The sequence below is a fragment of the Glycine soja genome, chromosome 13 (assembly GCF_004193775.1).
Source record: "Glycine soja cultivar W05 chromosome 13, ASM419377v2, whole genome shotgun sequence".
Lineage (NCBI taxonomy): Eukaryota > Viridiplantae > Streptophyta > Magnoliopsida > Fabales > Fabaceae > Glycine > Glycine soja.
In genome coordinates, this window is record NC_041014.1 from 14344678 (window position 1) to 14416766 (window position 72089).

General features: G+C 33.7%; 4 protein-coding genes, 1 long non-coding RNA gene and 1 pseudogene across 8 annotated transcripts in view; 5 read left to right on the forward strand and 1 right to left on the reverse strand.

The window, feature by feature from the left end:
- Window positions 1–6725: 6725 nt before the first annotated feature.
- Window positions 6726–9674, reverse strand: LOC114381608. The gene is made up of 3 exons (XM_028340869.1): window positions 8766–9674; window positions 7559–8630; window positions 6726–7315 (listed from the first exon to the last, which is right to left on the reverse strand). The coding sequence occupies exons 1-3, from the start codon at window positions 9672–9674 to the stop codon at window positions 6726–6728; spliced, it is 2571 nt and encodes an 856-aa protein (XP_028196670.1).
- A 937-nt stretch (window positions 9675–10611) lies between these two features.
- Window positions 10612–11256, forward strand: LOC114381609. Its single transcript, XM_028340870.1, has one exon. It carries the CDS (start codon window positions 10612–10614, stop codon window positions 11254–11256), a length of 645 nt encoding a protein of 214 aa, XP_028196671.1.
- Window positions 11257–16618: 5362 nt separating this feature from the next.
- Window positions 16619–20738, forward strand: LOC114381610 (annotated as a pseudogene).
- An 18024-nt stretch (window positions 20739–38762) lies between these two features.
- On the forward strand, window positions 38763–42830 carry LOC114382828 (2-oxoglutarate-dependent dioxygenase DAO-like). The gene is made up of 3 exons (XM_028342469.1): window positions 38763–39178; window positions 42063–42378; window positions 42489–42830. The coding sequence occupies exons 1-3, from the start codon at window positions 38841–38843 to the stop codon at window positions 42732–42734; spliced, it is 900 nt and encodes a 299-aa protein (XP_028198270.1). The 5' UTR covers window positions 38763–38840; the 3' UTR covers window positions 42735–42830.
- Window positions 42831–53217: 10387 nt separating this feature from the next.
- LOC114382067 lies at window positions 53218–55661 on the forward strand. 4 transcript variants are annotated; one of them, XR_003660167.1, is made up of 5 exons: window positions 53241–53551; window positions 54149–54198; window positions 54290–54465; window positions 55088–55135; window positions 55254–55659. It is a non-coding gene; the product is annotated as an uncharacterized LOC114382067 (long non-coding RNA). The 4 variants fall into 4 exon arrangements; XR_003660166.1 differs by having other exon boundaries at window positions 53218–53551; window positions 55088–55659; XR_003660165.1 differs by having other exon boundaries at window positions 54290–55135; window positions 55254–55661.
- An 11023-nt stretch (window positions 55662–66684) lies between these two features.
- LOC114382401 (2-oxoglutarate-dependent dioxygenase DAO-like) overlaps window positions 66685–72089 on the forward strand; it is a 6425-nt gene continuing 1020 nt past the window's right edge. Inside the window, exons 1-2 of the mRNA XM_028341789.1 lie at window positions 66685–66821; window positions 68909–69348. Coding sequence (XP_028197590.1) covers window positions 69011–69348 — 338 coding nt within the window. The 5' untranslated portion in view covers window positions 66685–66821; window positions 68909–69010. The remainder of the gene's footprint in view (window positions 66822–68908; window positions 69349–72089) is intronic.

A 72089-nucleotide genomic window follows, 5' to 3' on the forward strand; every position in this document is an offset into this window, starting at 1 on the left:
ATTGGTAAAAAAATATTCATTTGAAGTTACGATAAACAGATTCAACTAACCTCCTAGTTAGGTGTCAGGCGGGTTTCTTCAAATTGTTTCCACGCTTCAGGATCTAGTCCATATTTTGTCACAACATCCTGTGTTTGTTGACCTTCATTCTTAGCAAACACAAATTTGCTAGTCAATGTGGACTTAAATTGCCGCCGTCTCGTCGCTACTGTTGACATAACCTTCGTCTTCACCTTCGTAGCTTCTGCGATATCAAACTTTGCCTACATAAATACATTAGTCAAAATAAAGGGTTAAAGGCAGCCAAATGTATATCATTATACAATACTAGCAATCAATAATTTAATGACAATGTTCTGCCACAATACCCCCAGTAAAGCAAAAGCATCCAATCAGCATATAATGTAAGTTTACCATGCAATCACAGCCATCAAATTTAACATCCAAATTGAAGAAATAATAAATGAAAAAAAAAATTGTGACACTCACTGATTACAGTTATTGCCTTAATGTATGAATTCCTAGAAAAACTTGTTTTCATGGTTTGTTAAGAACATGCTTCAGCCTTCGCGCAAATTGAGTTTTTATCAATGATGTTATTGATAATCCATGTACATTGATAATTCTTAAGTAATTTGAAATCATTACTAAAAGATTGATTTCTCATGTTTTCTGCAAAGTACTAAAAACAACAGAGTAAAAATCAAAACTTATGGCATACGCAGATTATTCACTAGTAAAAGAAAAGAAAAGTCGGTGCAGGTGATTAGTGAATTCATCTTCCAACTATGCAGATACTATTTGCTGTTTTCCAAAATTTGGGTGCTAGAATTTCATGGTTCAATCACAAATTACCTTTATGCTGATGTTGTTATCAGAAATTACCAACTATGCATTATAATTAATTTGTGGACATCATACCACCTATTTAACACCTAACATCTAATTAAATATTGAGATACATGGTTAAAAAATATAAATATAATAAATTATATGATGTGATAGAAGAAGAAACAAAATATAGTCAACGTGTTTAAAATAGAAGAATACCTACCTTTTATTACTAATTTAAAAAAAAAATCAAAAGGTATTTATCTCTCACAAGGCGACAAAAAAGGTCTGAATCTATGCTATAAGAGGTATTTACGTTTGATGCCTAATTATCTCCGAAGAAACATGTCTTAAATTAATTCAAAATCTTACGTAAAATAAGCCAAGAAATTGATAGATCAAAAAACCAAAAGCTGGTAAGAGAATTGCAAAAAAAAGGACCAGCAGTGCTAGTATTGAAAATTTTATTTGAGCTATGTACAAACAGGTTATTCAACCAAGAAGCAATGTGCCCTTCAATCCAAAAACTTACTAAAAATGAATCTGAAATCCACAAATAATGCACTAACAACAAATCTACACATTTTGCAAGCAACGAAAGTTCACAAGTCTAGGCATCATCACTCCAATCAAATGTCTCAGCAATTAACTTCAAACTAGATAAGCTCAGCAGCAACAGAATTCAAATTCTTCGAATTCGAAGCAGAAACCCCATCCTGTTTCGAAGTAGTCTCACTCTGACCTAAAATCTGGAATATCTTCCACTCCCAAACCTGCTAGAGCTACCAGATACTTGTTCAACTGAATTAGAACTATGTTCCGTCCCATCAGCATCTCTAAGAAATTCAGGCTCCTCATTGGTAACCATGAAGTCCATCAAGTTGCGGATGAACCCCAAATCATAATACACCCTCAAGGCATCCTAGATATGAAAATAGATACTACTAGAGATAGCATTGGCAGAACATAAAAAAAACTGATATATTGAATAATATCACAATAAAGCACCCATATATATGTTCATATCCTCTACTGTCAAATCAGACAAAGAACTCATATGACTGTGTCTCATTCCTTATGCAGTAGCCATAAAGCCAAATGAAAACAAGCTAAGACTAAGGCCTAATGATTTCAAAAAATAATACATTAAAGTACATGCTTCTTTTACTTATTTTGACAGTCTCATGCTATCATATATAAACATATTATTTTGACAGTCTCATGCTTCCTTCATTTTTTATTTGCCATTCAGCTACAAGTGTTTTATTTTTGTATCCTTATACAAATTAAAGGAATTGTAATTAAAAATGTATGTGCCTGGTAAAATAATTGCTGCAATGGCATGTTGAAGAGTTAAACAGTATCAGAGGCAAAGAAGTTAACATAGACAATCAAAGGCTTGAGAAGGGAGAATATAGTGAAGTCAAAGGAATCACTGCAGCCCAGGTCTAATTCTTAATTATGCCAGGGAGATTATAGTGAAGTCAAAGGAATCACTACAACACATGTTAAAAAATTGTCTTATTATAAATTTATTAATATTTATAAAATTAAGTTAAAATTTAAAATGATAGGTATCATAATTTGTGATTAGCAAGTACTTTATATTATCAGTAGATCACGTTTAAATTCATATTTATATTAAAAAAATGACCTAAGTAGATTAACAAAATTAGATATTGAAGTAAAATTGTAATTAAAAAAATACCACAAAATTTAAAAGTTACATTTTAAATTACTTGTTTAGCTGTTATTCCTTATGGTTCGAGTAATAATAACGATAACAATTCAGCCAGAATTGTTTCAGATTAATTTTCTTTTTTGCAGAAAACAAATAGGGGAACGAGCAACAATTTGAAGGTTGTACATTCAGGAACTAAAGAATTCAAAATAGCTAGTAATAAGAGGGATTTGTTTTTGGGATTTTCTGAGCACCAATAGCGGGTACGCAAGAAGCTTGCACTTGATGAGGGAAGCATATTTGCAGCTAATGAACAACTTTCTTAACTATTTGCCGCTCAGATTTGACTGTTTCTTTTGGTAATATGTAAATATAAATAGTATAAGGCTATGGCTTATGGACATGGTCTTTTTGACCCCTAACAATCTTAGAAGTCAATATAGACCATGTTTTTACGCCATAGCTTATACTATTGTGATGTACATATTAACAAAAAGAACCAGGAATGTCTGAAGGACAAGTAGTTAAGAAAGTTGTTCATTATCTACAAACATCCTTCCCTCCTCAAGTGCAAGCTTCTTGCGTAGCCGCTATTGGTGCTCAGAAAATCCCAAAAACAAATCCCTCTTATTACTAGCTATTTTGAATTCTTTAGTTCATGAATGTACAACTTTCAAATTGTTGCTCGTTCCCCTTTTTGTTTTATGCAAAAAATCAAATCAATATCAAACAAAACATGCATACAATTGTCATCGTTATTGCTACTTGAACCATAAGGAATAACATCTAAAGAAGTACTTTAAAACGTTTATTTATTTTTTTTGGTATTTTTCGAATTGCAATTTTACTTCAATATCTAATTTTTTAATGTACTTTGGTGGAGGATGTTGACGAAGAGAAGGAGAAGGAAGAAAAAAATTTAAAGAAGATTAAGGAAGTGTCACATTTTTTTTTTTTGCTCAGCTAGGTAGTGTCACATGAATGCTCGTTGGTGAACAAGCATAAGGCCATTTGGATGACAGAGCCTGAGGAGATCACAAAGGAGGAGTATTATGCTTTCTACAAGAGTCTCACCAATGACTGCAAGAGCATTTGCCTGTGAAGCACTTCTCAGGTGAGGGAAACTTGGACTTTAAGCCTATCCTCTTTGTTCCTAAGAGGGCACCTTTTGACAAGTTGACACAAGGAAGAAGCCTAACAATATTAAGCTTGGTGTGATTTAAACAAGGAAATAACTTAAGACTTGCAATTGTAACTTACCTCTTCATCTCTTTTATGTTAAAGTTGTTGACAATGTGCATGGCACAATAAACAAGGAAATAACTTCTGCTTGCTCGTACAAAGATGCTGCTTCCAAGGATTATGCAGACGAATTTGTGATGTCCCCAGCAAAAACTGCTAGACACGAGATTTTAGCATGCTAAAAATTGTCCTACCCCACCCCAGCAACTGCAAGATTTAAGTACTATTGGAACAGTAAATCCAGGGCTGAAAACTGTAAATAAGACTGATAAACTTGTGCACCTTATGAAGATAACTGTGGAATATATCTCTCCTACTAGTGTGGAAAAGGGAAAACAGTTTGCACTGTGTAAAGTAATATTATGTATAACCAATTATGGCTATCATGTTTTAAGCATACAAAGCCTCTTGCTCACTATCTCATTGATAAAACTTGTTGGTTAAGACTTAAGAGTTTAGTTCTAGTGAAGGAGCACGTTGTAGTAATCAATAATGTTCCCCACCCGTCTCTTCTATTATTCTTATTCGAAAAGTGCTACTTGAATCATCACTGTTAAAAAATTTAGAGGTAGATGGATTTAGGCCTTTGCATCTGGTCAGCAGCAGCTTTGGGTTAGAGTCCTAAATTGTAAATATGGGAATTGGTCAGAATTCCAGCTTCATTCTAACAAGAGGGGTAATTCCCATTGGTGGAGGGATATTAGAAAGATTTACCATCAGTCGGATCCTAATATTTTCAATCAGCATATGACTTGGAAGGTTGGGAGTGGGGAAAGAATCAAATTTTGGACAGATAGGTGGCTAGGGGCAGATTACACTCTTGAGCAGAAGTATAATCAACTTTTTTAGATTAGTAGACAGCAAAGCTCCTTCATCTCAAGCATGGGTAAAGACTGTAGGGTGTGGTTAGTTGAACCCCATGGTCATTACACTACTAAATCAGCTTACAATTTCTGCACTATTCCTAGTACAGCAAACTGATATGGGAACATATATAAGAAAATCTGGAAGTTGAAAATTTCCCCTCGGGCATCAATTTTCTGTTGGAGACTCCTTAAAAATAGACTCCTTAAAAATAGACTCCCCACCAAAGACAATCTCCTAAGAAGAAACATTAATATCCAGGACCAAAACTGCCCTTTGTGTGGAAATGCACAAGAGGATGTGGGTCACCTATTCTTCAACTGTAATTTGACAAAAGGTTTATGGTGGGAATCCTAGAGATGGATCCGGGTAGTAGGTCCCCTTCCAAGTCACCCAAAGTGCCACTTTACTCAATTTTGTGAAGGCTTTGGGGATCCTGTAAATCAGGACATAAGGGGTGGATGGTGGATCGCCTTGACTAGTTCTATTTGGCACCATAGGAACAATCTGATTTTCCAAGGAAGTCCTTTCGATCCCTATAAAGTCATGGATCATGCTATATATCTAGTTTGGTCCTGGTTCAAGGCTAAAGACAAAGATTTTAATACTAGCTTCATATAATGATAAGGATGATAATAAATATTGATACAAAAATGCATAATAATAAATTATTTAATAACTCATTTTCAGTACCTTCATATATGATAAGGATGAATACTAGAGTAATTTTCTTTGCACAACTTCAGGTTTTGTTCTCAGATGTGCTTAACGTTATTAACCTTAATTTGGACTTTCTTTTGAAAACATATTAAAAATATTATTATTTAAAGCGTGTTTTAAAACATTTGATTTTATTGTAAATTTTTCAAACACAAAATAGTTTGTTAATATAAAAACATTATACTTACACAAGATTAAGTATTAACTGTGTGATAATCTCTTTTTCTGGTACCACTGGTACTGGTTCTCTTATTAATAATATATATATTTTCAGCCTTCCAAAAAAAAAACTGTGTGATAAAAATGCTATTAAGTATTAACTGAGTTTGTATAGTTCTAAGTCTCTGTAAAAAACAAAAAAGAAAAGAAGTCCCTATTAATGATAATATTTGGAGGGCCACTGGATTATGTGGATTGGAAAGCAATGCTTTATTTGGCGGTGCAAGTGGGTAGGCAGCTATTTTCATAGCTTTAGGAAATTTGGGATGTTTACAGTGATACAAATCAATTTATTCCATAAAAAAAATAGTATAACATAAAAATCAAACTTATGGTTACATTAGCATAAAAAATAATATGCATTACGCTATTAAGTTTTTAAGGATAAAAATACTACCCCTGCTCCCTAACACAAAACCCATGCCAATTTTCATTTGTTTAAGTTATCAATTTAAATTTGTGAAGTTATTATACACATGATTTGTTCTGGTCTCTAACTTTGATATGCCAATATTTGTTCTCAACCTCATCTAACTAACTAATATTGATGTTTAAAATAAAAACTGCCCTTGTGCCGTTCTTTACAAATATAGGAGTCTAGGATAGTGATTAACTATTCAAATAAAGGACAAGTCATTTAAAATAAAGGGCATCAAACACATGTAGAGATTATAAAGGACAACTATTTGTTATAGTCAATTATGTTTTTAACAGAAAAATTGATTCTTAATTCAAATATTCTAATTGGTATGAAGGACTTACTAGAATGTCATTCCACACAATCTCCTTTAGCGTTTCAGGTACGTCTTTCCAATTATTGTGGATAATGGGAACCTTTTCTCGCGCCACTACGCCTAGGTAGCTGTGGAACTTTTCACGCATCGGTCCGGATGCTCTCCCGGTAGCGGGATCCACATAAACTGCCGGTCTGGGCTGATCCACGGTTCTTAATGTCAATGTTCTCAACCGTGTCGTTGTTCTACTCCTCTTGGAAGTCGCCTCTGATTGACCATCGGACTGCGGAGGAGACGTCGGATCTGTGGCCATGATCCTGTAAATAAAATACACAATTAATATTAACGATTACATTTAGACATTAACAAAAGCAAAGGCGTAATACTAACATAATCATTATATTTACACATTAAACAAAGCATTACTTTCGCACTCAGCCTGTAGGGATGTTTTCCCATAGACCTTCATCATGATCTACACGATTTGCATGTCCATCATCCACTTCATCAGCTTCATTCATTGAAGGCAATTGTTTTGAAAAACCAGACATTTGACCAATGTCAAGGGTTGACTCATCATTATGGTAATTCATTCCACTTGGTCTTCCTTGCATAGCCACACACAAACTTGAATTACATGGATCTTGTACATAGAAAACTTGTCTGGCTTGTGCTGCCATAATGAAAGGTTCCTCCATATATGCCACCTTACTAAGGTCTACCAAAGTAAATCCCAATGGATCTTGAAACACACCCGTTGTCCCGTTCACCCACTGACACTTAAAAACAGGCACTCTAAATGATGTATAATCAACCTCCCAAATTTCTTGAATGACACCAAAGTAAGACATGGATGCTCGAATGGGGTTGTTATCCGATGTACTGGAAAAGTGCTCCGAATCAGCATCAACACAGACCCCACTGTTTTGTACCGAACTTTTATCATCTTGGGACTTTGTGTAGAATGAATAATTGTTAATGTCATACCCCTTCCATGTAGGGACATTCAGATTTGGGCCAATGGCTAACAATGTCAGTCGTCTGGAAACACTTTTATCAGCAAGTATTGTTTGTCTAAACTAATTTATGAAAGTTTTGTTGTGCTCTTGCAATACCCTCATCATGTTCATTTTGGGGTGACTATCTCTAACATGTTTTTTGTGAGCCTCTATGTACGGAAACACCTCTGTTGTGTTGTTTAATATATACAAATGTGCTTGTAACATGTCATGTCTAGTCATTGTCACAACATTGTATCCACGAGTACCCTTGCCGGCTATTGGCTGGTCATGCCGGGATGCAGGAACACCGACAGGTTTCAATGAGTCAATGTACTGTGAGGCAAACTCAATGCATTCTTCAGCAACATATCTTTCCACTATTGAGGCCTCTGGTCGATGTCGATTCTTCGTATAACCCTTTAAGACCTTCATGTACCGCTCAACTGGATACATCCATCTAAAATACGTAGGACCACAACACCTTATTTCCCTTACCAGATGAACAACTAAGTGTACCATAATGTCAAAAAATGAAGGAGGGAAAAACATCTCCATTTGACAAAGGACATCGACAACCTCATCTTCCAAAGCATCCAACTGTTTAGGGTCAATGACCTTGGCACATATAGCATTAAAAATGAAACACAAGCGACTGATTGCAACACGGACCTTCTCAGGCAATGTTCCGCGGATTGCAACAGGCAAAAGTTGTTGCATTAACACATGACAATCATGCGATTTCAAGCCAACCAACTTAAGCTCATTCACAGACACAAGACTCTTGATGTTTGAAGAGTAGCCTTGTGGGACTTTGATATTACGCAAGCATTCACAAAAACTTCTCTTTTCAGTTGTTGACATTGTGTAACAGGCTGGGGGCAGATATGTCCTGGTACCTTTTGAGATAGGATGCAACACCTGACGTATACCCATGTCAACCAAGTCTTGACGACACTTGAAATCATCCTTTGTCTTGCCTTTAATGTTTAGGAGGGTCCCAATTAAAGAATCACAAACATTTTTCTCGACATGCATGACGTCTATACAATGCCTAACATGATGATCGGGCCAGTACGGAAGATCAAAGAAAATAGACTTCTTTTTCCACATGTTTGAAGTGGATGATGGTTTTTTTTGGGACTTGCCGAACATATTTACGACATCCTTGACCCGCTGATATACTTCATCGCCAGTTAATGGATTTGGCGCGGTTTCATGTTCTTGACTTCCATCGAATGCCTTCTTCAATCGTCGATACGGATGATACTGTTTGAGAAATCTTCGATGCCTAGTATACACAGTCTTCTTTCCATGTTTAAGTTGGCGGAAACTTGTATTCTGCTCACATATAGGACATGCGTGATGTCCTTTGACACTATATCAACTTAAATTTCCGTAGTCTGGAAAGTCATTGATGGTACAAAAACCCATTGCACGCAACTTGAAAGCATGCTGCAAATTTGCGTCCCATACATCAACCCCTTCATCCCAAAATTTCCGCAAATCGTCAATTAACGGTCTTAGATATACGTCAATATCATTACCTGGTTGTCTTGGACCAGCTATCATCATACTCAGCATAACATACTTTCGCTTCATGCACAACCACAGAGGGAGATTATAAATGAACAGCAAAACGGGCCACGAGCTATGGTTAGTAGTTAAGGTTCCAAATGGGTTCATTCCGTCCGTTGCAAGACCAAGCCTTAAATTTCTAGGCTCGGCCCCAAATTCAGGATACAGACGATCAATTGCCTTCCATTGCGGGCTATCTGCAGGATGTCGCATCAATCCATCTGATTTTCTGGTATTTGCATGCCATATAAGGTTTTTTGCATCTTCCCCATTAGCAAACAACCGCTTAAACCTTGGTATTATTGGGAGATACCAACACACCTTTGCTGGACGGCGGTCGGCGTCTGAGACTAGTATAGTAGAATCTCCGTTGGTCAGTCTGTACCTTGAAACCTCGCACACAGGGCAGTAATCTAGTTCAGCAAATTCATCTCTATACAAAATGCAGTCATTACAACATGCATGAATTTTTTCGTACTGCATCCCAACTGGACATAAAATCTTCTTTGCTTGGTAGTGATTCTTTGGCAAGACGTTATCAGCAGGAAGCATGTTTTTCAACAACATCAGCAACTCACTAAAACTCTTGTCACTCCACCCAAATCGAGCCTTCAAGTTAACCAGAGCTAACACAGCTGACAATTTTGTGAAAGATATGCAGCCGGAATACAAAGGCATTTTTGAATCAACTTCTATGTTGTCATACAACGCTGCATGTGCCTTTTCAAACCCCTCTTGCCCAAGATCGCGAATCATTTCTTCTATAGGATTTTCGCTGTCTGTAGTAACATCGTCAGGCTGTGACATGTCAGCTGTATCGAGGGATTCCCCATGTCATATCCACTTTGTGTAGCTACGAATTATTCCCTCACAAATAAGATGAGTTCTTATGTCATCAATTGTTTGGCGCCTCCCATTTCCACACTTCACACATGGACAAAAAAATTTTCCCCACATAGGTTGCGCTTTACTTTGAGCAAACTGCAAAAACTCTTCAACACCATTCTCGTACTCTTCAGTTATACGTGATGCGTTCATCCAACTTCGATCCATGTTACACCTTCTATGTCAAACGTTAGTGGCATAGGGGTTACTTGACATGCATCACAAGCATAGAGCACCAATTGCAGTAGAAAACACACCAGAACTGCACCTTTTGTACAAAACACTGCAGTGGAAAACACATTAGCAATTGCAGTTAGTTGGACCAGCAATGCTAACAAGTAAAATGGTGCATAGCTGTTTCAAGGGATTTGGCATTTTTCAGTTTGTTGGCCTCTATTACCAATGCTTATAAGAAAAAATCAAGAAAAACTGCACAAACGACAACATCGAAATTTAATGACGAAAGTGGTGTAATTGAAATTCAACATCATTTTTGAAACATTTATAAAATCAAATCAGCTGAATTTGGGAAAAATAATCTATGTCAAAGTAGCTGATTTCTGGTGGTAGAAGAAATTTCACTTCCCAATGGTGGCAGGATTTAAAGAGTATCTTTCAGCAGCAACACAATAACTGCTTTAATGATAATTTAAAGTGGAGGGTGGGTACGGGGTCCAATATTAGTTTCTGGAACGATTTATGGCTGGAGGACAACTGTAATCTCCAAGGAAAGTATCCCCAATTATATGTAATAAGTAAACAACAGAATTCTCTAATTAATTCTATGGGAGAATTTGTGGAGGGCAGATGGGAATGGAAGTTATCTTGGAGAAGGGACTTTTTTGACTATGAAATACAAATGGCAGCTGACTTTCTAGAGGAGATTGATTCTGCTCACATACACCAATCCAGCAGGGATATTCTGTGGTGGAAGCCAGATCCTAATGGTTTATTTTCAACAAGATCTGCTTACAAGGTGCTACAGGGGGCTCATCATAGTGTTAGTCAAGACAATGTTCTAAACACCATGTGGAAACTGAAAATTCCTCCAAAAGTGAGTGCTTTTTCGTGGAGACTCCTCAAGAATAGACTCCCTTCTAGGGACAATCTCAGAAAGAGACAGGTCACAATGCCTTCTTATAGCTGCCCTCTTTGTCATCATGAAGAAGAATCGATTAATCATCTTATTTTCAACTGTACAATGACAAGGAGACTTTGGTGGGAGCCTTTGAGATGGGTTAATAGAGTGGGTCCTTTTTCCACAGACCCAAAGAACCACTTTTTGCAATTCACTCAATGGAACAACAAAGCTAGTATAAACAACAGATGGAAATTTCTGTGGTTAGCTCTATCCTTCTCCATCTGGCATCATAGAAATGCCATGATTTTCAAGAACCAGCCGTTTGATCCTGAAAAGGTTATGGATGATACCTTGTTCCACACTTGGTCTTGGTTAAAATGTGCAGAGAAGGACTACACCAGGGACTACACCATCCATATGTAGCAGTTGCATGTGGAGGTCAAGACCAGGTTGTCTCATGAACGAGAACTCCATTAGCCATCTTCCAGCGGTCAATGACATGGTCTGCATGCAAGGGGACTAGAGAAATTTGAACAGCTTGCAATACATATTCTGGGGGTGGTCGGGTAAGGACATAAAAAGGCGGAGATGAAGAGATTTATTGTAGAATATTTCAGTACACCTAGTACTGAATTTTATACATAATATATTTGATTTTTGCCGTGCAAAAAAAACAACAAAGGAAGGGTAAATGCTGAGACCTCTTCCAAGAGGTGCAGCATACATGTACTTAAGTTATGGGGTGTAGCTGGTCCACAATACCATCCTCTAATTTCATCTTTTCAACCACAATTGGGGTTAATTTATAGTTGTTCCTATAGTACCTATGGTACTCTCGTAATTGTACGATATTGGCACAAAAAGACATAATAAACATCATACTAGACAGCTCAAAAGAACAATTACACGGCATGAATATGAAGGCATTAAACGAATACATGTTTTCAGGCATCATACATGTTTGTGATTTGTGGAATTTCAAAAACATATTTTAAACTATTACTAGAAACAATAAACACACCTGCAAATAATGAAAGGAGTTCTTTGGTGATTCTTTGGTGCCTGATTCAGCCTGAAAAATAATAACACTTTGGTCAATCAACCGCTTCTATGACAAACATTTGTGTAATATGTAGAAAATAATTTGTGGCAATCAACTTGATATGATACATAATTAAATTGCAAGGCATTTACTAAAGAAAGCAGTGAAGACAGAGTTCCAACAGTAATATATAAAGCTGAAATCATGGAAGAAGGTCTTCACTACATCATATTCTTTCTAGCTATACAAAGCTGAAATCATCATTGCAAGACAAGAATATATAATTAAGAAATGGCTCCAAAAAAAAATGAGTGTAAATTTTGAAATGGAAATGTTCCAATATGATCTGATTTGTATTGTAGAAATTATTGTCCTAGCATTTGGATGGAATCTCTATGCCCTTGCCCTGTTTCATTTGACATGTACTTAGATTTTGCTTTCTTTTATTGAATCTGATATCACAACATCATATCTTGGCATCTACAAATTACAGCTAGCATTTGGATGATGCTCTGCTTTTACTTTGGTCATGGCTCAAGTCCAACGAGAAAGATTTTACAGTTCACTTTAATCAATGGTCTTCCAATCTAACACTAGGTTTCTGTACTTAGCTTGGGAGTGTGAGGGCTGGACTTTTGTAGCATGGGTTAGGTAGCAGGGTGCTATGGTGCTGGCTTTGTTCCTACTAATAATCATAGGAACCAGCTGGCCCCTAAAATTTGTAACTTCAGTACCACTGGTACTCATTATTAATATATCATATCTATGTTTGCTGAGAAAAAAAATTTTAAAAGAAACTATTTGTGTAACTTTTTAAATTTTTTAGCATATAATGTAATATAAATTACTTAATTTATATCTATAAATTTCATAATAGTGGTTATTCCACTATCTACTATCCTACTATACCAGTTTTGGGGTCAAATGCTCTGCATCTGTATTCAGGAATTGATAATGATGCATACAACTCTCATTGACCATATTAGCCCAGAAAGGGAGCTTGGACTAGCCTAGCCTGAGTCTAAAGGGTGAAGGTTCCATGTGATGGGGTTAAACTGGTGGTATATTGATGGAAAATTTAATGGGAGCTTAAATTGTGACCAGTCCTGATATCAATTGGTGGGAGGTATTGGTTTGATTGACTTAGGGATATTGTTGAAAATCAACCTATTGTTCATATGGAATTAGAGGTCAATTTGCTTTGTTAATAGGGCATAAACATTTATCAGGCTGGAGGGGTAGAGAAGTGAATGTGCAACGGGATGGGTTGAGGTTGAGTATATCTTGGATTCTATATCCAGATGATGCAAAGCCCCAAGCTGTTCACTCAATAGAGGCAATGGAGCCTGATAGGGGGGCACATCAGGTTTGACTGAGTTATATCCGAGTGCCATGGTACACAGTCCTTGAAGCTCTGAACTCAGATGAAGCTTCATAAGGGGCCACATCATGCTTAGTCAAGACATATCTGGACGGTACACTAATCAAATGGTTTTTTTTCCCTAAAATACCAGAGAATGGAGTTCTTGCTCATAGTAATGCCACCAAAAATAAGAATCCAAGGAATGTAATTAGAAACCTTGAAACAAACACCCCCTTAGATCTTGGGAAAAAACTATAACAAATGAATGAAATTAGAAACCAAGGAATGTCTATTTTTCCTTGATTACTAATATCAGCCTCTAGAGATTATAAAATTTGATTGCATCATACAAAGAAGGATTGGTGTAACAGAAAAGTGCAAGAAGGAAAGCTTTCCGAACCAAATTCTCATACAAAGATGTGAGAAAATGGGCTTCAAAGTAGAGTCTATGGCTATAAATTCCTCAGCAGATGACTATTGTGGTTCATGCTGTTGTGGTTGCAGAACAGGAGATAAGAAGGGAACTGACTCCACTTGGTTGGTTGATTCTATAGGCAATGGTGCAGTGATCCTCACTGGATGTAAAGCTGAGAGATTCATACTTGAAAATGTAAAGAATGGAATGAAGAAAAAGAAGTGCTTAGGAGTGATTGCTGCAGCAAGTTGGAGGACTAAGGTAACAAAGAAACTCCAAATTCAATACAAGGTAACCATCTCAGCATGTGGCTTTCTCAAGACTCGTCCTCTAATGATTTCTAGTGGACTAGTATGCTACGAAGACATAATTTGCACCAAGAAAATAATTAACTAGAAACTAAAAGTTTGCAGTGCAAACCTCCTATCATTTATGCTAAAACACACTGCATTATCCCATCTTCGCCATGAGTCCATGACAACTAAGAATATAGTGAGATTTCAACTCATGTAAGCAGACAAGAAGAGACCATAGTAACTGTTTACATTATTTCCTGTTTATATAAATTTGTCGTTAAATATTTAAAGAAAAGGAAAATACTAAACTAGAGGTATTCCGAATTGTGTTAAATAATTGAAGAGAGAAATTTATCACTCATAATAACTCTAATAGAATCGAGAGAAAGAAAGAAAAAAAAAAGATAAATAAGAAGGTAGAATGAATATAATTTTTCTAATAACTTAAGATCAACTTATAACTTTTGGAAAAGTTCAATAACAGAATTATAAAAGTTAAATACACAAATTGATTTTAACTTATGTGAGAAATTCAATTTATTTTACAATCTTATTCTCTGCTCCTAGGAGCACTTATGAAATGTTTATACAATTATAGTGATACGGGGGTATGGCGATTGGATACAGAGGGTTATTGAGAAAATAATGATGTAACCATGCATGGAAGAGATTGCTGTCTGCTATCTTGAATTCATACTCCAAGTTGTTTCAATATGCCTTTTGCAGCATTGATAATTTGTTGAAACAGGCTGCTCAACTTGGACATATAGGAAGAAGAGGAGGAGGAGGAGGATATATCCTAAGAGATATGTATCATCAGTTGAATAAACTTGGAATCTTTATCATCCATGTTTATTTTCCACTATAAACCAATCACCAGGGCATGATCAATTGTTCTTTCTTTACAACTAGTAGTGCTCTATTTTCTTCGTGAGGTCCCTTCTTCACAAGTTGAAGGATATATACCCTTCATCTTATTATAGATGTTACGCCCGTATTGCTACTCCAAACAAGTTTCAATTAAGTCTTTGCATAGTCACAAAGTATTTAGAATTGGAGGAATATTATTGATCGAGAAAGACAAGCCATAAAGTGAAAAACTCTAAAGAAAAATTCCATACTGACCCATTAACTCTCTGATGCTGTGTTTGACATATATAACGTTAACGTTAGCACCAAGCTGGATTTAATTTGATATGATTTAACTTCACATTATATATTATGCAAATATCATTTTTTATGTTTGGAACTTCACTAAGTCAGCTAGTGTACGTAAATAAGTATATATCCTATTATAAAAATGACTTCATATAAAGTGAGAGTCATATATAGTGTCTTCGACTCTTGGAGCGAAAAGGAAAATACAACTAAGTGTATGAAAATAAGTATATATACCTGTCGTAAAACCTTATGTTTATATTTACAGGATTAAGAACTAAGATAATGGATAAGATTTTATACCAATGAGCTTGGGTTAGTAAGAATATACTATTCAAAAACTTAGGCCGTGTTTGCCACATCTTTCCAGTCACTTCTAATTTTTTTTACTAACTTAGTTAAAAATTATTTTTAGTAATATTTGGCAAAAACAAGTTTGTTTAATAGTTATGTAACATTTTTCAAAACAGTATTTTTTAAAAATGCTACTTTTTAATTAGCTATTATTTTTTGTTAAAAAAATTGTCCTTAAAATATTTATAAGATTCTCTTTCACTTCTTTTTATGTAACACTGGATTTTATAGGTTACATTTTATTATATTTTTTGTTCTCTTCTTTCACTCATAATAAGTCAACAGGAGGGTTTTATTATTTTTTCTATTTTACATAAGATGCTACCCTTTTATTATATAAGATGTTGATAATGATAGATAATAATATTATTTTATTTTCTATTATTATTTGAATATTTTTATATTACAGTATTTATTTTAATTATTCTATTATTTATAATATTTATTTTAATTATTCTATTATTTATAATATTTATTTTATTATTCAGCCATTAAACTTCAACATATTTATAGATTGTTTATTTTAACCATTCCTCTATTTCTATTATTTTGAACATTATACTTCAAGATAACTTAACATTATACCATTATATATACCATTAAATTTGATTACAAATACTTTAAAATGTATTATTTGAAATTAAAATGAAAAAAAAATAACATAATTGATCTACAAACAAAAAATTACAAGAATTTGAAAACTAAAATTATAAACACCCAAAATATACTTTAATCAATAAAATAAAAATACTATATACGCATTTTTTTCACTCATTTTATATTTATTAATTACTTTAACAAATAATTTTATTAAATAATTATAATTTAATAAGTTAACTTCACAATTTTTAACTATATTAGCCACCAACTTTCAGATGTCAATTATTTTTAAGTATATTAGGTGAACTATTGAAGAAGAAGGCAGAGGAAGGAGTGGCTGTGAGGGTTCTGTTTTGGGATGATGAAACATCTTTACCCTTTGTTATGAACAAAGGTGACTTGAACAACCAAGATGAGGAAGCTTTTGCTTATTTCAACCACACATAAGTAATATGCAGAAAGTGTCCCAGGTCACACCATATGTTCCCCACACTCTTTGCTCACCATCAGAAGACTATAATAGTGGACACCAAAGCACCCAAATCTGTCAGTGACAAATAACTTATGAGCTTTCTGAGTCCCTAAAGCAGGACCTTGCTAGAGTAGAAGCTGAAAAGGAAGCTACCCTTGTTCAATATAACCAGTGCTTAGAGACAATATCTAAACTGGAGGAGAGAATAAAAGAAGCTGAGGATAATGCAATAAGGATTCAGGAGCATGCTGATATAGCAGAAAAAGAAATGAAGGCTTTGAAATTACAAGTCACTAAACTTAATGAAGAAAAGGAAGATGCCACTCTCCGTTATCAGCAATGCTTGGAGATAATTTCCAGTTTGGAGTATAAGCTCTCTTGTGCTGAAGAGGAGGTGCGTAGTCTTAATTCCAAGATAGTTGATGGGGTTGAAAAGTTACAGAGTAATGAGCAGCAGTGTCTTCTCTTGGAGACATCAAATCACACGCTGCAGTCTGAATTACAATCTTTGGCACAAAAAATGGGGTCTCAAAGTGAAGAACTTAACGAGAAGCAGCAGGAATTGGGTACACTTTGGGGTTGCATACAAGACGAGAGACTACGATTCATTGAGGCTGAAACTGCTTTCCAAACTCTTCAGCAGTTGCATTCTCAGTCTCAGGCAGAGCTTAGATCTCTTGATTCTGAACTTACCAGTAAAGTGGAAATACTGGGGAATGTGGAATGACGTAAGCAGGCTTTAGAGGATGAAGTACTCAGGGAAATCAATATCAAACAAAATTCTAAATGAGGTCAAAATTTCTTCATCTTTGTCCATACAAAATAAGCAGGATGAGATTTCGAATTTGAGGGAAACAATAGAGAAAGTTGAACAGGAGGTGGAGCTTCGAATTGATGAAACAAATGCTCTTCAGCAAGAAATTTACTGTCTTAAAGAGGAGCTTAATGATGTGAATAAAAAACATGAAGCCATCATAGAGGAGGTCAGGTCAACTGACATACACCCACAGTACTTTGGATCAGCTGTGAAAAAATTGCAAGATGAGAATTTAAAGTTGAAGGAAACTTGTGCGGCTGACAAAGGAGAGAAAGAAGCTCTTTTGCTAAAATTGGAAAACAAGGAGAAACTTCTGGAGAAAAATACAGTTTTAGAGAATTCCCTTTCAGACTTCAATGTCGAGCAGGATAGTGTGAGAGGAAAAGTAAATGTGTTGGAAGAAACATGCCAATCTCTTCTAGAGGAGAAATCAAATGTTGCTGCTGAGAAGGCCACCTTGTTTTCTCAGTTACAGTCCACAACTGAAAAGCTGGAGAAGCTATCAGAAAAGAGCAACCTATTGGAAAATTCACTGTTTGATGTCAATGTTGAACTTGAAGGATTAAGGGTGAAGTCCAAGGTATTAGAAGACACATGCCAATCACTTGACCATGAGAAGTCCAGTATCTTTCAAGAGAAAGAAACTTTAGTTTCACAGTTGAACATAACTCATCAAACACTAAAAGATCTTGAGGAACTGCACAGTTTATTGGAATTGAAGCATTTGGAACAAAAAGGAGAAAGGGAGTCTGCACTTCAAAAGGTAGAAGAGCTACTAGTTTCCTTATATTCTGAGAGGGAAGAGAATTCCAGAGTTTTGAAATTGAATGAAGATGAATTGGCTGAGAAGGAATTACAAATTCATATTCTACAAGAAGATGCAAATTGTAAGAAAAAGGAATATGAGGAGGAACTGGACAGAGCTATACATGCTCATGTTCAAATTTTCATCTTGCAGAAATGTGTTGATGATTTGGAGAAAAAGAACTTCTCCCTTCTAGTTGAGTGTCAGAGACTTTTGGAGGCTTCCAAAATGTCTTACAAAATGATATGTAAATTGTAATGACGTCTGGTTTTGCAATTAGTTTGTTTGCCAATGCTTTGTATTTTCAACCAATAATAGTTTGCGTGGTTAGGATAAAATGATTTTGTTTTGTTGATTATATCAACATGTGAAGCATGTAGGTTTGTAACATATGGTTCATTATTTCATTGGCTATGATTTATATGGAATAGATCAATTTCCAAATGTATCTAATTAAATAAACTACTTTTTTTGTCTCCGTAAATTAGTTTCTCAATAATCTGCTTTTTAGTGGGGGGAAAACCAGATGGTAGGAAGATTGCTTGGATTTCTTGGAGCCAGTGCTGCACTCCTAAGCATATGGGTGGGTTGGGAATCAGAGATATTCAAAGTCTCAACAAGGCTCTGCTGTTCAAATGAAAGTGGCTGATGTTCCATCAACCAGACCAGCTTTGGACCAGAATTTTGAACTCTAAGTACAATGGCTGGAGGGGATTGGAGCATGGACCTAGAAACCAGTATTTTTCTACTTGGTGGGCCGATTTAAGGGCCATCTTTCAACATCAGAATGTGGTCAGTGCTGATAATCAAATCAGGTGGAAGCTGGGGAGAGGCGACAAATTCCTCTTTTGGGAAGATCCTTGGGGTGATGAAGGAGTTCCTCTAAAGGACCAATTCCCTAATTTATTCAATATTTCTTCCCAAAGAGAGTTAAGGGTGGCAGAGGTGGGATCCTGGATAGAGAATGGGTAGGTCTGGAATATGGTTTGGAGAAGACACTTGTTTGATAATGAGGTGCAGATAGCCTCTAATTTCATTGATCACATCCACCAAATCAGAGTAAACAACAATCTCAATGATACCTGGGTTTGGAGAGCTGAATCCACTGGGATTTTCTCAACTAAATCTGGTTATCAAGTTATTAAATCTGACATGGATGATGAAGGTCAGTACCTGGGATTCAAGAAACTTTAGGAGGTCAAACTTCCTCCTAAAGCCCTATCTTTTGTTTGGAGGTTATTATGGGATAGACTTCCCACGAAGGACAACTTGATCAAGAGGCAGATTCAGGTAGATAATGATTTATGTCCCTTCTGCCATAGTCAACCCGAAACTGCATCCCATATATTTTTCACCTGTGGCAAAACTATGCCTATATGGTGGGAATTCCTTTCTTGGGTAAAAGAAGACAAGGTGTTTCACTACAGGCCTTTGGATAATTTTCTCCAGCACTACTCCTCAGCAACTTCAAAGGATTCTAACACAAGAAGGACAATGTGGTGGATAGCAGCTACAAGTTCAATTTGGAGGCTCAGAAATGATATCATTTTTCAGAATCAAACTTTTGATATCACTAGGTTGACAAATAGCACTCTGTTCCTTGCATGGACCTGATTGAGGGGTTGGGAAAGGAACTTCCAGATTCCTTATTATAGCTGGTCTTCAAATATGTCTATAGCTTTTAGTTAAAGTTTTTGTTAGTAGGGTTTTCATTTGTGTAGGGTGCTGTATCTCCTGAATTGTCAGGACCCCCTTTTATGTATTATGTAGTACCTCTGGTACTTGTTATTTTATAATATATTATATCTTTGCCTTCCAAAAAAAAAATCTGCTTTTTAGTAATAATTTTATCATAATCAGCATTTTCAGGTTAACTGTTTGGTGAATAATGAATGCACTGAAAATGGTCGACAATCAGATGAAGATCAGACTGTTATGGCACCAGATGCACTCTCTTACTTCCAAGACATGCAGAGAAGGATCAATGCAATTGCAAGGACAGTTAAGCAGTTAAATGAAAGTCTTAAACTGAAGAATGAAGAGAACATTCAAGCAAGCAAGCATGTTACTCAACCAGATCAAGCAAGGCCATCTATCCCAGTTACCGAGATTGAAGTTCTGCCGAAAGACATCATGCTTGACCAAATGCTTGAGTTGTGGGAAACAGCAGATAAGGATGCCACGATTGGCAAGCAAGCTGAAAAGACACAGAAGATGGCTGCTGGCAATCATCAAAGAGGAACAACCAAGGAACCCAAAAATAGGTATCCTTCAACAGATTCCTTGGTGGAAAAAGAGTTGAGTGTGGACAAGTTAGAGGTCTCAAGAAGATTGACACTACCACGCGAAGAAGGGAACCAAAGCAAGATTTTAGAAAGACTTCATTGTGATGCACAGAAGTTGACAAACCTCCAAATCACCATACAAGATTTGATGAAGAAAGTAGAGATAAATGAGAAGAGCACAAAAGGAAAAAGTGTTGAGTTTGGTGAGGTGAAAGAGCATCAATCAAAATTGATATGGGTGCATTTAATACCAACTTACTGTATTGCCAGTAAGATTGCTGAATCAACCCCATGGTAACCATTCAGTCTACATCTTACTGTATTGCCAGTAAGATTGCTGAATCACTTGGCAAAGCATCAATCAAAATTGACACGCATGCATTTAATACCAACTTACCAATCAACAAAAAAAAACTAAGATACACAAAGTTACCAACCAATAACAACCCATAAGAAAATTTTTTATTTTTAATCATTTCTAAACGCACAAAGTATATTTAATAAACAAAAAGTACCTTGTGGTTGTGGCAGCAATAGATTCAAAAGCTGGTTCAGTCCTTATGGTCTTCAATTTAACCTTCTTGAGTAACTCTTCCAATTGATATAACTTCCTCTGAAAAAATGTAACGAAATTAATTCAAACCCACAATAAGAAGCTTTGTTCACTGCAATTTCAAATTTCTGATTTATTACTCTTCTTTTTTTTTATCAGCAAAGATAAATTATATATATATATATATATATATATATATATATATATATATATATATATATATATATATATATATATATATATATATATATATATATATATATATATATATATATATAACCTGGAAGTACCAGAGGTACTGATTACAGAGTTAGTCACCATAAAAATGGTTCCTCAGTCAGACAACATAAGTCTGATTGGGAACCAAAATATGGGAAGCAAAGTATACATATATTGATCCCTACTCCCTAATGAAACCCCTACTGCTGCAAAAAATGATGTCTGAAGTTACTAGACCATTGATTAAAATGTAATGTAAAGTCCTTCTCCAAATTATGGAGCCAAGTCCACATTAAGAAAGTCGCGTCTTCAAATTACCGAGATTGAAGTTCTTCTAATAATATCCCCAATCATATAACAATATTTAATTGTTTGTTGTTAAGCACATTACTATTTATACACTTTAAATTTATGAAGCTACAAAGTATAAGATTTTTATGATGATATGTTAAAAATAAATTCTGAGTGACTATATGAAAACAAAAACAATGGTATCAATTGAATAATAACTACAATTAATGACTCTAATTTGTTAGGACTAAGCTCAGACATATTTCTTTCTTCATGTAGGTGTTCAAGCTGCAACCAGATATTATTACAAATGTGGGGATAGTTCTATTCCAGCCATGACCCAAGAGCATTTCTTTTATACTTTTCCAAAACCTAGTGCCAAATAATTATCCAACTCGAATAGCAGTTGTTGGACTCTTAGTTTCAGTTCAAACTTAACAATCAGTGTCATACTATTCATCAAAACCAAAAACTACACAACGCAAATAAAAAAATACATTATTCAACAGTGGGGCAAGACGAAAATTGTATCCAACCACTTGTGCATTTTTATAATTATAATAATAACCCTAATAAGTGTGAAGACGAAAACTAGTATAGTAACGTAGATTCCTTTTGTCATTTGAATCCAACAGGTTATGCATATCTAATAATGGAGGAAAATAATCCAAACCACAAATGTATATGTAATAAATCCAGATACGAAAAACGCAAAACCAAAACCACCAAGAACATAAACTTCCTTAGTACTGTGACTTAAGTAAACCCTTTGGCCTTCAAATCCTTTTGGCATATTCAACGATGACATTGTTAGGGCAACTCAACACATTAATAATCACATTTTAAAAGTCTTACTTAAGTAAACCCTTAATACTATAACACATATATATCACCAAACAAGAACTCAAAAACTTCGACATCCTTACCTTGACAGTAGCAAGGTCGCGACACCACTCCAAAGAGCACGACTTCGACTATGGCGGTGGTGGGAACAATAGGTAGCTAGGGTGGGCACGACGGAGGTCAGGAAACGGCAATGTGAGGGTGGGCACAAAGGAGTCAATGGAAAGGAGATCGAGTGGGATGAGTTCACAGCGCGCTAGGTTTTAGGTTTTTGCTATAGGATTTTCGAAGACAGGAGATGAAGTGTTCAATCAATGGAAACACGAGTATATATAGTACAAAATTTAAGATGGTGTATAAGCAACACCGTCTTTGTATCCTTTTATTTCTACGACGGTGTCTACAAACGCACCGTCTTCGATAAGTTCAACCAAAGGTACAAAGACGGGGTTAAATTCAAACGTCGTCGTTTACGAAATGTACCGTTTAAAAATCGTATATATTTATGTAAATGCCACCGTGTGCACTACTACGTCGGATACTGTATGACCGACGTAGAATGTGCGTCGTAAAATAGGATATTTTTAGTAGTGATATATATGCTAGCTACTTTGGCAATTGGCATCATAGCCTAAGTTTATTATTATGTGTATAGTATGTTTCACGAATTAAAGTTGTAATGATCTTCTAGCTAGGCTATGAACTCATCACATATTACCCTTTTTCACCCTTTGCCTCTGTTGTTCAGAAATCAACACTGTTGTTTAAAAATTTAAACAACCATTCATATGTCTTAACGCTGAGGCTTGTTGTCTCATAGACCCCAAAACTCAATAAAGAACAGAGGATAAGAAAAATATTGCATAAAAGGTAATATTCTTTGAGAATTATCATAACAGAATGAGAACATTCCTTTATTGTAGCAACTAATTGAGTGAGTAAGGTAATAGAGATAACAAAATGTAATAGTGGAATAGTGAAATGGGGATAATGGCTTCAAACGAAATCCCCAAAGCGGGTAGGCTTTCTGATGGTCCTACTGGGCCTGGTGTGGGTCCACGTCGTTGATGTGGTCTCCGATTTCTTAATAGTGCGGGTTGCTATCATTGTGCTGGTTGTGAAGCGTTCACCCGCTGCATGCTACCATGAAGTTACATCAGTATGACAAATCATAGCCCCACCTCGCAGTGTAATTCCACCACAATTTGCATCGATTTTTCCCCCTTTCAAATCTTTTTGTCAGTTATAGTAATGACTAATTAGCTGGCATGGCAGGTATGTTTTGTCCTGCCGGTTGTTTGGGTGGTTGAGGTTTTGAATAACCCGGGTCGGTGTTCTCTTCTTTTATTCATTTAAAAGTATGGGTCTGTTTGGTGAGAGATGGTACTGGTTTATCTTAAGCAAAAGTTTGAAACTTCTTGGAACGTAGAAGATCTCACCAAGATAGTTGAATTCTCACGTTTTCCATCACTAAGCTACCACCTGCTACCACCTCTATAGTATTTTGCAAAACTTTTTCTCAAAGTTGCTTTCAAACTATTCAATTTTTACATCTACGTCATTTCACGAGAAAATAAAAAATAAAATAAAGAACCAGTAGATAAAATAGAATTCGACAACTTTTAACAATTATTTAATCCCTACCAATCAAACTTTTTTGGGGAGGAGGGTGTCTATAAGAGTTATACAGTTAATGTTACTCTTACTCATAAATTATTTCTATTTACGATAATATATATTGACTAAGTTTTCCATTAGTTCTTATATACCAGGGGATGCTTGTGAATGATTAAAAACGACAACTTCCTTTTAGTTGTTTTTTCTTTATAAATTTTAAGTTAATTATAATAGCTGGTTATTTAATTATGACATTCTGATTTAGCAAAAAGTATATTATATTGAAAATATTAACATCTTAAATTGTTTAATTAAACTGATATTTTTTTAATAAATTATAGTCATATCACGAAGCGAGTTCATTGAGTTTTTTTCCTGTACTAAACTACTTCTCTCTCCATAATGCCTAAAGTACACTACTTAGAAAAAAATTTCCCAAAGTACACGTCTTTTTATCTTGCACTTGGAAGTCGGGTTTCCGTTCTTCAGCTTTTTTCTTTCTTTCTTTTATTTATTTATTATTTATTGTAAATTAAAATTTAATTAAAGTTAAATATTATATTATATAAAATTATTTTTAATAGATTTTAAAAATATTTATTTAATAAATTAATTTTAGAAAAATTATTTTATAATTTTGTTATTAAAAAATGATATCATTAGATTTAATTATTTTTGTTATATTATTTAATTTATTTAAGATATTTTTGGTTAAATATTTGTTTTAAAATCTGAATTTTTTATAATAATATATTGATTTTAGTAAAAATAGTAAATTTTAAATTTAATTATTTTACTAAATATAATTACTTTATTTATGTCATTAGATTTAATTAAAAATGATAAAACTAAAGCTTTCAATAATTTATCTATAGAAGAATATTACACTGCATTATCAATAAAATATTTAAACAATGGTAATTGACTAAGGAAAAATTTAAGAGGATATATTTAGACAATTGTTTCTGTTATGATCATGTTGTCGGCAAAGTCCACATTTTTTTCTACTTGGTCGTTCATTGTCGTCTTTGTCCATCTAAGTAAGAATGCGAGTTGAAATGGGACGACCATTTGCAGTCCTCTTTCTCCTTGGATCAGGACCCCACTGATCTCCTTCATATTCTTGCCACATTGATTCGTGTGGCAATAAACCAAAGGAGTTGTCGTAAATGTGCAAAATGTGTTGTAAAGTGAATAACATTGACACATAGGTCATGGGATCAACATTGACAGATTTACAGGTAGCCATGACGTAAGAACACGGTAAGTGTTTAGCTTGATATTCACCACAATCACACTTTTGGGATCGTAAATTACTCTAAACCTTCCAGGTGGCCTTGGTGTTTCAAGTGGGGATTGAGTCTCTGTTATAATAAAAGTGTGATTGTGTCTGTCGAATTCATTTACAATGTGTGTATTAGATTCTTGTTGATTGCTATTCATTGCATAGAAGACGACTTCAGAATACTGTGAGCCAGAGTTGATCATTGCCTGAGTTTGTCGACCTCTATTAGCAAAAAGTTATGCGGTCTTGAAATACGTCTCCTCAACCAACGATGACACCAGCAAATGTCTTGTGTTTTTTAACATGGAATTAACAGACTCCGACAAATTGGTAGTCATATGTCCCCAACGTTTCCCCTCATCGAAGCATTGTACCCATTTTTGTTTGGGTAATTGATCAAACCATTCAGTTGCACTTGGCTTATTCGCACGGGTATCCCCAAGATGTTGCTAGTGCATCTTCTCCGTGTATGCGTAACCTGTAAATATTTAATGAATGTATTGTGTTATAAAATTTGATTGAAAGAAAATATTAACGAATAAATAAAATAAATTCTCACCAGCCAACATGAGTGGTTTCTTTAAATGTTTGCAGTTTGAGTTACCGCGAACAAAGTTTTGTGCAATATGGCGCAGACAAAAGAAATAGGATGTGTCCTGGACCCATAAGTTACTTGGGTTGTTGTAGGCACTTATAATTGAGGGGTGTCGGTCTGAAATGAGAGAAATGTTAATTTGCAGAGTAACATGTCTTCTCAAATTCTTTAGAAAAAACCCCCCAAGCTGAAGTTGTCTCCCCTTCTACAATGGCGTAAGCAATTGGGAATATATGATTAGCTCCATCTTGTGCGGTAGCTATCAACTTGTGCCAATATACTTCCCGTAAAGCCATGTACCATCTACTTGTACTATGGGTTTGCAATATGCAAAACCATTAATGCATGGACCAAATGACCAAAAGACACGTTTGAACAATCTTTTGCCCGGTACTATTTGTCCCCCCTCATACAAGGATTCTGTTTGAGCAGCGACCACAGTCCCGGGGATACAAGATTGCAAAGCTCCGAAAAGTTTTGGCAGTTTGGTGTATGATTCTTCCCAGTTTCCATGAATCATCTCCAACGCTCTTTGCTTTGCTAACCATGTCTTCTTGTAGGATGGCGTATAATTCATGAACGTTTTGATCTCTGCAATCAACGTCTTGATGGAGACGGTTGGGTTTGTTTTGACAATTGGTTGGATGATCTATGCTATGACGTGTTTGTTGAGTTGGCGATGATCTTGTCTGAGCATCGGCATGAGACAAGTGTGATGACCTTTGATGCTCTTGATAATCCATTTGTTATGCCTCTTTGAATTGCATGCGCCCAAGCTCCATGTACAACCATTTTCATGTAACTTGGAGATGAAGTTTAGCCTTTTCTGGTCAGAGTAAACTGTTCTGCAATCAAAATGATTTCTGATGTTGTATTCTTTGATTGCTCGAATACATTGTGCTTTGTCATCGAAGGTCAAGCCAACCTCGAGTATAGCGACTGGTGGTTGTACATTGTGTTGCTAATGAACAAAATGGTATTGATCAATGTAGTGTGGTAGGTGGTCAAAGTTCAAGTCTACTGGACACCTAGGTTACTGATATTGCAATGGAGGTGATGGAGGTGTCGTTGGTCTGCCAACACCCTCGTCATCGGTTTGGTCATCACTTTGGTCATCACTTTGGTGATTGATGTGATCAAACAACTGTTGATCCTCATCCTCAGTAAACTCATCCATGTTTTCATCATGAAATCGTATAATGGGATCTTCGTTAGCAATGGGATGTTCATCTCGGTTTGATGTTTGGGTTTGTGGTAGTTGTGAAGGTGGCGTAAAGGGGGATGAAGGATGATTTTGTTGGTCAAAGGAGGTTTGTTGGCCATGAAAAAAAGAATCGTTCTCTGATAATATTTGTGTGTATGAAGTATAAATGTCAAAGGGGTCTTGTGATTCAAGGTTGTTGTATGAAGATACTGAATTATTGAGGTCTATGTTGTTGTACGATAATTGTTGTGGAGGCGGTAGTTGTAGTTGTGGACATGAAGGTTGTGGAGATGATGGTTGTTGTTGAGGAATAAGCTCAGTAACAACATAGAATTCGGCAGAATTCAATTGTGGATTCTGGATAATTGTTTCCATCGCGCCTCTAAGATCATCATTGTCGAATAGTTGAGCTGAAATAAAACGTGTCTTGTGACGCCCTCTACCCCTCACATATATATTGACAAAGGAATAAAAATCTAAATATTAATTAATAGTATTTTTTTTTACATTTGTAAATACAAGTCTTTCAAAGGGATAAAAGGCTCACATTCACTTTCTTCTACATCATATTCAAACTTGTCCAAATAAATAATAAAGTTATCTCGGTTTAAACAAGACCGTCTAAGACTTCATACAATTAATATAAAATCCTATACCCCAATGTCACATCCTATCAGAGCGTTGTGTCTCGACGTCCTTCAACACAAGGTTCCTTAAATCAATTCACCTAGTCGTCTGTTCCCCCAAACACAAAGTTCAAGATCATCACAGGATCCAAATACAAACAACACACGGGGAGTGAGTTATCACATTCCTAACTAATAGAGAAACAAGACAACTAGATATACATATCATATAAACCAAATAAAATTTACTTACACGTAATTCACGCAATTCCACCACTTTGTCATTCAAAGTTCACTTTTCATCCATCAATCACACTTTTCAATCATCAATCACATTACACACAAATCACATGCTTTGATCAAGACATAATAACACATTAATTTCATAATAAACAATTAGCAAGCGCATGAGACAATTATGCTAAGACTCAAGCCTATATGCAATGTGGTACCATGTCAGTGAAAAACCACCCTAGGGCGCTTAGGAGTACATAACAAGACACACCACACAATGGGTTTGTCAGGTCACTCTCACTAAGTAAGATCATAGGGAGACCAGTCAGGGTCACGATGTTTTGCGAGAATGCTCCAACCATATGGGATCAGCATAGGCTTAAAGGAGCACTCAAACCGGGTGACCCCCAAGGCCTACACTCCGAAGAGTCTGTCAGGGCCTCTCCCTCCTGATTCAGGTCCAACCCCTAAAATCATTTTAGCACACAGACACTGCTAGTGAATTATACAATACCCACAACCTCACACTCGTGTCTTAAACACGTACAACATATTGCGCTACAATTTAACACTGGTTCCTAAATAGGAACCTACACTTTCTCTTTAACACTGCGCATTTACACTTTTCATCAAGATAACACTAGTCGGGTTATTGTACAATTCATAGCTTACAACACAAATAATGTCACATCAAGAATTAATCACACACTTATTCACAACCAAAACTCATTCACAATTTCACATCTCATAATGTCACAATCCACCATTACATGTTTTCACGTATCTCACAATTCAACACCTGTTCTACTTTACACTTTTACTCAATCTCAATAACAATATTATAATCTCAAGGCAACATTTTATTCCACAATTCATCACATATTTCATTTATAAGCACTGCTCATGAATTATATAATACCACGACCTCACACTCATGTTTCAAACATGTTTAACACAATTGCGCTACAATTTAACATTGGTTCCTAACTAGGAACCTACACTTTCTCTTTAACACTGCACATAAACACTGGTCGGGTTATTGTATAATCCATAGCTCACGATATAATTAATGTAACATCAAGTGTTAAACACATTCACTTATTTACAATCGAATATCATGTCCACACTTTAACATCTCATAACATCACATCAACCATCTCATAACATTCCTAATGATATTCATAAGGTACAACATACACATGTTCATCAAATTTAATCATAATATTCTCAAACTTCAACACTTAATAATTTTTGGAATCATATTATAACACTCTACAATATTATTTACATAAATTATTAATATAAATAACTACCTCTATATATGTATAAGCTAGCATACATCATATTGAATCACAAATTACAAAGTAAGCTTTCAATGCACAAATTCTAAATAATTATATGAACACTTTGGTCAGTTTCAATTATGATATTAATTTTTTTAATTATATATAAAAACCTAAACAACAAGAAAAAGAGAAAATAAAAAATCAATATTTCTCTCTAAATTTCTCCTTACTTTATTTCATCAATTCATATTAATTAGAAAAAGTACTCGATTTATAAGGTTCACGCTCAACACAATAGCATATCAATTTCACAAAGATTGGTCTGTCAAACATATATAATTCACTGTAATAATTATAAGGATAAAATGAAAATTGCAAAAATACCCCAAAACTCATTCCAATTGATATCTCTAAGGATCCCTACACATGTTCTCATTAATTCTCAATTGTGAATAACTCATCCCTTACCTCTAAGCAGGCTCACATGTCTTCAGCCAGCAATAGCAACATCTCTAGCGGTTCCCTGGAGTTCCTCCAATTTTTTCCTCTAACTGCTCCAATAGAGTTCCCAAACATCAAAGAGACAGAGAAGAGATTGAAGTCTCCACTTGTATTGTCACCAACGATTTATTTTTCTCCCTCCACAAATATTATCTCGCAAATCCCAACGGTGAAAGAGTGCGAAATTGAATTTCAAACAACATATACAAATTTCATGAAAATCTAACGGTTAACGAAATCGGGATCGTAGTTTTACCGAGACAGCTCTGGGTTTCTACGGGAAAGGAAAATGATACAATGCGAAGGATATTTCTCTTAACTCAGACATAATATCGAAATTCCCAATGGTGAGAATGCTCATAATTGGGTTGCGAATGTGGTTCTCAAATTTCATGACGATCCAAAGGTGAATGAGTCCGAGATCGTTATTTTTCTGAGACATGTTAGATGGCCTGCGGGAAAAAGAGAGGGTTTTGGGAGAAGAAAGAAAAAACGAAATTGTGAGGCAGAGGAGGCTAAGGAGTCAGTCTGAAAACTGACCAAGCATGTTGCTATTTATAGCTAGGGGCATTTACGACCTATTATTTACTCTATTTATTTATTTATTTATTTATTATTTATTAGTTTATAAAAACAAACTTTATTTTATTCTTTATCAAATAAATAAAAAAAACCCTTTTTGTTTTCTCTCAAATCATTATTTTAATTAATAATTATATCTCCTTATTTATTTATTTATAAAATCTCATCATTTTTTTTAAATTCCATTTATTTATAAATAACAATCCTTTTTAATCTAGTTTACGAGATGAAATGAAATAGGGACACGAAATAATTAATCCTTTTTTTAAATTCCATTTATTTATAAATAACAATCCATTACATGTCTGGCCGAGATGAAATGAAATAGGGACACGAAATAACAATTGAGCAACTTGTTCAGTTGCTCGAGTAGGGAGACGATTGTTAGTTTTTCGAATGAATTGTGTAAACGTAATAGAACGATTGGCGTAAAAAAATATTGGGGTCGTACATGTGTACGTCGATCCTTGAACTGAATCGTCTACAATGTGACCATTCTGGTAAATGAGGGTTGCAATTTCTTTAGGTGGAGCCATGGTGGTGCTTATGGGATATGAGTGGAAATGGAGAGAGAGTTACAAATGGAGTTTTGTTTTGTGAGAAAATTGTTGTGTGTGATATGTTGTTGTCAAATTGTGATATTATATATAGGCTGAGAAAGTTTAGTACCAGAGTTAGATTGAAATTTTAGGTGGGAGAGTTAGATTGGAAGGTTAGGTTGGGAGAGTTAGTTACGAGGGTTAGATGGGAGGGTTAGATTGGAAGGTTAGATGAGAGAGGTAGTTTGAAAAGTTAGGTGGGATAGTTAGTTACGAGGGTTAGATAAGAAGGTTAGGTGAGAATGTTAGATTGGAAAGTTAGGTAAGAGAGTTAGATCGAAAGGTTAGGTGGGAGGGTTAGGCAGCAAAGTTAGTTACGACGATTAGGTAGGACATTAAGTGCATGTGAGTAAATTAGTGTACACATGTGAGTGAACAATATGCAACCTCACACATTAATATACATGACAGACTATTTGTTTAATCATGATTGTTGACCGTAGTGTTCCGTATCGCATGCCAAGGTCACATGGATTGTTCAGAAACATGTTAATGGGATAAACATACGCATGTGAGTGAATAGTGTGCAACACCACACTTTAATGGGGTGTCAGTGCATGTGAGGGTTAGGTATGACATTGCTCTGCATATCTGAAATCATGCATATGTAGACTATTATTACTAAAGTAAATTAAAAATAACAACTTCAAAGCATGCAATAACTGCAACTAGATAATAAAGATGGAGAAAAACTTCAACGCAATACAACAACAAAATATGTTAAATTATTCATTCTAATTTCAGGGTATTCTCCAGCTTCTGCTCCATGTCGGCTCAACTTAGGTCATTAACTTGAGTAGGTGATAATGAATTATGAACATCAACTTAAGTTCCATACATATTACACTTGTCATATTGAGAAATGTATGAAACATGCATGAGACACTTTCTTGGTCAATAATTTCAATTGCCCTATATTGAACTTCACCATTTAATTGATATACAGGACAACGATACCAAATGGCATTAATTATAGGCGTAACACCATTATCTGTAATTGATGACTGTATTGCAGTGATTATATTTGACAGCGTCATTGTTGGATTCAAGAGTAACGACTTTGTGTTGTCACCTCTGAAAATTGCATTTTCATTTGAACTTTGAATGATTTCACCATTGATATAAACGTATGCACAAATAGGCTCTGACCTCATTGCTAGCCCTCTTTATTTTCTCTCACAATTTGATTAGACACAACTGTGCAAAGTATTGGGTGACATGGTAGGTTTATATATGCAATCAATCATGGGTCCATGGTTCACGTGAATTAGAATCTCGATGCGTTGCAGTACCACAGTCGTGTTAACGTGCTTTGGAATCTCGAGGCCTTACAACAAGACAAAATATAAATGTGGTTTGGAATCTCGAGGCATTATAATTACATTAAGTGTAACATTGACGCCATGCGAAATGTTGAGAACGAAGCTAATGCGGTTATCGTACGCATGCGGGTGAACAGTATGCATGAAAATGTCATTGCTTCACGTGCATTAGAATCTCGATGTGTGACAGTACCACAATTGTTGTTAACGTGCTTTGGAATCTCGAGGCCTTGCAACGAGAAAAATTATAAATGTGTTTTGGAATCTCGAGGCATTACAGTTACCTTAAGTGTAATGTTAAGGACATGCGAATTATTGAGAACCAAGTTCATGCGGCTAACGTACGCATGCGGGTGAACAGTGTGCACGAAATTTCATTGATTCACGTGAATTAGAATCTCGATGCATCACAGTACCACAGTCATGTTAACGTGCTTTGGAATCTCCAGGCCTTACAACGAGACAAATTATAAATGTGCTTTGGAATGTCAAGGCATTATAGTTACCTTAAGTGTATTTGTGCTTGCAAAACTGAACACAGTTTAAATGATAAATAGATGAGAGGTGCATGTCAATACCACATTTGCATCACCCAACTTCAAATTTTATATCATTTGTATTCGGTTTACCATTTGACATCATTCTCATGGATGATAAACCTTTATTGCATCATCAACACGTTCATCGTTCACGTACTACGATTAATGAGTTAATTATTTCCTATTACCATACAATACCTGAACCAAAACCACAAATTATACCATTATTATCGTGTACCAGGTTCCAACATATTGCCCTAATCAAACAGTGTAAAATTGATCATGCATTGATCACTACATTGGTTGAATGATGGAGGCCTGAAACACATACCTTTCACCTGCCATGGGGAGAGTGCACCATCACACTCGAAGATGTTGCACTTCATCTAGGCATTAGAATCGATGGTCGTGTTGTGGCTGGACCTAGCTTCTTACATTGGGATGAGTTATGCCACGAGTTACTAGGGGAAGTCCCTCCCGAAAATGCACGTAAAGGAGCCGCATTGAAGCTGACATGGTTGCTAAGCATGTTGCGCGCACCTATGGTTGTTAAACTCTCGATTTAAATCATAAAATCTTACGATTTTACGATTCTACTAAGAGTTGACGAGTTAAATCAGAAGTAGAATCGAAACCGGAGTAGACTCGTCCGATTTTGCGTAGACTCGGATGAGTTTAGGTAGACTCGCGAGTCTGCTTCGAGTCCACGAGTTTATGAAAACCCGAAACGACGTCTTACAACAACCCCCGAAAATGACTCTCGTGACTCTCTCTACTCACTCACTCTACCTTGTTCAAGCTACTAACCCCCCAAAGTGACTCTCGCTGAGCTACTCGTGGTTGTCGTCATCGCTGTCGTGCTGCAGTGCTGGACTGCTAAGCTAATCGCATTGTGGTGGTCCTCATCATTGTTTGAAACTTGAAAGCTCTCATTTCCTGACCTAGCTCCAAGCTTTGCTCCACGACGCTAAGGTGTTTTCTTTCTCAAAGCTTCTTTGTTAATTCATCTCTGTTAATTGAAAGTTTGAAATGATGCTTATTAAGGGAGTATCTGTTAATTGAAATTCTGGCAAGGCTATTGTTAGCTTCATTGTAGTGTTGAGTTTTGGGTTCTATTGCTAAATTAAGAGAGTATCAGTTAATTGAAATCTCTGTTAATTGAAAGTTTGAAACGATGCTTAGTGTTGAATTTTGGCAACGCTAAGGTGGTCCTCCGAACATGGACAAATTATCTGTTAATTGAAATTTTGGCTTCATCAAGGGTGGGTAGTGGGTTTTGTTGTTGCCTTTTGGGTAGTGGGTTCTGTTGCTGCCCTTTTGAATAAACTCTTACGAGTTTACGATTCGATTCTACGAGTCGATTTTACGAAACCTCCACGATTCTACGTAGAATCGCGAGTTTAACAACCATGCGTGCACCATTGCCCGAAGAACCAACAACGCACCAACTACAATGCAGGTGTAGAGCTTACATAAATGTATATGATTGGCGGTGCTTTAATTCCTGATAAATCTGGAAATAAAGTTCATTTAATGTATTTGAACCTATTACATGATTTGAACAACACAAAAAAATATAGTTGGGATTCAGCTTGATTAGCAAACCTGTATAGAGAACTATGTCGAGCATCATCAGAGGTAGGTAAATCTATGGGTGGTTGTGTCATACTATTGCAGTCATGGGCTTGGTACCGCATGCCTTTTATTGCACTAAGAGTCCCACAACCCGAAATAACTTTTCCACTGGCTAAAAGGTTATTTACATATAGCGAAATGTTAATTTTTTTATTTCAACGACGTGTATTATAACATTACAATGAATACTAATTTTGTATGTTTTACATTTCAGATGGAGTGGTGGTAGATTAGAATATAGGGCCACACAACATGGTGACTTAGTCGGATATAGGTCTCGTATAGATCATATGGAGAGCCATGAGGTATAATACTATCATGATCTGTACCTTAAATATGTACATACATACTAACATGTTGCCTGGTTGGCATATATTTCAGTTTTCTTGGGTCCCATATAGAGGATTTGAAGAACACCTACCCAGACGTGCTTATAGAGACATGGAGATTTGGTCTGCATGTACTGCAATTATTTGTTTCTCGATTGTCGAATGGCATCAAACAAATCGGGTGAAGCTACAGTTTGGACTACAACAAAATATCCCTATTGATCCCATGAATCTTGATCTACTTCACCAAATTGACATGCGAGGCAATCATTACACTGATTGGATGGAATACTATATAGAGTAGATTAATATCTGGAAAAACAAACACAACAATCTTTTAGCTGGGCAATGGGTTGAAGGAATAGTGACACATACACCAGCGTACATGGAATGGTATAGGAAAAACACTACTTTGTTCTTGTCTGTTGCACAACAACTACATGATCCATACACAGCAATTACCCAAAATGTTGCAGGGTCAGGTGTTGAACAAACATATTTTGAAATTCCACATCCTCAGTCAATGTTTTCTACTCCTTCACTTGCTCGTCAAACTTTTGGCCACATTGGCGAGTCAGTCACCACAACCACCCATGAATGGATGACCGATTTATTTGGCATCGATTTCAATACACCAAATTCAGCGACATCATATTTAGCTACTTTACAATAGTTTGATGCACCGCATTCATTTGGAGAACAAGGTCAAAGTTCTTCAGCTGCAACAACCAACATTGAAAATACTAACATAGAACAACAACATCATAATAGATATTTTATAAACATGAAATTTGAATTACAATTACGTATAATGGGCTAGTTTTGCTACAATAAACAATAATGACATTACTATTTTAGTGAATAATGCAGAAAAGGATACTGACATTGATCCACAACAAGCATAACAAACTCTTCATATCCTTACAACAGGGCATCATAACTGCCTCTCTAGTTTCACAATCATTCACCTACCCCTTACCTTTTAGTCTTCACACGCCACAATAAATGCTCCACACTTCCTGAGCCACTCCAATAGCCACCAGTTACCACCCTTGGGAAAAGCCAGTCATCATCTTTTTATTACCTGCTACCTCAGTCCAATTGCACACGCCAAAATCAAACTTTTCGGTGATACTCCATTTCCAATGTTCAACACAATATTGCTGCTTATCAAAAACTCTTCATCTCCTTGCCATTACCAACATGAGCTCACAATCATCCACTGCCTCCAGCGCTATAAGTCCTTCGTATCAACTTCTCCCAACGCCCTCAATCCATTCATTTCTTTTATTTTTCTATATGTTTTCAACATTCATTTTCTTTACTCCTGTATTTTGAGAATAACACCACCTTCATCCTTTAGAATCACATTCATAAAGTACATCTGTTTATTTTAATTTTTTATACTATTATGATGCGGGCTCACTGCAGATAAGGCATACGCTTATTATATCACCCATCATCTACCAATTCATAGTCGCATTTCACAATGACATGGTAAGATTAACTATTTATACAACTATGTTGTACTCTCTACATCAAAACAAATCTATTTTCATTTTGATTGCTCATTCATTCAAGTTGTATTAGTAATCTTTTAAATGTTTTCTTCCAGGACATCATTGAAATACCATCATTTTACCACCGATCGTGGGCACCACACTATCCGCAATTTGTCCACTTCAAATACAATGGAGGCACTCACCAAATCAAAGTCTAGCAACATCGCAACAAATTTTTCTTCGTTGATGGATTCAAGGAGTTCAGAAGGGACTTAAATATTTGTGAATCCACTACCATCAACTTTTACGCTTGCGACCAGAACTGGATATTCAACTTACACTTCATACCACCCCTAGAACAACAAACATGTGGAAGACCTTGACTAACTACAAGAAAATATGTAAGGACGACTACATAAGTCACTAAATCCATGCTCGGTGCCCCTTATCCACTGGTAAATCTTCATGTACTAATTATACTTTCTTATTCCAATACTTATTAAATTATATTACTTATTTCAATTTCTACTCTATGCACTTCCACCCTCTGTTGTATTGTATGTTGATGCTTGTGCTCAACATATGACAATCCTGAGAAAACATGCCCATCCCCTTCAATGGAAAGTTAGCGTCAATGACCCTGGCACTGGCGAAAAACGCATTGTTCGACCTTGGTATCAGTTTTTGGCGGACAATGATTTCATCCATGGAGATGAAATTTTGTTTTACTTCAGGTCTTATGATAAAATTTGGGAAGTAGTTATCAGAAGGCAAAAAAATTGGAAAGACAGTGACTCAGGTTAAATTTGGTTATAGTTTATTTCAATTGCATATAATATTTTATTTTTTTAGCACAATATTATTATAAATATTCAGTTCTCTTTTTGTGGGCTACATTCATGGTTATATTTTCTTTTATTCCTACCATGCAATCAAAAATTCCAATGCTTATTGAATAAAAAACCAAACGACTCGTATGTATGCACGGGTTACAAACTAATATATATATATATATATACTGAAATTGTTATTTATCTGTCGGTAATGTTCTTTTTTTTAATACCATTAAATGGAATTGTTATTACCATTAAATGAAATTATTATCATCATAGAGTCTTGAGGCTATATTTATGTGCTGGCTACTAGTTTGAGGTATTTGGGCACTTCCAAAGTGTTTTTTTCTTGTCCGTAATACTTTGTCTAATTACTGCCCATTTCGGTGACAGCCTATGCTGTGAGTCATCTTGTTGAAGGTTCTATATATCTGAATAGATAGAAAAATGAAGTGTAGCCAGAGAGGAAAGAGAAAAAAAGTTAAATAAATCATACTCATGCAATTCTTAATTGCCCCAACAGAATGGCGTTATCTACATTGTTGAGAGCATGTAGAAATTGTTTAAAGGTTCAATGTTGACACGTAACATAGAAGAAGAAATGAAGAATGAAATTCATGCTTCAAGAATCAGCTGGACTTCGATATGGAGAAAAAAGAATGATAAAGGGTAAGACTGTACAAAATAATTATTTATCTTTTACCATTGCTTTTACAAAAAGAAATAATTATTTATTTTTGTCCATAGCACATATTTTTTCCTGTACTCCCGAATCCCTGTACTCCCGAATCAAAGCATTTATGGCCTATCAAAATGTTATCCCATATCCCAAAAATTTCGGTACATAATTGTATACATGATATTTTATAGCACAATCACCCTCGAAGGTGATTAGATTGGACTGGATGTAATATGACAGTGGTCAGGCTAATTAAGATCCTATAAGAAGGATTGTGGATCAGGCCACAAACCAATCCAGGAAGGTAGATAACTTCATAACCTAAACATAAGATGCCGTAGAGACTAAGTGTGTAGGGATCAAAATTGACCCGATCCGGGGGTAGACAGGTCCCTAGCCTCAAGCACAAGGTTCTGAGAAACAAATTGTATAGGGATTGAGACACAAACCGATCAAAGAGGATACACACTCCCCTAACCTCAAATACGAGGTACTTAAAGACTAGGTGTGTAGATATCGAAATACAACCCGATCCAAGGGATATACAGGCTCTTAGAGTCTAGCACAAAGTGCATAAAAACTAAATATTAAGAATTGAAATACAATTTGATTTAGGAGGATACACAAGCCCCTAAACTCAAACACAAAATGCAAGAAGCTAAGCATGTAAGGATCGGAATACGATCCATGGGTACTAATTTGTATTTATTTAGACCGTAATAGATATCATGTCTATTTGCATGTGATTGGTTCAGTACGTGGGACCATGCTAGTTTTTGTGTTTTTGTTTTTTTCTTATCCTGGGACATACATAGTCTTACGTCCTATAAGCGCTCTTCACGGGACCGTGTCAGAATTTCACGCGTTGAGTATGAATTTCACGCCTTTTAAATTTTCCAAATCAGGGCTTCTCCAGTGGGAAACAATAAGACATGGACAGTTATTTGTTAACTCTCCCTTTTTACAGTCCCTTTTTTTTTTTTTTTTTTTCTGTTTCTTCACTTCCTTCGAATTGTTTTTTCTGACAACAATCATCGCTATTAATAAGAGTTCCTTCCTTCACTCTCACCCAAGCCAAAGAAAGGAACAAGAACAAGAACAACAGAGTAACGTGAAAGAGAGAGAGATGGAGGCGATTGTTCCGGTGGTGGATTTCCAGAGGCTTTCAGAGGAAGAGGAGCGCAAGAAGCTGAGAAAAACATGTGAGAAACCAGGGTGTTTCAGAATCATCAACCACTCAATTCCACCAACACTCATGGCTGACATGAAGTCAGTGGTTAAATACTTGCATGACCTTCCCACGGAAATCAAAATGCGCAACAAACCCTCCGTCCCTGAGAGTGGCTATAGGGCGGCAATGCCAACAAGTCCTCTATACGAGGGCATGGGAATATATGACATGCATGCCTCACCACAAGCATTTGAAGATTTCTGCTCCAACTTGAATGTGTCACCCCGTCACAGGTTCTTTATGTTACTCTCATTCAATCCTTCTTTATTTGGCTCCAACAATATAGAATTTATTTTTGTATGCTTGAAAATTGTTATATATGAAAGTTAATTAATCACGTTTAATTACATAAATTTTAATTAAAAGTTAATTTTCCTCCAATTTATATCTTTTACTGGAACTTAGTATTAGGAATAAAAAATAGTATTAAAATTAAAATCATAATAAATGAAGGTTGGTTTATAGATAGTAGCATTAAATGAGGTAAAATTAGTTGAAATTATTTTATATTTGAAATTAAATGATGTAAAATTAGTTTATTTTTTTTATATTTGAGGCCAATAATTTTCTTTTATATTTAAGATCAAAGTAGCTTTTGTATTTGTACGAGGGTAAATAAGTAACTTTTTTCCTTTCTTATGTTCTCCGAATGATCTTTCCTCTTCTCCAAATGATACTTGGCCAGCCAAGGATGAGGTATCTATAAAAGGTACTTCAATGCTTAAGTAATAAGATCTCAACAGTGTTTTATCTCGATATTCATGTAATTATTTATACACACGGGGTGGACATGAGTCAAATCAAGCCAAACTTTACTAGGCTTGAGCTCGGCTTGAGTTGAATACGCAAGGCTTGAGCTTGACTCATTACCTATCATAGGCTTTTTTTAGAGGCTCGGCTGGGCTTACATAAAAGTCTGGTTTGGCCTACGAGCCTATTTAAAAGCCTACTTAAAGACATCTTTAACCAATTAATTGTTTTAAAACCTAGTGAAATACTAACCAAAAAAAAAATTATAAAATTTTGTATAAGTAATGTACAAAATCATATTGAATTCAAGTTATTAAAACACAAAGTATATCAAAAGAAAATGAAAAAAAAGAACATAATATTAAAAAATATATGAATTAGACATGATTTATACTAATATAGCCAAATAAAAATATTTAAATTGTCTGAAAATGTCTTTACAAAACATTCTTTTCTTTGAAAGTATTAATCTGGTTGTATTATCCTTTTAATTTAAGTCCTTTTCTTTTTGAAAATTTTTCACATGCAAGAGAACTCTCTAAGCACTTTATGCCACTTCATCCTGTCATTCATAATGCCATAAAAATGTTATAGATAATAGTTATTATTATTATTACTTAAACAAGTCGGTTTGTCAAGCTTAACAAGTTTTTTTTATAGTTTGACATTGGCCTTTTTATCTAAAAAAACTTTTAAAGAGCTTAAGCTTGACCTTTATAGTAAACAAGTCGAGGCGAGCCGAGGCGAGCCTTAAATAGACCGAGTCATAGGTCCTTGACAAGCGACTCAGCTCATTTTCATCCTCACCTTAGTGGATCTTCGACCTATGAGTTTTTTCTCAAGATTGCCTCTTTAGATAATGTATATGTAATTGTCATTGGGAAATTGATGTTATCCCTAATGATACTTTCTCAAATAATTAGGGTGATCTTTCTTTATAAAGATCATCATAAGTTGGATGAGACATGTTTAGTATTCAGTTAGACTCAGTACCTAATAAAGGGGTATCAAGTATTTGGATAGGCCAAGGACCTGATACTATAGGGGATATTAGGTATTAGGCTAGGGCAAATATCTACCCGGTATAGTACAATTAAAGATTTTTAACCACATGTTTAGATTGGATAATGTTGGAGGCAAGGAAAATTGGACATAGTATGATTTATTGATTTTCATTTATTTGCTTGGTAGAAAAAAGAGGGGTGTGGATTCAGTGACTTTGGAGGAAAACTCACTCATTTTACATCAGCAGATTAATTTGATGGTTCTGATTTTACCACTTGTTTTAATAGATCTTTTTTACTTAAATTATTAATTTAATACTTATATTTTTATATACTTTAAAATCATAAACAATATTATTAATCGTGTTAATTAACTATTAAAATAAGATTACCTTTAATGAAAGATATACACGATGTGCATAAAAAATTATAAAAAAATGTTGTAGATCTTAAACTGTAAAAATTTTCATTCTCGGTAAAAGATTTTTTATAACTAAATAATTATCAGAAATTTTTAGACAATTTGAATAATACTAGAGATCACTGGTTAAATTAAAATAACTTTACATTAATTAATTTATGCGCTCACCGCTCAGTAGTATTTTTTATAATTTTAAAGTATAAAAAATATACGAACCAAGTCAATAATTAAATTAAAAGTATTTTTTAAAATAAATGCATGGTAAAATCTAGACCATAAAAATTAATCTAATGGCTTAAATGGGTGGAAAATGAAGGTGATTTTCCCGCTTTAAAGTCACTGAATTCGATTACAAAAATGAGAGGTAGGGGTTACGAAATTTCGTGGATACTACCATTAGGGAAATCTTTCCAATTTGCCTTGAACGAGAGATGCTTTGTTGGTGCTAATGTATTTCTCTTTTAATTTCTTAAAATTAAATATTTTTATAATTAATACATACATACATATATATATATATATATATATATATATATATATATATATATATATATATATATATATAAAGAATAACAATTTAAAACTCATTCAAAGTTGGCCTAATTGTAAGAGTTAGAGTAATTAATATAAGGTATTAGATTTGAAGCTCATTGTTGTCATTATACAATAAATCATTGTTGTTATTATATAATAAATAATTGTGTCGTGAAGAAAAATGATGCAGCAAATATATATTTTTAATTAGTATATAAAATATTTTCTTATAGTTTTTTTTCACTCTTTATGATCATCTAAATTAGTCAAGAAAAAATTATATACTTTATTTCTCCTCTATTTTTTTCATTCTTACTTCAATTCTTTCTATTGTGCTTTAAATTCAGATAAAAAGAATGAGCTTGATATCTTTAACATTCATTAAGTTGATTTATTTTTTCTTCATAGGCAAATAATAAAGGAATATGGTCAAGCAATTCATGACTTGGCATCAAATTTATCACAAAAAATGGCTGAGTCTTTGGGTATAATGGATAATGATTTCAAGGACTGGCCATTCATTTTGAGGACTATTAAATATAGTTTTACCCCAGATGTTATAGGCTCCACGGGAGCACAATTGCACTCAGATACAGGATTTATCACTCTACTTCAAGATGATGAACATGTTAGTGGTCTTGAGATGATGGATGATTTTGGCTCATTTAAGGCAGTTCCTCCCATACCAGGGGCCTTCCTTTGCATTGTTGGAGATGTTGGACATGTAAGCATAGATTAACAAGATATTTTTATGTATTTGAATCACATTAGCTAAACCTTATTTTAATTTTGAACATTATGTATCCACTATAAAATAAATATATCTTTGTACAGGTTTGGAGCAATGGAAAATTTTGGAATGCCAGACATCGTGTAATATGCAAGGAAACGGGTACTCGTTATTCATTTGGTGCATTTATGTTATCACCAAGGGATGGTAATGTTGAGGCCCCAAAAAAATTGGTGGAAGTTGACCATGTACAACGCTATCGACCATTTAAGTACGAAGATTTGAGGGATTTCAGAATCACCACAGGAAAGAGGGATGGCGAAGTCCTTGATCAATATCGCATTTGTTAGTCATTTTATGCATCGAAATACATTGCCAATAGAACTTTATTTTGAAAAATAAGTTGGCGATAAAATAAATGTTGCATCCATTCTAAATAATTTAAATAGTTTGGTGTCACAACTACAAAAGAAGCTTCTACATCGGTTGAAAACCGGTATCTACGACGGGCCCCACACCGTCTTTGTTCCAGATGTCGTTGTATGTCGACAACAACAACATCGGTCATCATAGGACCCGTCTTTGTAATGCAAGAATACAACGTCAGTGGCTATAAAAGAATAGACGTTATAAAAAAGGATTCAACGACGCACATATTAGACAACCCGTCGTTGTTTTGGTCCATTTCAACGTCGGGTTCGCAAGACCCGTCGTTGTTTTGTTTCCTGTCAACATCGGTGGCGGGCTCACCACCGTCGTTGTTTTGGTCCATTTCAACGTCGGGTTCGCAAGACCCGTCGTTGTTTTGTTTCCTGTCAACATCGGTGGCGGGCTCACCACCGACGTTGTTTGGTAGTATGTCAACGTCGGTGGTGTGTACACCGTCATTGTTGTTTGAGGTTTCAACGACGGTGGCTGGAGCACCCGTCGTTGTTGGTAAATAAGGCTATAAAGACGGGTTTTCATAAGGACCGTCGTTGAAGTATTTTGCCTGCTCACAAAATTTGGGTTATACCATTCAAATTTCAAAAACAAAGCTACATTTATATACAGCAAACATATATAAATACATTTAAAGGATAAATAACACAATCATGCATCAACCAAAAGAAAAGGGATATCGACGGTGACACTCACAGTGAGAATGTTATAGGTGGTTCAAAGTTCATCAAAGCCTTTCATGCATGCATTGTTTATATATATGAAAATAAAACAAAACCAGATATGGTATATATATATATAATTACCACTCGAGCCAATAAGCAAAGGGAGCAATGGACACAGTAGCAAAGGGTGCTATGGTGCTGGCTTTGTTCCTACTAATAATCATAGGAACCAGCTGGCCCCTAAAATTTGTAACTTCAGTACCACTGGTACTCATTATTAATATATCATATCTATGTTTGCTGACAAAAAAAAAATTAAAAGAAACTATTTGTGTAAATTTTTAATATGATTAAGCATATAATGTAATATAAATTACTTAATTTATATGTATAAATTTCATAATAGTGGTTATTCCACTATCTACTATCCTACTATACCAGTTTTGGGGTGAAATGCTCTGCATCTGTATTCAGGAATTGATAATGATGCATACAACTCTCATTGACCATATTAGCCCAGAAAGGGAGCTTGGACTAGCCTAGCCTGAGTGTAAAGGGTGAAGGTTCCATGTGATGGGGTTAAACTGGTGGTATATTGATGGAAAATTTAATGGGATCTTAAATTGTGACCAGTCCTGATATCAATTGGTGGGAGGTATTGGTTTGATTGACTTAGGGATATTGTTGAAAATCAACCTATTGTTCATATGGAATTAGAGGTCAATTTGTTTTTTTAATAGGGCAGAAACATTTATCAGGCTGGAGGGGTAGAGAAGTGAATGTGCAACGGGATGGGTTGAGGTTGAGTACAACATGTTGGATTCTATATCCAGATGATGCAAAGGCCCAAGCTGTTCACTCAACAGAGGCAATGGAGCCTGATAGGGGGGCACATCAGGATTGACTGAGTTATATCCGAGTGCCATGGTACACAGTCCTTGAAGCTCTGAACACAGATGGAGCTTCATAAAGGGCCACATCATGGTTAGTCAAGACATATCTGGACGGTACACTAAGCAAATGGTTTTTTTTTCCTAAAATACCAGAGAATGGAGTTCTTGCTCATAGTAATGCCACCAAAAATAAGAATCCAAGGAATGTAATTAGAAACCTTGGAACAAACACCCCCATAGATATTGGGAAAAAACTCTAACAAATGAATGAAATTAGAAACCAAGGAATGTCTATTTTTCCTTGATTAGTAATATCAGCCTGTAGAGATTATAAAATTTGATTGCATCATACAAAGAAGGATTGGTGTAACAGAAAAGTGCAACAATGAAAGCTTTCTGAACCAAATTCTCATACAAGGATGTGAGAAAATGGGCTTCAAAGTAGAGTCTGTGGCTATAAATTCCTCAGCAGATGACTATTGTGGTTCATGCTGTTATGGTTGCAGAACAAGAGATAAGAAGGGAACTGACTCCACTTGGTTGGTTGATTCTGTAGGCAATGGTGCAGTGATCCTCACTGGATGTAAAGCTGAGAGATTCATACTTGAAAATGTAAAGAATGGAATGAAGAAAAAGAAGTGCTTAGGAGTGATTGCTGCAGCAAGTTGGAGGAATAAGGTAAGAAAGAAACTCCAAATTCAATACAAGGTAACCATCTCAGCATGTGGCTTTCTCAAGACTCATCCTCTAATGATTTCTAGTGGACTAGTATGCTACGAAGACATAATTTGCACCAAGAAAATAATTAACTAGAAACTAAAAGTTTGCAGTGCAAACCTCCTATCATTTATGCTAAAACACACTGCATTATCCCATCTTCGCGATGAGTCCATGACAACTAAGAATATAGTGAGATTTCAACTCATGTAAGCAGACAAGAATAGACCATAGTCACTGTTTACATTATTTCCTGTTTATATAAATTTCTCGTTAAATATTTAAAGAAAAGGAAAATAGTAAAGTAGAGCTATTCACGAAAATAAATTTTTATATATAAATAACAATAATAAAGAAAATCATTAAGGATTACGTTGTTTATGCCCCTCAATAACTATAAATTTTCAAATTGAAATTCTATATTTTGTTTCAATTATTTAAATTATTAATAATTGGGAAATAAATAATTTTAAATAATATTAAAAATGTTGTAAGGAATATATCTAGTGGGAGAGCTATTTTTAAATGATTGTGAGTAAAAATAGTAGGCTTAAATATATTTTTGATTCCTGATAAATATCTGATTTTGCGTTTACTCTTTAATAAATTTGTATTTTGCGTTGAGTTCTTAATGAAAAAAAATAATTTTATTTTGACCCTTAACACTTATTCTTAGTTCCTAATAAATTAGTAAATTTTGTATTTACTCCTTAATAAAAAAAATTATTTGTTATTAGTCGACAGTAAAAAAAAATTATTATTTTATTATGGAGTAAATACAAATTAACTAATTTATGAGAGACTAAAACAAAATATCAAAAATAAAATATAAAATTGTTATTTTAGTAACGACTCAGCGTAAACCAAAAATTCATTAGAGACCGAAGAGAAAAATGAAATATTTATTACAAATCAAAAGCCAAAATAGTAAATTTCCTTCACTTGTATGATTTAATTAATTTATGATATTTAAAATTTATAATAATATTTTGAATAATATGTAAATATAAATAACAATTAATTATATGAAAACTATTAAAATTAAATATTATTTAAAATAAAATAATTAATCTTTTATTCTTTAATAGACAATTCATATTTCATTAGTAATTTTGTTACAAGAGTTGCTTAAGGTGTTTATTAGCAGTATCTTGTACTTGCGAGAGAAAAACATACTAATTGTTATATTTTGTAACATAAGTATTTTTTTTTCTTAACATAATCATACAACATTAATTGATCATAGAAAAAATATATTAATTGTAATAAATATCTACAAAAATGATATTTTTCGAAAAAATTCAATCAGTCTTTCATTGAGGGTTTCTAATGATATTAATATTGCTTGTTGTAAGTATATTAAAATTAAAAACTATAAAAAAAAAATTTCATTGTTATTAATCAACACATTAAAAAATAGAAATTACATATTATAAATTAATCAAGTAGAAACACATGTGACAAACATGTCTACTAAAATGAATATCTCTACACATGAGAAGGTTATTAAATAGACCTCACTTTGAATTTCAATCAATAAATAATTTTTTTGTAAATATAAAAAAGCAAAAAAAAAATCACTTAAATATTATATATTTTAAAATCTAAAATTTTCATGTTCTTCCAAAGAAATTGCTGGACACAAGAGAAAGCACCACCAACCAATCTTTATTTGATTTCAAATCGTGAAGGTGGCCATTGCATATGGAGAAGATACGGGGAAAATTCTAAAGTGTATCCTGAAAAGCTTTGAATTGGTCTCTGGTCTTAAGATAAACTACAATAAGAGAAAATTTGGGTGTTTGGGCAAATCCGAGGACTGGTGTAGGGAGGCAGCATCTTCTCTCAATTGTAGTCAAATGGATATTCCATTGTCTTACCTTGGAATTCCTGTAGGGGTCAGCTCTAAAAATAGGTCTGTGTGGCAGCCCATTATTAGCAAATGCGAGGCTAAACTTACAAAATGGAAGCAAAGAAATCTATCAATGGGGGGTAGAATAACCCTCATTAATTCAGTCTTAACAGCCTTACCCATTTATTTGCTATCCTTCTTCAAGATTCCTAAGCTTGTGGTGCAAAAGATTACATCTATACAAAGGAATTTTTGATGGGGCAGCCTCCAAGACTCCATTAAGATTCCTTGGGTGAGGTGGGACATAGTCTGCCTACCTAAGAGTAAAGGTGGGTTAGGGATCAAAGATTTGATTAAATTCAACGAGGCTTTGCTTGCTAAATGGGGGTGGGAGTTGGCAAATAATCAGAATCAGTTGTGGGCCACAATTCTATTGTGTAGATATGGTGGTTGGAGGGATTTGATTTCTCATAGGAACTGCAGTTTAGACTCTCCTTGGTGGAAAGACCTCAAGGTTATCTTCAAGCAGCAGCAAAGCAACACAATTTGTAAAAATAGCTTTATTTTGGCCATAGGTAAGGACGGTCCATGGAATACAAACCAAGTACTTATTGGCTTGACAACAAAAAAAACACTCATTGGAAATATATATGTTTAGCAATTACCATAGACTCGCTGAACAGGAATGGAGAAATATGACATAATTAGATTTTTCCTTTCACAAAGAATGTAGAAGAAACTAAAGACCTTCTCTTTTAGGGGTACAAATAATTTGAAATATAAGTAGAAATTGGCCTTCTGGGCAGAGAAGATGCTAATGAGGATGACAATTTGATAACACTAGTGCATTGACTAGAACTTGCTTTAGACTTGGTCATGCAAATTTCATCATGCTTATGTGTGTTACATTACATGTATTACAGGTGTATGCATGTGAAAACAGAAGAGAATGTCCATGACCTTGAATGGAGGAAAGAGATACAAAAGCAGAAAAATTGCATAAAACTGGATGATGTTGGGCTTTCACATAATAGAGGAAGAGAGAATATATATATGTGTGTGAGTGTGTGTCAATCTCCTGCAGAAGCAGAAGGAACAAAAAGAAGTGGAAACCAAGCAATTCCAAAGTGATGATGCACAGAGAAGAGAGAAAAATTTGAGTGACCCAAGAAGAGATGTTTTTCTTTCTTTAAACTGACCAGAGGAATATCTTTATTTTCTATGTTTAATTTTTTGCTTTTTTCTCTTGCAGAGGGAACAAAACAGCTATAAAGGAGCCTAAAGAGTGTGTGAGAGAGGAGTTATGGGGTCTATATATATGAAGATGGCAAGGCAAGTGTTGAAAAAATTGGGTCGGAAGAATAAAAAACTCACAGTGAAAACTTTTTTTTTTAAGAAAATGTTTCATAAATACTCCATATATTATCCTACACTTAGAGAGAAAATAAAAAAGAAATAAAAAATATAAATATAATAAAATTTATAATGTGATAGCAAAAAAATATTGATGATGTATTTAAAATGAAAAATGATTCACCTACAATTATTTTTAATCATAAAAAAATGTATGATTATTTTTTTAATTACATTACGTAAGAAAAAAAGGGTGGAATTTGGGGTGTCAAAATCTGAGTGCATGACACAGATAAGAGTTGTTAAAATACATAAGAAACCAGTTCTGGACTTATCAAGGGCTGTGTGAAACCAGTTCCAGTAAAAGAAAAATGTACATGTATTTATATTGTTCACATTAAATTCTTGGTATGAAAAAAAAAAGGGAAATGATAGTGGAAATGATGGGGGAGGGTGGAGTAAATGAATAAAAATGCAGTTTTTTATAGGTTGCAATTGTTCTTTGCTTCTAATTAATGAGAACATAAATATGCAACCTTACGCAGCACATTGAAAAAATAACAAAGTAAAACCCTTGCAGAGGAAAATTTTCATTTGGCAAACATAATACATGAGAAGGAAAGATAGAAAAAAAATCCAGTTCTCATAATTAATGTCAAACTCACCTATATACCCATCGGGTCAAGTGGCATAAATAGATGTAAAAGGATGTGTTGTATTGTCGAGCCTTTGTCATGTGTGAATAATGTTCGTTATAAAGGTGAAGGGTCTAAGGTGTTAGGGAAGCGGAGAAAAAAGAGACAAACTTTTTGCCAAGAACATAAAGAAAAAGGAGGGAAGTGAGGTGTGTGAATGCGTGGGTCAGAGATGAGCCAGATATGCTGTGGTCATTTCATAGCACTTGTATGCAGACACAATAACGTGGGTGGGTATTTGGCTTGGGCCTCTCTCTAGGAGCATGTGGAGTCTGCCAAAGAGTGAGGGAAAAACTAACAAAAAAGAAAGGAAGAGGTATAGTATATTTTGGTGTGCTTGATACTTCAAAGAACTTCTATTCATTTTAGAGGTTTATTTACAGACATTTTTATCAATCAAGTGTATGGAGTAACTAATAGTCTTAAAATTCAAGTATTAAGTATATGGAAGTGGGTTAAATACTTTAAGCAAGAATTTTTCCACTTATAATATATGTATTCAATTTGACTTAATCACTACTAAAAGAGAAGGTCTTTAGTTTCTTCTACATTTCAAATTATTTGTACCCCTAATGGAGAAATATGAAATAGTTAGATTTTTCCTTTCACAAAGAATGGAGAAATAGGGAACCAAAGCAAGATTTTAGAAAGACTTCATTGTGATGCACAGGAGTTGAGAAACCTCCAAATCACCATACAAGATTTGATGAAGAAAGTAGACATAAATGAGAAGAGCACAAAAGGAAAAAGTGTTGAGTTTGGTGAGGTGAAAGGGCATCAATCAAAATTGACATGGATGCATTTAATACCAACTTACTGTATTGGCAGTAAGATTGCTGAATGAACCCATGGTAACCATTCAGTCTACATCTTACTGTATTGGCAGTAAGATTGCTGAATCACTTGGCAAAGCATCAATCAAAATTGACACGCATGCATTTAATACCAACTTACCAATCAACAAAAAAAACTAAGATACACAAAGTTACCAACCAATAAGAACCCATAACAAAATTTTATATTTTTAATCATTTCTAAACGCACAAAGTATATTTAATAAACAAAAAGTACCTTGTGGTTGTGGCAGCAATAGATTCAAAAGCTGGTTCAGTCCTTATGCTTGTGGCAGCAATACGTTCAAAAACTTCTTGAGTAACTCTTCCAATCGATATAACTTCCTCTGAAAAAATGTAACGAAATTAATTGTCAACTTAGAAGATAAGGATCTCACTCTCAATTACGCATTCTAAACCTTATCACTAGTATTCATTTCATATACTATTTTGTAAGTACTAAAAAAATATGTTTAAAAAATACAAAGATATACCATTAACGTTATAGACTAAAAACAATGTGAAACATTTGATAATGGGCTAAAAATAGCAAAAAGTATTATTTAGAGAATTAAAATGGAAATAAAAATAAAACAAGGGAGGAAAAACATACTTTACCAACAAAAGAAGGACACAATAAAAATAAGCAAAACACATGTTATTCTTCTACTATCACACACTATCATTTTGCAGAGACACATCATAGGACAAAAAAGGTAGACTAAGAGGCACCAAGAGAAGAGACTAATAGACTAATTCAGAGAATACAAAGTATTGAATTTCTTAAGACTAATGTATGTTTTATGAGCCAAGAGTTTCTTTTATTATTAATATCTTGATCTGAGTTACATTGGTGTTGATTTTTAAAGTTTTGGTTTTCTGTGTTGTTTCCTTTTTTTCTTGTTCCTGCTTGATACATGTTTGCTAAAATGGCTGAACCACTAAAATGCTATATCTTTCGGTTATTTTGGTTATGGAATGTTTATCTGGAGTATAGTCTCATGTATACCTCTCAATCTGTGGATTAAGATTGGTTTTTAAACAAATGTTACTGATATACTTAGTAACACTCTTTCTAACACACTATCTTCTATTGGGTGAAATTCACATACTTACTACTAAATTTCCCATCTCATTTGGTGAGTTTCATTTCCAAAATAATAGGACACACATGAATTTCAACCAAAAAGAACTGAAATTGTTTTCAACTTCTACTGTTCATAGTGGCTACATTCATGTTCACCGGAAGCTCTTCATTTTGAAAATTATACTATTGTCTGGTAGAAATTATGATATGATCTATGTATCTACAGTTTTAGTCAATCTCTACGTGATACGTAGTTGAGTTTTTCAATTCACAATAAAGACTAGATAAAACTCAATATGTATCATGGCTGAAACCATTAATCTGAGACTATATATATCAAGACTAGATAATCCTTTTGGCATATTCAACGATGACATTGTTACGGCAACTCAACACATTAATAATCACATTTTAAAAGTCTTACTTAAGTAAACCCCTAATACTATAACACATATATATCAGCAAACAAGAACTCTGAGTACTTCGACATCCTTACCTTGACAGTAGCAAGGTCGCGACACCACTCCAAAGAGCACGACTTCGACTATGGCGGTGGTGGGAACAACAGGTAGCTACGGTGGGCACGACGGAGGTCAGGGAACGGCGATGTGAGGGTGGGCACAAAAGAGATCGAGTGGGATGGTAGAATGTGCGCTAGGTTTTAGGTTTTCGTCGTAGAATTTTCGAAGACAGGAGATGAAGTGTTGAATCAATATGGAAACACGAGTATATATAGTACGAAATTTACGACGGTGTATAAGCAACACCGTCTTTGTATACTTTTATTTCTACGACGGTGTCTTCAAAAGCACCGTCTTCGATAAGTTGAACCAAACGTACAAAGCCGGGGTTAAATTCAAACGTCGTCGTTTACGAAATGTACCGTTTAAAAATCGTATATAATTACGTAAATGCCACCGCGTTGACTACTACGTCGGCTACTGAATGACCGACGTAGAATGTGCGTCGTAAAATAGGATATTTTTAGTAGTGTGTCCTTGTTCGCTCATGAATCCTAATTCGTCGTGTTTTAATTTGGATCATGTTATTGTATTTTGTTCTAGTTGAGTTGTGTTACTATTGATATGCTTGCTATAGACCAAGGAAAGTCTATATATGCAGCAGGTTATGTGATGAATTTGAGTGTGATCATTAAAGTTGCCATGGTTGATATCTTCAAACAAAATATTTAATAAGAGTCCTTAGATTTATTATTCACCAAAATAAAGTCCTTAGATTTATTCAAAGCACTCTTGAGTAATCTTGTTAGGGAACATGTGATGAGAGGAACGAGCAAAAATAATATCAATTGAAATAGAGACATTCATTATAAGAAAACTATATAACTAACAAGCAAGCTAGTACGGTTTTCTTTATAACCAACCCAACACACCTAACAAGGAAGTGGTTGTAACCTCTACTTTAGAAATAAGTGAAATGAAGTGTGTGTGTGTTAATTTACTGATACAGGTAAATATAGATATATAAGAAATGAGTGAGCTTTTGTGACGAAAATAATCTTAGGTTTAAGACTTAAGAAATATGATTTGATGAGTGTAGAAAAATATGTAGAAACTTAATCAAGAAGTAGTTGTAAAATTTGAATTTGTTGCATCTCCTGAATATAATTTGATGTGTATGGTTTAAGTACAAATCATTGTAAAGTGTAGCATTAAGGTGTACTTTAGAAAGTACCACTACTTGAAAAATATGTTTCTACATCGATTTTATGGCACATTAAAAGACAATTATAGAGCCAACAATGTGAAAAGTCAAAATTTTTTACGACGATTCTTAAAAAATCATCTTAAAAAAGGTTGTACATTCTAAGACGGTTTTCAAGAAAATAATCGTCTTAGAATGACTACATTCTAAAATGGTTTGTCAAATAATTGTGTTACAATATAATTTTTTTATAAAAAAAATAAAAATAAGTATAAGATTCTAAGACGGTTTTTTAGAGAACCGTCTTAAAATGTTTTTCAAACAAAAAATGAAATAATTTTAAAATTCTAAAACGATTTTCTAAGATAGTTATTCTGAGAACCGTCTTAGAATATTTTTTTTGTATAAAAAAATTAAAAATCCATACAGCTTATTCAATTCCTCTTTTCATTTCACTATGCACAAACGATTATCTGAGACTGTCTTAGAAAATGACACGGTGATAAACTTGTAATTAAAATACCTGAAAATTGTTTTTTACAACTCACATTAATATACATTAGTGGTAATTTTATAATTATTGACAAAACAACAACCACAATTTTAAGAGAAAACCGCCTTCATTCCCCTTTGGGCGGACAGGTTAGGACCTTTGATATTCTTTGTTTCTCGAGAAAATTGATCTCACCCTAGTAGGAGCCAATAAAAATTCCGAACCCGTGAACTCTTTTTCTTACTAGAAATGCAATTTCTCTCTCTCGACGAGGGGGATAAAGAGAGTGACAATATCGAACAGTGAGGGAAAGGGATCGGCAAAAATGACGGTAATGGCGGCCGGCTCTGATTGCCAGATATCGGCTCCGACGGTGTTTCCGGTGGTGCTGGTGCTTGGGATTGTGCTGCCATTTCTGTTCGTGAGGATCACGATCTTGATTCTGGAATCTGTTGCGGCGTGTTCCTCATTGGGTAATCTATTCCTCCAACTTTTCACTTTCCTAACTTATCTTTCTTATTTTGTGTTCATTTTCTTCTTTTCCTTTCACTTTCACAACAATCTCACACTCTCATCACACTCCATTTACTTAATTTTTTTCAGTTTAGTAAACGCGAAACTTTGCTTTTTCAAGTTTACTTGAACATTCGTGATTGAATGATGCGACTTTACTGTTTTTAATTCTTTTTAGTTTTTGCTCTTAAAAGAAAAAGAATAAGCTGAGAAGAGAGAGCGAATATCATTTATGAAACGTGATGTTTGATTATTAAGTTTATCAGCTTAATGGAGAATTTGAGGTTATATTCCCTCAGTTTGAATAATAAGATTATAAGAGCAAATTAACAAAAGTTGTAAACATCGTTTGTTTGGCAGATACGTGCTAAATAAGCTTTCAAGTGATTGGTTATTCCACACACAGTATATTCTTTTCTCTCCCTTTTTTTGTTTATTTATCCTTTGCAAAGCATAAACTGTTTTCTCAGAATTTTGGCAGTATATACATGTTTAAATGATTTTCTCCCCATGAAATTAATTGGATTTTTTGTGTTTTGCTTTATACTGATTCTCAGGAAGGGTCTTACTTTACCACCAAGTACCACAGTACGTGCTTCACTTACAGGTTGCGACTTACTTTTATGCTAGAACTTGTCCTTTTTGTTTTGAAATAGACAAATATAGTAACTTATGTTTTTTACTTTATTTGCAAGTAGATGTGAAACCTGGTGTGTCCTTGGAGGAAAAACAACTACCCAAAGGAGAAACTTGGTCTGTTCACAAATTTGGTGGAACCTGTGTGGGAACCTCTCAAAGAATAAAAAATGTTGCTGACATAATTCTTAAGGATGATTCGGGGAGAAAATTGGTGGTTGTCTCTGCAATGTCAAAGGTGAAAAATATGATGTATGACCTTATCCACAAGGCTCAATCACGCGATGAGTCTTATATAGCTGCATTGGATTCTGTTTAGGAGAAGCACAATGCAACTGCACATGACATACTTGATGGACATAATCTTGCTAGTTTCTTGTCTAAATTGCATCATGATATTAGTAACCTTAAGGCAATGCTTCTCTTTGATACTCTGTTCTGTTTTCTCTTGTTCAGTTATATCTATTTCTTTTGTAAATCGTCATTTGAACCTAGTATGTTATCTTCAAGTTGTCCTTGTTTATTATAAGTTGACATTTATGGCTTTCACTTTCTGGTGTTGTTTTCACATTGTAATGGTATTGATGTTGATGTATATTGCATTAGCTATGTCTTGGTTGCTATTTTATAGTATTGATCATTGCTTATGTCTTGGACACTATTGTATGACCATAATAATATTATTATGGTAAGAATATTAAATGCACAGTCCTACTCTACTTTTCTACAACTTCCAAAAAAGGTCTGTCATTTCAAAGGATTGGAGTTCTGATATTTAGTTGGGGAGCCTTTCATGTTCAGTTTGATTTTTGTTTTTTTTCTGTAATGTAACTAATCATTACCAATGCTTTGGATGACAGTGTTGGAGCGTAGCATCAACACACTTTTTCTCACTGAAATGGTTTGAGGTTTAATGCTGACACTGAAACACTTCTTCGAAACAAAAGTTACAACAAGTGTCTTCTAAAACTTGTTGCTGGCCAAGATTGTTGCAACTTCTATTTAAATGCATGATTTTTAATGCAGATTAACTATCCTTTTGAGAAAGGCCCTTTGAGCCCCCGTTTCTATGGTGAACATGCACTCCGATGACATCCAACAGGGGAGGAACGTTGCATTGCTTGCAAACTTTGTGAAGTTGTAAGTCTTTGATTGTTTATCCTATAGTTTTGGTTTAACGATCATTGAGACCATGCATTCTACCCAGCATTGTCTATCCAACAGGGGAGGAATGTTGTATTATTTATTTACTTTGAATTTTTTTCTTTATTACTGTACACTAGTACTGCTGCAACATTATACCTGTAATGTGGGACAAACATATTAAGCTAGTAGAGAGTAAGGATAGAAGCACATGTACATATTAATTTATAGGAGGCCAAAGCATCTAGTAGTCCCTAAACAATGAAATTACTATTTTTTTAAAATGAAATATTAACCTAAAAATTTAAGTTTAACATTACGGATAAGGTTAATAGTTTTTTTTGTAAGATGATTATTAATTATTAATATGATTAATATGATACGTTTTTTTAAGATGATTTTATTAATTATTTTTTCATCGTTGATTTTTTTGTGTTACTACAAAACCTTTAATATGGTTCTATTATATTGATGCAAAGTTTTAATAGAATTATTTTATTTTTTAACGTGGATAATGAAGTTTCATAAATTAGTGCTTGTGAATTGAGGAACGGTGTTGAACGGTCCAACGATAACAAGAATACAAGATCGAATGCAAGTATTATATATGCACGATGAATGAAAATGAAAAAAAAAATATTAAATTGTAAATAAAAAAAAGTATCTAAGTCATCGATTAATCATTGTTGCACTTGCTTCAACACTAGGTATGGTATCGATGCTATGTGGTGTTAAAGTACCAGATCCAAAGTTTTGCTTCAACACTAGGAATGATTAAGTGAAAACCTCAGTAAATTTTGTCTTCTATCAGAAGAAAAATTGTTATTCATTTTTCAAAGAGATAAGGACGTTATTCGAATTTCAATTACTTAGTACAGTTTGTATTTTGATATATTCGTTTTTATTGATATACTTTTGCTTTATTTGGTGGCAGAAAATGTATACTTCTATTTTGTAGACACAACTCCTTTTGTTGATAAATACTTCATTGAGAATAAAGGCCATAGCTACGATTGGAGAGGCATACTACCCAGGAAGCGTTACATTTCTAACCTTCTCAAGTTAATTTTATTATGAATTCAAAAATAATAATTAGTATATATAATTTCATAACAAAACATTTAAATGTCAAGAAAGATAAGCCCTCCTATATTTGATATCCTTTCTTATCATATGTAGTTGTAGATAATTCTAGATATATATTTTTCGGTCGAATGGGAACTTATTTCTTCACAAGAAAATGAAAATGGCAAAATATATGTTAGATCGTGATTAAAAATAGTTTTATTATTTAATTATCAGTAGAAGTCAAACTTCTTTCTAAAGGCATAAAGACATATGTCTGAAACCAAGCAACAATAAATGCCACGCATGCACATATGCATTTTGCATCTTTGATATCCAAAACTTGAACGAGACATTGTAATACAGGCAGTTTAGCCTATGCGTTAAACTGTGTTTTTTAATTTTTTTTATTAATTAGTTTGATGTTATTAATTTTTAAAATATATGAGAATTTTAAAAAAATGAATTTTTTTTTACATATGAAACTGTTTTAATAGATTTTTTAATGATGTGATTACTTGATGACAAAAATTAAAATAAAAAAAATTAAAACAAAAACCTTTAAAAATAACTAATAAAAAATATACAACAGACGTACTAATAAAAAAAAATTTGATCTGCCAGACGCACTAATAGTATATTAATGAAGATTTTATATAAACTAACATAAATTCAAAGGCACAGTCTGAACCATGTTTCACTCCTCTCTACCAAACATACAACAACGAAATCCATAGTTCTACTAATTATGGATTTTAAATAAACTAATTATGGATTTTGTTGTAGTACTCTTGAATGAAAAATTGTGTCTACTTCTAAACTGAAAGGTCTTTCTAGAAATCTGATTAAAGCAATATATGAATGCATTTTGGAAATGGGATTATTTTTTGGGTTTAGTATATAGGTGATCTTGTTAGATGTTTATTCACTATTACAAAAATCAGATTTAATATCGAGAGATTAATATCGATTTTTGGTAAAATCGATGTTAACATAAACGCGGTGGCATAATTATAAATAATGTGTTTCTGTTAACATCGATTTTCTTAAAATCCGATGTTAACGAAGTGATGTTAACATCGGTTCTTGTAAAACCAATGTTAAGATTAATTTGTTAACATCGGTTTTTCCAAAATCGATGTTAATATCTCTTCGTTAACATCAGGTTTTAAGAAAACCGACGTTAACCTATGTTCGTTAATATCGATTTTCTGAAAACCGATGTTAACATATGACCAGTTAACATCATTCTGTTAACATCGGTTTTGTATGGAAAACCAATGTTGGACTTACATTTTAAATTATATCATACGCAGCCTATTTTGCTCGCGCTCTCTTCTTCTCCGTGTAACCTCCCTTGTTCTGCATCTAAGCTTGTTGTTCTCCATCGCGCTGAAGACCGTGACAGCTCGCTTTTTGTTGTCCATCGCCAACTTACCTAGGTACATTTCGTCTAAACTTCATGTCTTCATTGTAACTTACCCATGTTGTTATATTGAAAACCTAAGTCTGTTTCAGGAACTCGAGGTTAACCCAAGGACCTTTTTCAGTTTCTACTGCAAGGATTAGGGAACTCATGGTGACCTGAGGTATGACGTAAGCTTCATGTCTCCGTGCCATTGTCATTGATCTCACTGCCAGTCTCGCTGCCATTGTCACTGTCGGGTTCGAGGTAAGCTTCATGTCTTCATTGTAACTTCATGCCTCCGCGTACGTGCTCAATTTGAGAAGCAATGTTGCCTTTTTCCAACTCATGAGGGATACATAGACAATATATTTAGAAATGTTGTAGTAGTTTTGTTTATTTCACTGGCTCAATTTTAATTCAAATAAATTTCTTTAGTACCAAATTACTACACTTTATTTCCATATGCTTCAAGCAAACATATACACCAACTTCTTTTATCGAATTAACTTTGGAAACAAATTCTCTCATTTGAAATAATCAACAAAAAATACCTGCGTGTGCAACTGTATATTCTGCCAATATAAGTTGTCATTGTTTGTCTTCATCAAGAACTTAGTATAAATTCCAGTTAATGCTGTTTGATTTACAGTTTTCAGTCATTGATTGATGACTTTGATTTACAATTTTCAGTCATTGATTGATGACTTTGATTTACAGGGTTGCTTCAGGAGCTCGGGTTATAATCCAATCTAAACTATATTGAGACAGAACAAGTAACAACTCTTAAAATATTTTTGTTTTAGAGGTTAGACAGCTACCAAAAACTGCTAGTTTTTATCTTTTGTTTGAATGAAACATGATGATGGTATATATTTATGTAGGTCCTTGATGATGGTATATATTTATGTAGGTCCATGTGATATGTTTATGTAGAATAATTTTTTTTTGCATGTATTGCCTAGGATTATTTGCCATCAAGATGCCAAAAGTTTTGACACTAGTTAATTAATTTCAGTTTTACCTTAACACTTAACTCTTTATTGTACAAATTTTTGTATGAAGAGATATATTCTTTATGTAGGACCATGTGATATATTCTTTCTCTTTATCTATCTTTATCACATTGTGGCCATCTTATTACATACTTCCTAGTCTTCTCATCCTATCTCACTCTTTATTGTACAAATTTTTGTATGAAGAGATTTTATGAATACAATTTCTCAAAGCAATAATGATAAGAAAGTACTCAAAATTTGATTTCAGTGCAGGTTGAGATTGCCCATGTGTATACTGCTCTTTTAACTCGCCATTAAAAGTGAACAACTTAGGATCAATTTTTGGGCCTGCATTATTAGTTACACCCCCCAGTAAACTAGCACCATAATTAGATCCAAATTCCAAACCCAATGATTGGGTAAAGCCCCAATTAGGCAATTCTCCAGTATTGTCTTCAAAAGGAATCTGAATCAACAATTAAAATAACAAAATGAAAATAGTTATATATCATTGCTAAATCTCACAATTTAGTGCATATTAAATTTTTTTATGAGATACCACTACAAGTTAAAACATCAGGGTTACAAATCAAATATAAAATTGACACCAAACTAATGCAAGGCCACTCCATCCATCAAACTACTTAATTCTCATCTCAGTAGATTAAATAAGGATACATTAGGACAAACATAAAGTAAAAAAGAAAGTCTAGCAAAAATTTAAGATAAGCACTACTATGTTCTTTAGCATTTCTACAAGTTCAGAAACAATTCAAAATATTCGGTGCTACACATGTACACTAGTAACAAGAAGTTATGAATAAGCTCCATCCTAATTCATCATTCTATTGTATTGCAACTTAATAAAAATTTAAAATACATGGCTAAATGACTAACTCCCTGGAAAGAAAGTAATTGTATATTCACATGACACTTTTTCCACAAATCCATCTTCTAGAATCTCTTAATATTCTTTTGATATGAAGCAACAGCTCCCACAAATTCTCACATTCCCTAGCTTCCCCTCCTCAAGCAATTCTTTTCAAAGATAAAAGAATAGGTGAACCATACACACCTCATCAAGCATAAAGTCCATTAGCAACAACATAGAATGCACTTAAAACTTTAATCAGCTGCCTAACCTAAACTCTGTTGTTGGTTAGTGTTAGCAAGTAGTAGCTACTCGGATGGTGCCTTTTTAGATATTGAGTTGTTGATCCTCATTTTCTTGGCATTTGCTTTTTGTGTAGCTGGTTCACTAGCTTTGTTCATCAATTTTATTATATTTATATATTTTTTTCTTTTTTCTCATTCTTGCTAAATATTAAATCACATAATGAGTGTTTGTGACATTTTTTTCTAATTTTCCTCTAGCTTTTGTTTTTTTTTTGCCCCCATGCATAATAAAAAAAAGGAAAAAGAAATTGCATACATGAGGAAAAGAATATAAACAATAGAATAAAATCCCGGGAGAAAAATTTGTCGTCAAGAAATAAGAAGACAAATTTTGGTCAATGTCTGAGGCGTGCGAAAGTGTCACAGAGATACTCTTCAAATGTTAAGAGTTTTGTGCAAGCGAAAGATCTAATATTAGTTGACTTAAAGTTTCATGATTACCATGTCTTGATGCAACAACTCTTGACGGTGGCCATACAAGACTTCTTGCCAAACAAATTCAGGCATGCCATAACTTGCATGCGTTTTTTCTTCAATGTCATATGTAGCAAAGTCATTGATCCTCTAAAGTTAAATGACTTGGAAAATAAGGTTGTCATTATCTTGTGTCAGTTGCAGATGTATTTTCCTTCTTCATTTTTCTACATTATGGTTCACTTAATTGTTCATCTGGGGAAAGAAATTAAATTGTGTGGTTTCGTTTATTTACTATAGATGTACCTGATTGAGTGATACATGAAGATCTTAAAAGGGTATACAAAGAATCTACACAGTCCTGAAGCACCTATTGTTAAAAGGACATTATAGAAGAAGCTATGAAGTTTTTTTTATAGTACATTGGAAAGGCAAAACCTGTTGGGCTTTCGAGTCTCGACATGATGAGAGAGTGAGAGATAAGGGCTCACGAGGGTTGCATGTTATACATAGTTCGTCATGGAGCCTTAGTGAAGGAAAGTAACCCAAAAATGATCTAGAATAGGGTGTTGAAAGAGCATAACAAGACTTTCATAAATTGGTTTAAAGATACAATCTTTGGTGACAATAATGTTATATTTTAGTACTAATCCAAAACCATTGGAACCAGAGAGAATAAAGACAATTTGTATTCAATGGACAAGATATTTTCTAAGAGTTAAAAATGAAGCACTAACTACTATTTAAGAAAATTTGCAAATGTTAGACTTATGTAAATCCTTGGTTATAAATGATATGTAAATCTTAAGTTACACATGATATTTATGTATTGACATTATTGTATTTATTAGTATTTATTCAATAATAAGTTGAATATAATATTTACTGCCTGGATTGAGTTGGTTTTGGCCTAAATTGGTTTTTTTTTTAATTTACAAGTTTGAGTTCATTTAATAAATAAACAAAATATTAAAAAAATATCCATACTCCCCAAAATTGATGTTGCAAGTACTATACAATATCAGTTATGCCAAAATCGATGTCGTATAGCACAACATCGGTTTTTTTCTAAAAAATTGTTGTTGTAAGTACTATACAACATTGGTTTTGGTAGAAGTGATGTTTTATGTTTTTTTTTTATTATTTGCTACTACTATGCTACATCGGTTTTGAGAAGAATCGATGTTGTATAGTATATTTCAACATCGATTTTTATAAATAGTATTAAAAATAACCTACTTTTAACGATGTTTGTTTCAACATCTATTTAAAACTGATGTTGAATGTTCAAAATAACCGATGTTAAAAATATTGTTTCTAGTAGTGTGTAGTGTGTATAGGTTACTTCTTTATTAGTACTTTACCCTTTTTTTTAGAAATGCATTATTGTTCCTTACATTAGAGTATATTATTTTAGTTTAATTGTGCATGGTTTATTAATGCTTGAAGCTTTGCATAACAAATTTAACACCTTGTTAACCATCCTAACTTGCTTAGTTGAGGCCTTAACAAATAAGAGGCAATCACATGCAAAAAAGAGGTGAGAAATAGAGGGCCCAATCCTAGAATTTTTACAAGTTGCCAATCACCTGAATCAACTTTTTCCTGGATCAAAATAGCAAGTTTTTTCGTACACAACAAAAGCAAATAGAGAGACATAGGATCACCCTAACCCATACCTCTGTGAGGAATAAAACTATCAAGCTAGTGTAGAATTATTCCATTTAAGAGCATAAAAGATAGATGAGGTGCAATTTAGAATCAATTGGATAATCCAATTTTTATTCTTCTTTTATCATTTGTAACTTTTTACATTCATTTAAAGAACATATAGAAGCAAAAATAAATTATTGGGGTAGCAATTGAACCCATACAATTCAACATGGATCGATTTCGTAAGTTCTATAAATTGCAAATTATAAAAAGCCAAGAAAGTGGATTTAACTATGAGCAAAGTTGAAGTATCCTCCAACCAAATCCAATGATCATTCCCTTGACTTCCCACTTTCATATTTCAGATAATGCAAGAAGATAAATCATTCCGTGCAACAAACGCCTCCATAGTATTAATTTGTTGGAGATAATATATCATATGGGTCACTAAAAAATATAGCAATTTTACATTAGTCTGTGAAAGTAAGAAAATTCAAAAATATCCTTGAAAGTGTAATCCATTAACCAATTTAGTCCAAAGTTCAAAAGCCAACTTGCATTTAAGTTGAATAGAGTATTCAAGTTGACAGTTCAAATAGAGGCACTTGTCTTCGTTCTCCTATACCTTTTCCAGCACATCCTCAAAGAATTTCTACTGGAAGAGAATTATTCTACCAATCATTAATCTTTCTAGTAAAAATGTGTTCAAAATGCACTCTTGTGCTCTAGTTTATTTGTCAACCATGATTTCCTTAATCTTGGGCTTTATATGATTGAAAACTCAACATCAAAGAGTTGTAGGTTTAAAATTCAAATGTCTGGTTCCAACATATTATTAAACTATTAGAAGTTTTGACTGTGTTACATTGTGCAATATTTCTATAGGTAATTTGTTATGCATAAAATCTTGGCTCTCTCTTCATCATGTCGGAGATGGTCTTTCAATCTTGAGGGCAGAACTTAAAAGTCAAAAGAATCAAGTTAAACATTTGAAAAAAGAAAGTCACGGTGGTCTAGAAGTTTGGAGGAGGTAACTTTAGATTATTACTGTACAGTAATGATTATAATCTCTTATTCTCGTCTACTTGACATGTTTTATCCTTTCATTACATTTTATCCATGTATAATGCAATAACAAGTACAATGACTCTAAATTTTTTTTATTGATAGAGGTGTGTTCTTTTTGAGCATAACATACATGGAAATTTGAGAAAAGTATAATATAATTCATAATCTAATGGATCACAAGCAATGTATATGAAATTATTATTATTAGCAATTTTATCCTGATATTAATATAATTATTAGCTCTATTATTATTATTATTATTTCAGAATATATGAAATTGAAATGACATATGACTAGGAATAGAAATCTGAGATTGATTGAAAGCAATGTATATGAAGTTTTTAATTTTTTTTTTTAAAAAAACACATTCTAAGATGATTCTCTAAAAAATCGTCTTAGAATGTTACATTCTAAGACAATTTTTTGGGAAAACCATTTTAGAATCCTCAATATTTTTAATTTTTTTTAAAAAAATCATACATTCTAAGGCAGTTCACTGAAAAAATCTCTTAGAAAATCTATCATTTTAAGATGGTTTTTACCTAAGAACCATCTTTAAAATGTTTCATTCTAAGATAGTTTTGACCTAAAAATCGTGTTAGAAAGATAGCATTATCTAAGATGATTTTTATGGGTTGGCTACAACGACGGTTAATAACCGATGTCGTAGACAACTTTTAACCGACGTAGAATGACTTTATTCTAGTAGTGTAGGGGATTCGAAAGTTCCTAAGTTATACTAACTATGAAGAGCAGTTTTCCATAATAACATTGTTGGAGAGCAGTTTTATATAATTTCATAATTTAACTCACACTCTTGATTATTAACATTTAAATTTTTGTATTTCTTTAAGATAAAAAAAATCTCATGAAACTTTGTTATAACATACTTAGTTGATGTTATGTATTCCACTACTCACTTGGACAAAACATTATACCTATATTACCTAGTTAACTTATAAATGTGAATCATTTGATTTAATTTCAGGAAAATAACTTTAAGGAATGGAGGTAAGTGGTGACAAAAATTAAGTGTTTCACGAAAGTTGACAATGACTTTAGTTTTATGACCATGCGTTATTGTGTCACATTTGAAACTATCGTTGAAATGAGGTTAATATTGATTCATGTTGCCAATGTAATCTGTAGATTTGGATTAATAAATTACTTTAGAACCAAAAAAGAATGAATAAATCGCTAATAGTTTTGAAGTTAGTTATGATTTCTTTGTGTTTGCTATGTGACTAATATAATATAGAACATATGCATTATTGCCTTCATGTACTTTTTATTTTGTGTATAACCTATTTCAATTTTGATGATTGAATGACCTTTCATGCTTGTAATATAATAGGTGACAATGAAAAAAAAGTTAAAAAAAGTCACATTCAAAGAAGGTTATCTCGCAAAAACTGTCTTAGAATGTGACACATTCTAAGATGGTTTTAGCGAGATAACCGTCTTTAAATGTAATCCCTTTTAAGATGATTTTGCCACCAAAACCGTTTTAGAATTGACACAAAAATCATCTTTGAATGTAACCCCTTCTAAAACGAGTGATGAATCGTCATCGTATATTCTACAATGTTGCCTACGACGACGGTTAATAAGCGACGTTGAATGTGCAAATTAACTAACTTAGAATAACCTTTCTTTAGTAGTGCGACTTTTTCGATTAGAAATCTTTGTCGAAAATCTTGTTGACCACCTTTAATGGGATCTTCCCTTTTAATCATATTTTTTTACATTTATAAGATTTAAATCTGAGACCTTACTTAAAGAAATTGAATTCAATACTACTCAGATCAACAATTTGTTAGTATATATTGTTGACTGGATGTCATTTGAGGCCTACATGAATTGTTCAAAATTGTAATGGCAAAAAGATATAACTATAAAGAATGAAGGTGATTTTGGGGGGCTTTACATGTGATATATATCGGCCGGTTGACAGGAGTGTGGACATGTTGGGATCCCTCCTTAATTGGAGAGGTTCTAGAAAATTCTAGAGCTTTCTGGAAAAGTGTAGAATTTTCTAGAACGTCCTGGAGAACTCTAGAGTAGTGTAGAACTCTCTAGAAGCTTGTGGAAGAATGTGGAAACCTCTGGAATATTCTGGAGATGTGTGGAACCTTCTAAAACCTTATGGAAGAGTATGGAAGGAAGTAGAAGAGTGTAGAGATTCCTAGAATATGTGGAGCATTCTAGAGAATTAATCTCCACCCTAGGATACAAGTAATCTCCACCATTCATTGTGAAGGTGCAATATTATAAATAAGGGTAGGAGCCTTCATTCCTAACAATCCAATGAGAGAGCCTCTCTGAGAGAGAAGATAAATAGCTTGGGAAGTCTCTATCCTCAAGCTTGAGTAAGCCTCTCCGAGAGAGAAGATAAAAAGCTTGGGAAGTCTTTATCCTCAAGTTTGAGTGAGCCACCATAGAGTGATTCAATCCAAGACAAGAGTGAATCCACTTCTTAGAGTGAGGAAGAGCCTCTTTGAGAGAGAAGAAAAATAGTTTGGGAAGTCTCTATCCTCAAGCTTGAGTGAGCCACCATAGAGTGAGTCAATTTTGAAAACACATCCTTGTAACCTTACTATCATTTTGTATAATGGAAGAATCTCCATATTGGAGAATTATAATCGTGTGCTCTCATTACTACCTTTAATTACTAAGTACCTATATTAACTTCACGAAGCGGAAAAGTCCGAATTTTCCCAACAGGACACTTCATCATAATTCATTTAACGGGTTATCTTGGATTTAAGGAGATGGGGTATGTTTGGATAATGGTAATTACATTTTAGGAGATGTAAGTGGATGATTTATAGTTGTTATTCCTCATGCCCTCAATTTTATTGTATGATCGACACTGTTGTATATTGTAAAATTTGGGATCTGAATATTGAGGTTGTGTCTTGAGTATATGAATGATAGATTTTGTAAAGAAAATATTTGATAGACACTTAATATGTTATTCAATACTTAAAAAGAGTAAAATAAATTATAAATATAATAAAATTTATAATATGGTGATAAAAAGAAAGAAATAAAAAAATAAGAAGTTTTTAGTGAAATATTTAAAATAACGAATAATTTATGTATCATAAATTACTTATTTTGTACCGTGGGAACATGATGGATGGTTACTTTAGGCTATAATTCTTGTATACTAACACACATCTAGCTTGTCATGTTCTTTATTTATAATTATATATAAAAGCAATATAATATGATATTTTGGTATACATATTTTTATGTTTATTTTATCTCTTTAATTACATTCATAAATTATTTTTATGTTTATTTTATCTCTTTAATTACATTCATAAATTATTATTTTATACTTGTAACTACTCTCACAAACCACTCATTAACCTTTATTATTATTTTTTATTTAAAAAAATGAAAAAAGCAGTTAGACACGAATTGTCTGTTTTTCCTAGTAATAATATTAACAATTTTATGTTTGCAGACAAAAAAGAAACCATGTTTATGTATCTGCGTTTCCCACGTCTAACAATAATTTATAAAATATGATTATATGCACCATATTAATATTATAATATATCGCTGGGACAGTTTTTGTTTGACAGCACAGCACTCGGAAATTTCTGGCGATCTCTGCGTTTTCCCCTATTTTTTCTGAATCTAACAACAAACATCCCTCAGGTGCGCATTTCTCCTCTTCCCTTTCCGATCTATTATGCATGCATGCTATTCCATTCCAATTCCACCATTCCAATTCCACGCCGTTTCTTGCGTCCCTTTTCACTCTTTTCTCTGCTTATTATTATTACTCCCATTTTCCCCTCCTTCGTTAACCTGCAAAATTACAATGAAAACAGTGCACTGCACCTTAACTAGATTTGGATCTCCCCACCTTTTGAAACCGAATTAATTGTCTTTTCGCCATCGGATACAAATTTATTTATTGTATCAACTGAATTTCGATTCCATGCTATGCTGGTTAGCTCTTCTAGGTTTTTTATCTGAGAAAAAAACAAACATAATATCAACGATTTCAGAGAAGTTTGAGTAAGGTAATTAATCACAGTGGTTGATAACAAACTGAATGGTTGATCTTGTAATCAAACGATTTTGATTACTTGCTTTAGTCTATAGAGTGAAATTGTTCACTTTAGAGGAGTTGGATCCAAATTTGACTGTAAAATTTGTGATTCTGTATTTGGATGATCCCTGCTTTCCTTTAATTTCATTTTTAAGTTTACTGTCTTATGACACCGACATGGACACCGGACACGACACATATATATATATAGACACGTGGACACCTATAATGTCCAAAATATAGAACGTAGTACGGGTGTTGTGTCGGTGTCGGACACGGACGCTAGTCGAACACCGGACACGACAAAGGACTGGAGTGTTCGTGCTTCATAGATGCTGTCCCTTCTCACTGGTATTTATTTGCAAGATCTTCGATTGCAACCGGATTTAAAACTTGGCACGTGTGAAACTGCAACTTAAAACTTGACACATCTGAAACCTCAATATTAATGGTTGCAGTCTTGCAAACACAGTTTGAAACTGTTTTCGACTTTGCAAATCAAGCTAATTGTGATGGACAATGTTCTTATCCCATATCCCAAATCAAAGCATTTTGATATGCCGTTTTGGTGTCGGTGGCTTCCTCCGTAGTTTCGGATTTTGGCCAGTTGTTCTGTTTTGTGTTAATTTCAATATTCTTCTGTTTTCGTAAATCATAATTTTGTAACCTCTTTACTTGCTTATTATTATATTTATACTTTACAAGCTACCAAAATTTGTGTCTTCTTCAACCTCTCTGTTCTCTAGTATGATTGTGATTGTACCATGTGATCGAAATTTCCTTTCCTGTTCAATTCTTCATTTACCTTCTTTTTATTTAATCTGGATGTAAATTAAATGTATAGTGTTTATTTAAAATTTTATCTTATTCTTATCTCACCTTATCACAATAATAAAATAATTTGGTGAAAGATTTCATCACAATTTAATGACTTTATAGTATTATTTAAATAATAATGTGCAAAAGCTTTCTGTTAATATCTATTTAAGATAGATTGGACATGCAAATTCAAACTTTTGAAATTTATACTAGTTTTCATTTTTTATTTTTTAAATATCCTCCTTTAAATATAATTCTATTCGAAATAGATCTTTTAACAATAATTCGAATATTATTAAGTCACCATGTTATGACGGTAGTTTTAATTTAACTATTTAAATAAATTCACAATTGGCATTTCCCAATCGTGGTGGTAGGATCAATTGTGGCCAAAACGGCATATCAAAATCTTATCCCATATCCGATAATTTTGGTACATAATTGTGTCCATGATATTTTTCTTACGTCCTATATAATTTTGAAAACAAATGATCGATTTGTGTAGCAATGATAAGCGTTCTTCGCGGGACCATGTTAAAAATTGGTGAACTTATATAATTTTAAATTAACCCATACATTCATTTTAAACGAATACAGAATTTCACGCGTTGAGTATGTACTTTTTATTTTTGCCTTTTAAATTTCCAAATCAGGGTGGTTTCTCTAGTGTCAAACAATAAGACATGGACAGTTATTTTTTACTTTCCAAATTCAGAAATATATTTTCCATGGAAACTATTTTGATGTTAAAATCAATAATTTACATATCATTGTTATCATCACACTGTTTGTTAACTCTCCCTTTTTACTGTCCCTTCTTTTTTGTCTTTGTTTCTTCACTTCCTTCGAATTGTTTTTTTCTGACAAGGCAACAATCATCACTATTAATAAGAGTTCCTTCCTTCACTCTCACCCAAGCCAAAGAAAGGAACAAGAACAAGAACAACAAAGTAACGTGAAAGAGAGAGAGATGGAGGCGATTGTTCCAGTGGTGGATTTCCAGAGGCTTTCAGAGGAAGAGGAGCGCAAGAAGCTGAGAAAAACATGTGAGAAACCAGGGTGTTTCAGAATCATCAACCACTCAATTCCACTAACACTCATGGCTGACATGAAGTCAGTGGTTAAATACTTGCATGACCTTCCCACGGAAATCAAAATGCGCAACAAACCCTCCGTCCCTGAGAGTGGCTATAGGGCGGCATCGCCAACAAGTCCTCTATACGAGGGCATGGGAATATATGACATGCATGCCTCACCACAAGCATTTGAAGATTTCTGCTCCAACTTGAATGTGTCACCCCGTCACAGGTTCTTTATGTTACTCTCATTCAATCCTTCTTTATTTGGCTCCAACTATATAGAATTTATTTTTGTATGCTTGAAAATTGTTATATATGAAAGTTAATTAATCACGTTTAATTACATAAATTTTAATTAAAAGTTAATTTTCCTCCAATTTATATCTTTTACTGGAACTTAGTATTAGGAATAAAAAATAGTATTAAAATTAAAATCTTAATAAATGAAGGTTGGTTTATAGATAGTAGCATTAAATGAGGTAAAATTAGTTGAAATTATTTTATATTTGAAATTAAATGATGTAAAATTAGTTTTTTTTTATATTTGAGGCCAGTAATTTTCTTTTATATTTAAGATCAAAGTAGCATTTGTATTTGTACGAGGGTAAATAAGTAAGTTTTTTCCTTTCTTATATTCTCTGAATGATCTTTCCTCTTCTTCAAATGATACTTGGCTAGCCAAGGATGAGGTACCTATAAAAGGTACTTCAATGCTTAAGTAATAAGATCTCAACAGTGTTTTATCTCGATATTCATGTAATTATTTATACACACGGGGTGGACATGAGTTAAATCAAGCCAAACTTTATTAGGCTTGAGCTCGGCTTGAGTTGAATACGCAAAGCTTGAGCTTGACTCATTACCTATCATAGACTTTTTTTAGAGGCTCGGCTGGACTTACATAAAAGTCTGGTTTGGTCTACGAGTCTATTTAAAAGCCTACTTAAAGACATCTTTAACCAATTAATTGTTTTAAAACCTAGTGAAATACTAACCAAAAAAACAATTATAAAATTTTGTATAAGTAATGTACAAAATCATATTGAATTCAAGTTATTAAAACACAAAGTATATCAAAAGAAAATGAAAAAAAAGAACATAATATTAAAAAATATATGAATTAGACATGATTTATACTAATATAGCCAAATAAAAATATTTAAATTGTCTGAAAATGTCTTTACAAAACATTCTTTTCTTTGGAAGTATTAATCTGGTTGTATTATCCTTTTAATTTAAGTCCTTTTCTTTTTGAAAAATTTTCACATGCAAGGGAACTCTCTAAGCACTTTATGCCACTTCATCCTGTCATTCATAATGCCATAAAAATGTTATAGATAATAGTTATTATTATTATTACTTAAACAAGTCGGCTTGTCAAGCTTAACAAGTTTTTTTTTATAGTTTGACTTTGGCCTTTTTATCTAAAAAAACTTTTAAAGAGCTTAAGCTTGACCTTTATAGTAAACAAGCCGAGGCGAGCCTTAAATAGGCCGAGTCATAGGTCCTTGACAAGCGACTCAACTCATTTTCATCCTCACCTTAGTGGATCTTCGACCTATGAGTTTTTTCTCAAGGTTGCCTCTTTAGATAATGTATATCTAATTGTCATTGGGAAATTGATGTTATCCCTAATGATACTTTCTCAAATAATTAGGGTGATCTTTCTTTATAAAGATCATCATAAGTTGGATGAGACATGTTTAGTATTCAGTTAGATTCAGTACCTAGTAAAGGGGTATCAAGTATTTGGATAGGCCAAGGACCTGATACTATAGGGGATATTAGGTATTAGGCTAGGGCAAATATCTACCCGGTATAGTACAATTAAAGATTTTTAACCACATGTTTAGATTGGATAATGTTGGAGGCAAGGAAAATTGGACATAGTATGATTTATTGATTTTCATCTATTTGCTTGGTAGAAAAAAGAGGGGTGTGGATTCAGTGACTTTGGAGGAAAACTCACTCATTTTACATCAGCCGATTAATTTGATGGTTCAGATTTTACCACTTGTTTTAATAGATCTTTTTTACTTAAATTATTAATTTAATACTTATATTTTTATATACTTTAAAATCATAAACAATATTATTAATCGTGTTAATTAACTATTAAAATAAGATTACCTTTAATGAAAGATATACACGATGTGCATAAAAAATTATAAAAAAATGTTGTAGATCTTAAACTGTAAAAATTTTCATTCTCGGTAAAAGATTTTTTATAACTAAATAATTATCAGAAATTTTTAGACAATTTGAATAATACTAGAGATCACTGGTTAAATTAAAATAACTTTACATTAATTAATTTATGCGCTCACCGCTCAGTAGTATTTTTTATAATTTTAAAGTATAAAAAATATACGAACCAAGTCAATAATTAAATTAAAAGTATTTTTTAAAATAAATGCATGGTAAAATCTAGACCATAAAAATTAATCTAATGGCTTAAATGGGTGGAAAATGAAGGTGATTTTCCCGCTTTAAAGTCACTGAATTCGATTACAAAAATGAGAGGTAGGGGTTACGAAATTTCGTGGATACTACCATTAGGGAAATCTTTCCAATTTGCCTTGAACGAGAGATGCTTTGTTGGTGCTAATGCATTTCTCTTTTAATTTCTTAAAATTAAATATTTTTATAATTAATACATACATATATATATATATAAAGAATAACAATTTAAAACTCATTCAAAGTTGGCCTAATTGTAAGAGGTAGAGTAATTAATATAAGGTATTAGATTTGAAGCTCATTGTTGTCATTATACAATAAATCATTGTTGTTATTATATAATAAATAATAGTGTCGTGAAGAAAAATGATGCAGCAAATATATTTTTTTAATTAGTATATAAAATATTTTCATATAGTTTTTTTTTCACTCTTTATGATCATCTAAATTAGTCAATAAAAAATTATATATTTTATTTCTCCTCTATTTTTTTCATTCTTACTTCAATTC

What these genes read in the sequence shown, in the direction of transcription:
- LOC114381608 (XM_028340869.1), bottom strand. Translation starts at nt 9,674, where the DNA reads ATGTCACAGCCTGACGATGTTACTACAGACAGCGAAAATCCTATAGAA. An exon ending in TTTGGGATGAAGGGGTTGAT is followed by an intron (nt 8,631 to 8,765) that starts GTATGGGACGCA and finishes ATATGTGAGCAG; the next exon opens with AATACAAGTTTCCGCCAACT. An exon ending in CCAGCCAATAGCCGGCAAGG is followed by an intron (nt 7,316 to 7,558) that starts GTACTCGTGGAT and finishes TGACATTGTTAG; the next exon opens with CCATTGGCCCAAATCTGAAT.
- LOC114381609 (XM_028340870.1), top strand. Translation starts at nt 10,612, where the DNA reads ATGGCAGCTGACTTTCTAGAGGAGATTGATTCTGCTCACATACACCAA.
- LOC114382828 (XM_028342469.1), top strand. Translation starts at nt 38,841, where the DNA reads ATGGAGGCGATTGTTCCGGTGGTGGATTTCCAGAGGCTTTCAGAGGAA. An exon ending in AATGTGTCACCCCGTCACAG is followed by an intron (nt 39,179 to 42,062) that starts GTTCTTTATGTT and finishes TTTTCTTCATAG; the next exon opens with GCAAATAATAAAGGAATATG. An exon ending in TTGTTGGAGATGTTGGACAT is followed by an intron (nt 42,379 to 42,488) that starts GTAAGCATAGAT and finishes ATCTTTGTACAG; the next exon opens with GTTTGGAGCAATGGAAAATT.